General features: G+C 42.4%; 1 protein-coding gene across 1 annotated transcript; it reads right to left on the bottom strand.

Moving 5' to 3' along the window:
- Positions 1 to 18,163: 18,163 nt before the first annotated feature.
- LOC126481051 (uncharacterized) lies at positions 18,164 to 50,500 on the bottom strand. The gene is made up of 4 exons (XM_050104531.1): positions 50,385 to 50,500; positions 41,029 to 41,206; positions 24,393 to 25,026; positions 18,164 to 18,291 (listed from the first exon to the last, which is right to left on the bottom strand). Exons 1-3 carry the CDS (start codon positions 50,485 to 50,487, stop codon positions 24,396 to 24,398), a joined length of 912 nt encoding a protein of 303 aa, XP_049960488.1. The 5' UTR covers positions 50,488 to 50,500; the 3' UTR covers positions 18,164 to 18,291; positions 24,393 to 24,395.
- Positions 50,501 to 72,089: the final 21,589 nt, after the last annotated feature.

Here is a 72,089-nt window from a genome sequence, read left to right as displayed (position 1 = left end):
AGCCCTGATTTCTCTTATTTTATCGTGATGATCATTCTCCCTATGTAGGTGGGTGCCAACAGAATGTTTTCGCAATCGGAGGAGAAAACTGGTGATTGAAATTTCATGGGAAGATCCCGTCGCAACGAAAAACGCCTTTGTCTTAATGATTGCCACTCCAATTCATGTATCATGTCTGTGGCACTATCTCCCCTATTTCGCGATAACACCAAACGAGCTGCCCTTCTTTGAACTATTTGCATGTCATCCGTCAGTCCCACCTGATGTGGATCCCACAACGCACAGCAATACTCCAGAATAGGGCGGACAAGCGTGGTGTAAGCAGTCTCTTTAGTAGACCTGTTGCACCTGAGGCGATATTCCATAGGCACGCAGTATGGTTAGAAGACGCTTGTGAGGAACGGTGTCGAAAGCCTTCTGGAAATCTAAAAACATGGAATCAGTTTGACATCCCCTGTCGATAGCACTCATTACTTCGTGAGTACAAAGAGCTAGTTGTGTTTCACAAGAACGATGTTTTCTGAATCCGTGCTGCCTATGTGTCAATAAATCGTTTTCCTCGAGGTAATTCATAATGTTCGAATACAGTATATGTTCCAAAACCCTACTGCAAATCGACGTTAGTGATATAGGTCTGTAACTCAGCGGATTACTCCTACTTCCCTTTTTGGGAATTGGTGGGACTTGAGCAATTTTCCAGTCCTTAGGTACGGATATTTCTGTGAACGAGTGGTTGTATATAACTGCTAAATATAGAGCTATTTTATCTGCATACCCTGAGAGGAACCTGACTGGTATACAATCTGTACCGGAGGCCTTGCCTTTATTAAGTGATTTAAGCTGCTTCGTTACTCCGAGGATATCTACTTCTGTGTTTGTTATCTTGGCAGTTGTTCTTGATTGGAATTCAGGAATATTTACTTCGTCTTCTTTGGTGAAGGAGTTTCGGAAAACCGAGTTCAATAACTCTGCTTTAGTGAAGAGCGTTGAGGTCAGGAGAGCGTGGAGGCCATGGAATTGGTCCGCGTCTACCACTCCATCGGTCACCGAATCTGTTGTTGAGAAGCGTACGAACACTTCGACTGAAATGTGCAGGAGCTCCATCGTGCATGAACCACATGTTGTGTCGCACTTGTAAAGGCATATGTTCTAGCAGCACAAGTAGAGTATCCCGTATGAAATCATGGCGGTGAATCGAGGAAGTACAGTACATACTAACGAAACTAAAATCAGCTCTAACATGGAAATTAAGCGTTTCCGGACACATGTCCGCATAACATCTTTTCTTTATTTGTGTGTGAGGAATGTTTCCTGAAAGTTTGGCCGTACCTTTTTGTAACACCTTGTATATCTCTCAATTGCTGTGAATAGTATCCCTCTGAAAACATTTCACAACTTTTCTACACTTACATGATCAGATCGAAGGAGTGAAACCTGTCTCTTAAAAAGGCGTTGAGAGCATTTTTATCAGCTTTTTTAAATAGATGCACTTTGAGTTTGTTTTTGAGGATTGTAGATGTCACGGTATTCAGCCTAGCAGAAACTGCCTTGTGGTCGCTAATCCCTGTATTCGTCACAATACCCATTATTTGTCCAGGATTATTTGTTGCCAAAAGGTCAAGTATGCTTTCGCAACCATTTACGCTCCGAGTGGGCTCATGAACTAATTGATCAAAATAATTTTCTGAGAAAGCATTCTGTACAATTTCGGATGACGTTTTATGCCTGTCGCCGGCTTTAAACGTGTAATTTTTCCAGCATATCGAGGGTAGATTAAAGTCACCACCGACTATAATTGTATGAGGGGGGTACTTAATTGAAATGAGACTCACGTTTTCTTTGAACTGTTCAGTAACTATATCTTCTGAGTCGGGGGCGGGGGGGGGGGGGGGGGGGTCGGTAAAACGATCCAATTCCAATTAATAGTTTAGTCCAATAGTCAATTGCTTCTTCCATAAAATCTTTAAAATAACATAAAAATATAGTGTCACTGATAAAGTATTAACAAAGTTAAAAAGAATATGCAACATATTGAGTTGTATGTATAACTAGTCGTTTGTCAGTGTAACATTTCCTGAATGATTGAAACACTTTAAAGTTAGCCGTTGTTTTAGAAAGAAGTAAAGAAGTACTGAAAATTTCCGTCCAGTTTCACTTTTCCTAGCATTCTCGAAAATTTTAAGGAAGGTAATACACAATCGGCTTCTTAACCATCTGATAACTAATAATGTATTGCCAAAGTTACAGTACAGCTTTTATGAGGGCTCAGTACTGAGAAGGCTATCTGCACACGAAGCGAGAATGCACTTAATTCATTAGGAAACTAATTAAAGACTGTTTTATATCTTCAGATCTGTCAAAGGCATTTGACTGTATAAATCAGAACATCCTTTTTGGTAAATTAAAATATTACGGTGCAACAGGTAATGCTGCAAATCATATATCTCTAACAGGAATCAAAGTTTGCCAACCAGGAAGAGACGTGTATTAAGCTAACAGGCATCCTACAACATGGAACTAATTACTTGTGGTGTACAACAAAGTCCTATCTTAGGGCCACTACTTTTGCTTGTGTATATCTATGAACTTTCTTCGGTAATATTACCAGATGCGAAGTTTGTTTTGTTTGCAGATGATACAAATATTGCAATTGCAAATGAAATATAGTCTCAGTGAAATATTCATGACCATTAATAAACGGTTCCTAGACAGTTCTCTGTCACTGAACTTTGAAAAAACGAACCATGTACAGTTCAGAACTTGTAAGAGGTTTCCCGCCAGTGTATGCCTAAAATATGACAACAAGCAGATGCAAGAAGTTGACAATGTTAAATTCTTCAAATCATAGCTTTATAATAAATTCAACTTGCAGTATGCACCTAAACAAATCTACATTTGTAATGCAAATGTTGTGAAACATGGGTGATGTAAAAATAAAAACGGTATCACAGTTTTCATACATTCATTCCTTGATGTCATACGGGATAATGTTTTGGGGTAACTCATTAAGTCAAGCTAAAGTTTTCCTAGTACAAAAACGTGTAAAAAATGGCTCTGAGCACTATGGGACTCAACATCTGTGGTCATCAGTCCCCTAGAACTTAGAACTACTTAAACCTAACTAACCTAAGGACATCACACACATCCATGCCCGAGGCAGGATTCGAACCTGCGACCGTAGCAGTCGCGCGGTTCCGGACTGAGCGCCTAGAACCGCGAGACCACCGCGGCCGGCCAAAAACCTGTAATGAGAATCAGTTGTGGTGTGAATTTAAGAACAACTTGCAGAGGCCTGTGTAGGCTAACTAATGCTTCCCAATATATTTATTCCTTAATTAAAGTTGTTATCAAAAATATCTTTTTTTTTTAACCAACAGTTGAGTTCATGGTATCAGCACTAGAAACAAGAGTAATCTTCACAATGATTTAAAGTCACTTACCTTGGTCTCGAAAAGTGTCCATTATTCAGGAGCATATATTTTCAGTAGCTTGCCAGCAGCCATAAAAGTGTTACTACTAATAAAGTTCGGTTTAAGAAGAAACTAGAAGATTTGTTGATGGACAACTCCTACAACTCCAGTAATGAATTTCTTAGCAGGGCCGACTGATGTTGTTGGTAATATCAAATAATGCGAATGTTTCATAGAATCTGAATTTTGTACAAATTTATTACAGTAATGAGATCATTGTAACAACTTCCGTGAAATGACTTTTCTGTCTAACCATGCATAGGTACAGTAGCCTAAGTACACGTAAGTGCCAAAGAAACTGGTTCAGGCATGTGTAAACAGGCAGAATACGGCGCTGCGGTCGGCAACGCCTATATAAGACAACAAGTGTCTGGTGCTGTTCTTAGATTGGTTACTGCAGTTACAATGGCAGGCTATCCAGATTTAAGTGATTTAGAACGTAGTGTTACAGTTGCCACACGAGCGGTGGGACACAGCACAGCGAGTCAGTGGGGATTTTCCCGTCCGATCATTTAACGAGTGTACCGTGAATATCAGTAATCTGGTAAATCTCCAACATCGTTGCGCCCGGAAACAGATCCTGCAAGAACGGGACAAGAATGACTAGAGAGATTCGTTAAATGTGACAGAAGTTCAACCATTTCGCAAATCTCTGCAGATTTCAATGTTGGGCCATCAACAAATGTCAGCGTCCGAACCATTCAATGAAACATCATCGATATGATCTTTCGGAGCCAAATTCCCACTCGTGTACCCTTAGTAACTGCACGACAAAGATTTATGCCTCACCTGGGCCCATCAACATCGACATTTGACTATTGATGACTGGAAACATGTTGCCTGGTCGAACGAGTCTCAATTCAAATTGTATCGAGCGGATGGACGTGTAACGGTATGGAAACAGCCTCATGAATCCTTCGACCCTGCATGTCGGCAGGGGACTGTTCAAGCTGGTGGAAGCTCCATGGTGTGAGGCGTGTGCAGTTGGAGTTATATGCGACCCTGATACGTCTAGATACGACTCTGGCTGGTCACACGTACGTAAGCATCCTGACTGATCACCTGCATTCACTTATGTCCGTTGTGCGTTGCGATGGACCTCGGCAATTCCAGTAGAATAATGCGACACCCCGCACATCCATAACAGTTACAGAGTGGCTGCAGGCACACTTTTCTGAGTTTAAACACTTCCGCTGGCCACCAAACTCCCCATATATGAACATTACTGAGCATATCTGGGATGCCTTGCAACGTGCTGTTTAGAAAAGATCTCCACCCCGTCGTACTCTTACGGACTTATGAGCAGCCCTGCAGGATTCATGGTGCCAGTTCCATCCAGCACTACTTCATACATGTTCGAGTTCATGCCACATCGTGTTGCGGTATTCTTGAGTGCTCGCCGGTACCCTACACGACATTAGGCAGGTGTACCATTTTCTTTGGCTCTTCAGTGTGTCGTCAAATGAACCCTCGTGTACTAGCCATTTACAAGTTTGTGTCAAGTTTGTTATTATCTATTAAATGATAATATGTTCAACACTTTCTGACTGATACCAAATTTAAGAGGACCATTTAAGTTGGGATCTGAAGGAGGTACTTTGGCATCTATGGTTTTCTTTGTAAATATTTATTCTGTGTTCTTATTTTTGACACGTTTTGCATCCTGGATGATCTCCTCATTATGGATTCACTTGAACAAATACTACATCTAATCTAATCTAATCTCATCACATTTTTGACAGTTTCATTTCCTTTAATAACACTCTACGTGTTTCGAATGACAGAATCATGTTAAGAATTGTAAGGTAGGTTTTTATATTGTACCCAATGTTGTTTTACCGAGGGAAGTGGGACAGTAGTAAGACGCTCGACTCACATTCCAGAGGACTGCCTTTCAAAGCTCCATGTGGCCACGCAGTTTTAGGTTTTATGCCCAATGGTAGAATGGACGTTTGAAACGGAATGGCAGATTTCATTCTTCATGAATCCCCAGTCTGATTTCGTGCCCTGTCGATAATAATCTCGTCTTTCTCGGACGTTAATGTTCCTCCCATCCTTCCATTGACTTTTAACGTGTGCATAGAACAAGCACGTAGTCAGTGACAAAAGCTTCGAAGAAAACAAAAAGTGTCAGTGAGCAAATACCAATGTCAATGCCATTTTGCTCCTCAAAATACTATCACTGAGCAGCCAAGTAAAAGTCAAGATGTCTTCGCCGGTAACGCGAGAAGGCACGGAAGGGAGAAATGATGAGGAATGACCAGGTCCAGGGCACTGAACCATATGGTGACAATGCAGCAAAACGACGTCATATGAAGAGAGGTTCTGTGAGAGGTTCCATCAGTTTGGTAACGATAAACAACTGATCAAGAAGTTTGGTGACGATACACAACTGATAAAGAACATGTAAGATGGACATAATGTAACTATTCAGTACACCTGCCAGAGCGCCTGAAACGTTTAGTTGGGAAATCGCAAAGCGTTCAGTGAAGTTCACTATAAGGGAAAAGAAGGCCAGGTGATGTCAATTTCGTCTTACGTCCAGGCTCGTATAAATATTGCTAGTTTACAGTGGATATATCTCAGTCTACTGGCAATCACGCCAATTGAAGATCTTTGTTAGTCTGCCATATGCTCATCTAGCTGTCAACAAGCGTCTGTGGAACAGCAAGTACCACCGTGGACACTTATACAATGTTAGCCACAGTGTTATCATCTTTTCTGATTCTGATGAGAAAAACTTAGGCCTCTTTGACCAGTAGGCCACTGGAGGGCCCCGCTACAACTGCTGCTGTCTTCAATCCTAAGGGCCTCTAATTCTCATGCGGGATGTGCAACTGCTCTTCTATTAACATGAGGGTCAAGCCTTCATGCATACCTGGCAGACTCTGCTGCTGGCGGGTGTTTTCCCTGTTTACAGTCTACTGCGTGGCCATGCAGACCCTGCCCACTGACTTCAAACCTGCTAGCCGCATTGGACAGTGCTGATAACACTGCGAGATAGCTGCGAAGGGCCAATGGCCTTACGGCGTCCCTGGATCTGACCCCACTGCTGTACCTGTGAGCTGTCCCTCGGTGAGCACATACCGGACGGATTCCTCCTTCAAGTCATCCCATCGACGTATGTTACCTAGAACGTCAATACTTCAAGCTGTGTATTTCATGAACAATTAATTTTTGGTGTTTGATTACTGTTTTACTGACATCCATGGATGAACAGACTGGAATCCACTCATCAAGCCACTGCCTACCCACCCCTGGCGTGGTGGTCGGACAGGCTCCAGACCTCGACCTGCTCTCAACTGCCATCCGACGTTACTTCTGGCCCCATAGGCGTTACAGCTCGCAAACGATAAAGCCATTCCGGGCATTCTGCTGTAAAGGGATGCTAAATGTTATTGTTGCCATTGTGGCCTTCAGTCCATAGACTAGTTTGATACACATCTCCAGACTAGTCTATCCTGTGCAAATCTCTTCAACTCTGCGTAACTACGATAAGATTTATATTCAATATTAACAAATTATCTTCTTCAGAAACGCCGTTTTTCCTACTGCCACTCTGCATCTTAAATCATCTCTTCTTGGGCCATAGTGATATATTTTGCTATCCAAATAGAAAAGTACCACTTTTAGGGCCTCATTTTCTAATTCCATCATTATCAGAGTTATTTCTACAACTATCCATATTTCACTGATATTAATCTTACAATGTCGTTCCAACACACTATCCACTTCAAGTCGTTCTTCCAAGCCCTTTGTGCTCTCTGAGAGAATTTCAATGTCATCGGCAAACCACCATATCTTTATTTCTTGCGCCTGACATTTGATTCGTTCCCCTTTATCCATTTCAAGTCGTTCTTCCAAGCCTTTTGTGCTCTCTGAGAGAATTTCAATGTCATCGGCAAACCTCCATATCTTTATTTCTTGCGCCTGACATTTTATTCGTTCCCAGCGATTTTTTTTCTTTAGTTCGTTTGAATACTTGTTAAAGTACAAACTAAATAACGTAGGAGATAGGCAACGCTACGTCCTTCGGCTCTTACAACTTAGTCTGGTTTCTATAAAAGTCGTAAATATCATTGTAAGAATACAGTACTGTTATATGTAACGATTATCGTAAGGGATGCGAGTGCAACATATGCTATAATATAAAAGTCATCCCTGCGACAACAACACGTTAAAGAAGGAGCAGCAAAGAAGCTATACAAGCCACGTCTCTGCGAACCACAGCCTGGTTACGACGAAAATTTTCAGTAACTTATCTGTACTTCAATAATTTCAGTCGTCCAGTTGTGGCTCATAATAAGTAACAGCCAAGATATATAAATGACGTATAAAATAAAGCTGCACTCTTCATTAATAAACAGTGAGTCAGTTGAATTTGTACTTTATCCACTGCGCCTAGTCAATGTCGGGTTTAAAAGCAGATCACTAAAAAATGTAAAGAGGACATCACTTATAGCCACTATGGAAGGTTTAAGTACAAGAGGAGGAGGTGCTATTATAGCATTTCGCTCCCTGTATTTTATATCTGCTGCCTTCAGATTTCCAGATATTCCAGTGAACAGTGTCAAAATCTCTCGAAATCTAGAGATGCTGTAAAGCAGGTCTACCTTTCTGCAGCCCACCCTCCACGATCAGCCGTAGAGTAAGTTTTATCTCAGATGTTGCTACATTTCTTTAAAACTCAAACTTTTTCCCGAGTTTCAGCTTCAGCCAGTTTTATCCCAAGTTTTATTGACAGGTAAATCACGAAAAAAAGAGTTATAACAATTAGTAGACAAGAAATGATGCTGGAGCAAAATACTGTAACAGTAACCAACATAGAAGATAAATCGCAGGAAAAAAGAATTAAAGCATATGGAAAGAAGTTGATTTTGATCCGATGGCAACATATGCCGCCTTGCAATGGTTTCAACGTCATCCGCCAACAGATAGTACAATGGCATAGCTACTAGAGCGCCATCTGTGTCTACCCTTTAGTAGGGAATGCTCACTGCCAGAAGGCTCAGTGTGCTGTGAAAGAGTGAAGCAACAAGACAACCATGTCACGGAGATACATACATGCTTCCTACAACCAACTGTGCGAGTTTGAAAGGGGTCAAACTATGGCCTTCCCAGCAGCGGGATGGTCTTTTCGGAGAAATGCCACACAAGTTGGACTTGGTGCGTCAGTTGCGCTCTGATGCTGGTGACAGCTCTCACGTGAACATTCTAACACCCGTGGACGAGGTTCTGAACGTCCCCGCACCACAGCTGCCCGCCAGGAAGATCATATTGTAAGGGTAGCAGTGGAACTTTGTACATCTACCACAACCCAGGTGAGAGGGTTTGTGAACCGCGACTGTCAGCACGAACCGTAGCGAACTGGTTATCACCTGTGGGACTATGGGCATGCACGCTTCTCGTGAAACTCAACGTGCTCTGCAAGATGTGCAGCAATATCCCTGGCCAGCACGATCTTCGAACTTGTCTCCAGCCGAGCACGTGTGGGATATGATGGGGTGAGAAGTGACTCGTGCGACTCGCCAGCCAACAACTCTTACAGAACTACGTGAAGAAGTCGAGCAGGCTTAGCGTAACATATCACAGGACAGTATTAGCCGTCTGTATGATCGACTTGATGCCAGAGTCAGCGCTTGCTTTGTCGCCTGTGGAGGCTACACCACATACTAAATTGGGTATTTCAGCAGGGGTCGATACTGGTACCTCATAATTTCATGTACTCCGTATGCTCTGTTCCATCAAGAAAGCTTGAGTAAATTGGAATCTTCTAAAAGGGTGTACTTGCTTTTTAGTTTTTAGCGTAGGTACGAGGACGTGCTAAAAACTAAAACAGATTATCAAGGATGTTGGTCGTAGTGGATACCAAAGATATTAAAGGGTTCCCAAAAGACAGGAGGTGGCGCAATAGCCGCATGAAAGTTGATACGTTGCCCTGATGCCTAGTCCACGTTTCCAGTGCCTTTACGAAGACCTGGCCAGGGGTATGACCACAGCTAATATCCACCAGCGTTGATTAGTGCCTCTCGAGCGCTGCACCTCTTCAGAGGCTGTAAGCGGCAGCCGCGGCCGGTGCCGGTGTCTCCAGCCGTCACGCCTCTACCGTACTGGGCAGCTGCCGCCGCCGCCGCCACCGCAGCAGACGTCGCTGTGTGGCCGCCGAGGAACTCGCGGACCACTGTCGCCGGCGGAGCGTGAAATTGGAGCCGCGCACGCAGATACGGCCTCGCAGACTCCCGACGTGAGCAAATAGCTGCCGCGCTCTCCTAAAAGAACAGCGCAAACCCCAAACCGTCTGCTTCTTTTTCTCTGAACCCACCACGAGTATATCACAGCAAGAAGAAACGTACGTCGGTTTATTTTTGAGCGTGCCATTTCATTTATTTAATGAACAGTACTGACCTGTCCCCTTTGTTCTTTGTTTTGCAATTTACGTCTCAGTTCCTAATGGATGAGGCGTAGTCGCCTGCTGGACATCGATGGCTGGAAATCCTAGCTTTCAGGCTGGGGCAACACATAAAGTGTAGAAGAAGGATATACGTGGTTCACAGTTAGAGAACATGTGAACTTGCCACGAGTCACCAGCAAGCCGCACGCCCACGTTGATACCCTGCAGATGTACAGGGTGAGTCACTAACTATTGATACCTATAATATCTCCGAAAGTACGACTGTAGCTGAAGGGTTTGTGGGACTGAACTTGCGTGGGACAACGGGGGACCATAATATGACGTTGGTTTTTTGTTGCTAGGTGGGGGCGCTTAAGAGATATGAAGGTCAACTTTGTTTTTTTGAATGGTATGCTTCAGTTTGGGACTTATTTCCTGATAGCGGCTATCGAGACGAATGGTTCAAATGGCTCTGAGCACTGTGGGACTTAACATCTGAGGTTATCTGTCCCCTAGAACTTAGAACTACTTAAACCTAACTAACGTAAGGACATCACACAAATTAATGCCCGAGGCAGCATTCGAACCTGCAACCGTAGCGGTCGTACGGTTCCAGACTGAAGCGCCTAAAACCGCTCGGCCACACCGGCCGGGCGAGACAGGATTCGAACCTGCGACTGAAGCGGTCGCGTATTTTGAATCTCTTTGAGTAAACTATGATAAATTTTGGGGGATTTCTCAGAACCTAATGATCTGTTTCCAAACTAGGTCTCTGGAATAGATAGATAGATTGATAATTTTACCACTGATGTGAGGTGGCAGATTCAAGAACCTTACAAAAGACTGAGTCAGAAAGTAAATGACAAATGCCACACGGACAGGTATAGCCATTAGGCACAATAATACTAATAACAAAACCAAGGTTCATACTGGCACGTATGATTTTGAGAACTTTGCCTGTTTTCATTGGGAAGATGGTTTGGACGGACACAGGCAAGAGCTGTTTTGAGCTGTAGAGCAACGAGGTGGCGGGCGGCTGGCCGGAGCTTCACACGGCGGCTGCTTTATTGGCAGAGTGTCACCTGTGGCCGCGGGGGAACCAGGCGAGCCTGAGACAGGTGGAAGGAAAGAGAGTGCGTACATGTGAGACAGAGAGAGACAGCTTCTCAACGCTGCGGCTCTACAACGGTTGGAACGGGACACAAATACGGCACGCCCATGAAAGGTGGGAGAAATGCGCGAAATTTCAAAGTCCTGCTTGGCCGAAAACGCTTAGGGATACATGTGAGAGGAACTGGAAAGTTTGGCGGCAACGAGAGGTATGGAACGAGGCTTTTTTCTGGTGTCGTACTGGGTAAACACGTAGTGTCTCGTCTGCGAGTGGAGGCCTAGATATAGTTAAGTTTGGAGATATTGCAGGCATTGCGACTTGTAATCCCTCTCCAATTTTTCAGAGTTAGTGCATACATCTTCACAAATGCAGAAACATCTGTTGTTCTGAGAAGAGAAATTTGTGCTTGCTTGAGGCGATCGAATGCAACAGTCTAGCAACTACTCCTGGCATTTGCACAGGTAGATTGTGTATCGTTCTTCCAAGCCTTTTGTGCTCTCTGAGAGAATTTCAATGTCATCGGCAAACCTCCATATCTTTATTTCTTGCGCCTGACATTTTATTCGTTCCCAGCGATTTTTTTTCTTTAGTTCGTTTGAATACTTGTTAAAGTACAAACTAAATAACGTAGGAGATAGGCAACGCTACGTCCTTCGGCTCTTACAACTTAGTCTGGTTTCTATAAAAGTCGTAAATATCATTGTAAGAATACAGTACTGTTATATGTAACGATTATCGTAAGGGATGCGAGTGCAACATATGCTATAATATAAAAGTCATCCCTGCGACAACAACACGTTAAAGAAGGAGCAGCAAAGAAGCTATACAAGCCACATCTCTGCGAACCACAGCCTGGTTACGACGAAAATTTTCAGTAACTTATCTGTACTTTAATAATTTCAGTCGTCCAGTTGTGGCTCATAATAAGTAACAGCCAAGATATATAAATGACGTATAAAATAAAGCTGCACTCTTCATTAATAACCAGTGAGTCAGTTGAATTTGTACTTTATCCACTGAGCCTAGTCAATGTCGGGTTTAAAAGCAGATCACTAAAAAATGTAAAGAGGACATCACTTATAGCCACTATAGAAGGTTTAAGTACAAGAGGAGGAGGTGCTATTATAACATTTCGCTCCCTGTGACGGACTCCGCAATTGAGCAACTTACAGTCAGGAGTTTTCGGATGGAAATCACGTCTACGTTTTTAGATAAAGTCGAGATTTTAGAGGGGAAAGACGACATCACACCGGTGCCTGGGACGACCTTCGTGATCTTCACACTGAATTACGGTATATTAGCGCAAACAGCTGGAAAAATAGGGCACCGTAATTGTAAATGAGTACGTGTTCCACTAGCTCTTTGCTTGAGCTCTCTGATTCTGTGTCCGTCTAGGTGGAGCTTCAGTGGAACAACGACTTGCGTGACCAGTAGCAACCAACATAAGTTAGAGAAAGGGGCGCGATAAGGAACAGAGTTTCCATTGTGCCAATGGTAAGGCAGTTAGTTTAAGAAGTTTATTTGATTGGTGTTGTAATGTCTTAGGTTAGTAACATTGCTCATCCTGTTTTTAACTAATAAATTTGTGATTTGATTACATACCATACCTAAATTTATTATCGTTTCCGTAGGTTAGTAAACCACTTATTGAGAATAAGAGTTTCTATTATTCAAAATTGATGCAAACGGTATTGGGGGTATTACTCTCGCAGTTAAACAGAGTCAAATTCGGATAGCACTAAATAAGTAAGGCTGTTGTATATACATTATAACCCCATAGGTTGCGCTGACATTTTATTTTTCCTTGGCGTCTTGCTACTCCCAGATCGTAAATCCCTACCGGTTCAGGAAATATCAGTTTTTCGACTTGTTTCTTAGTGTTATGCGTGTTACGTATCGTCCATCTTTCCTACAATTAGTTCCTATGATTAGGTGTTACTCTTCAAACACGGAGACTTGTCATGAAACCTGTATCCCAGATAATGACAATGACACGCAACGAGGAAGAGTATTCACCTGCTGTAACTTTCTGGAAGCCGCCAAGAGATAAGCCTCGTGGACGACGAGGAAGGATTTCCTGACATCGTGACGGCCATCTACGAATCTCGCCTTGGCAGCTCAGCGGTACAGCCCCTCTGAATACTGAGTAGCCCCTCAATGTTCCAGGCTCTAAGGCTCCAGACAAATGAGTCACCTGGTTTCGTTCTCTTACCAAGTACAGTAGTAGTAGAGTGTAGTGCAGAGATTAGTTGTGCAGCATACTGTAGTCTAGAATAATAAATTAGAAAATAATCATGAAGCATTGTAGCATAGCAAAGTAGAACGGCAGCATGTGACTTCTGGATTCCAGTCGAGCATAATTATAACTGTGCATCAAATAGACAAAGGGTAGTATGTAGATTTTCAGAATTATTTATATTTTAAGTATATATTTTGTGTACTTTTTTTCTTAAACAGTATAATGCTTAGTTATACTACCTCATCCGAAATTATGTTATATGTTATATTCAGATATACGTACTTACTCGTGTAGTATATGATCCGCTCTTGTTTCTAGATAACGGACTAAAAGAAAATCGTAAAGAAATAAATAAATGAATATCTAAGTAAATCATAAAGAATCGTCGATCTGCATTTGACTTGCACGAAATGAGCCCAGTAGTAAATGTGACTTTCCCACATTCCCACTTTTCGTCCTGAGGGAAAGGTTCAAACTCAAAAACATAGAGGAAAGCCAGGAATCTCTTAGATGTCTTGTTTTTGTTGTCATCTTTGGCCCTAAAGACTGGCTTGATACAGCTCTTCGCGCTGCTCTATCCTACACATGCCTCATAATCTCCGGATAACTAGTGCAGCCTGTATCCATTTGATTCTGCTTCTGTATTCACCCCTTGGTCTCCCTCTACAACTGCCACGCGCCACATTAACCTCCACTACCGCTGAAGATGTCTTCTAGCCTGATTATGTTTTCTGTCAACCTATCCTTCCTTTCAGTAAAGTTGGGCCATAATTTTTCCTCAATAGTTAATCGATTTACCCATCAATCTTCAACAATCTTCTCTTGCAACGCATTTCAGTGCCTATTCTCTCCTTGTCTGAACTATTTATTGCCCACGTTTCACATCCGAACGAGACTACACTCCACACAAATGCTTCAGAAAGGCTTCCTTCATAAGACTTAGATTTCGATGTTAACAAATTCCTATTTTTCATAAATGATTATTGTGCTGCAGCCATTCTGCATTTTATATCCTCTCTACTTAAGCCGCCATCAGTTATTTTGTTGCCCAAAACAGCAAAATTCATCTACTTCCATTTCTAAATCCTTCAGCATTACCTGATCTAATTCCACTGCTTTCGATCATCATTGTTTTACTTTTGTTGGTGTTCATCTTATAACTTCTTTTCAAGGCACTACTTATTCCATTCAACTGCTATTCCAAGTCGTTCGCTATATCTGACGGAATTAAAATGTCATCGGAAAAACTCAGAAGTTTTAGTTCTTCTCATTGATTTTTTAATTACTTCTCAAAAATCTTCCCTAGTTTCCTTTACTGCTTGATAATGTACGAACTGAATAACGTAGGGGATAGCTACATTGTAGGTCAGTGAAAGTTAGGTATGTACCCGCATTCAGTGTTTATGTCACATGCCTTGTTTGAGCGCCGGCCCGTGTGGCCGAGCGGTTCTAGGCGCTTCAGTCTGGAACCACGCGACCGCTACGGCTGCAGGTTCGAATCCTGCCTTGGGCATGGATGTGTGGTGTGATGTCTTTAGGTTAGTTAGGTTTAAATAGTTCTAAGTTCTAGGGGACTGATGACCTCAGATGTTAAGTCCCATAGTGCTCAGACCCATTTGAACCATTTGAACCTCGTTTGAATTGGGGTATTGCAACAGTCAAGGACATGCGCAAGGAACATTAATGACAAACCCGGTTAAAACAGCGAACTAAATCAGTTGTCACCAAGCATTGCCTACAATATAATCATACAGTGAAATACGTAAGATTAGTATCGTGACGCAGATTCCAAGTTTCTGGGACTGTGTAATTAAAGAAGTCGAAAAACCTAATAAACTGTGATGGCTGTTTCAGTTTAACCAAGCCTTGGCGTCCGGAACTCAATTCATTAAATATTCGCCGGACATCTCTTCCACCAGGACTGGAAACGCAAATGGGGTGGATTCTGGCAAAAAAATAAAAAGCTTCAGAGAGCGTAGCGGGTGCTGGTCGTCAACAACACATCACAGTGTGCCTGACGCCCAGGTAGCGATGCACGTAATAACGTAACTCGCAGCACCTGAGGAAGACGACTGGATCGGTCGTCGAAATAGCGTGGATTTTGAAATAATCACCAACTCAGATGAATACACGAAAGTACACAAATAATCTCCAAAATAGTTCACCACGTTGCATAGATGTGGAAAGAAGTATTTGTTTTCCAGAGACTACCGAAAAAAAATGCAAGGGCTTAAGCAACAACGAGTCATTGTGGTACACATTGCATATTGATGCAGAACCTCTCCAGATGTATACATCAAGTGAGATAGTGCAGTGGTTACTGAACAATGAGAATCGACATTACCAGCAGCGGTAGAAGTTCCAGATGTTTTCCTTTGGGCTATAACTACGGTATCCTCATGTATGAGTTGGAAGATGCAGTTTGGTTATTACTAATTGTCGGTGTTGAATACAGCTTTTTAAGTAGCAGTATCACATTTTAACTTTCTTTTTCAGTTACGATCAAAAGACACGTTTCCATGCTCCTGTGCTATCAGCACTGTTGTAGGAAGTATCAAAGCAAGAAAAGCAAATGTCAGTTATTCACACTATAATTAAGACATCTGAGATTGAATATGTCTATTTGTAATTCATCAATACTAATGTAAAACATAACTGAGATCCTTTATCAGGTTAAACAACTAGAAGGACTAGTGATAGATATAACGGCTTGTAAAATTTAAAAAAGTAATTTGAAGTCATCCAGTCACGCAGATTTAGGTTCCCTGTGGTTTACATTCATCACTTCAGGCAATGCCGGGCTAGTTCCTCTAACAAGGCCATCAGCGAATGTCTTTATACCAGTTCTGGCCAGTTACGTCAAGTAAAAAATGCCTCCAGTTATTGCTTCCATAGATCGCCCTCCTCATTTAAATTTGTACTCTACCTTTAATGACCCAACATTCCCGTTTTTTTTTCCTTTTTCTCTCTTGCGAGAATCCAGTTATTAACGGCAACATTCGTAAATGTAAAGGCGCCACGATTGCAAACTTTTGCTGTTGGCAATTGTCAAGTGAACAGCTTACCTTACCTAGCGAACGCCATTTACATAATTAGCGAAGTATTGTGTTACTTGTGTGTCTGAAGGATTGTACTAGATTTATCAAAGTTCTGGTTATCTTACTTTACGTTAAACGCAATTATAATTACCCTCTTAACGATTCAGATGTAGTGTTTCCCTGAAACATGTCAGCCAACGCATTTTGATTTAAAACAGCAAATTCTAAGAAGCGTGGATTCCTCTTGCTGCAAAAATCTGTTTCAGTATGGTCTTACAAATAGCACGTACAACTACTCGTCAACCTTAATCTTCTAGTTCTCCTGCAACTCTTCTTTATTCTGTAAAATTTTCGTCTTTCTAGAGTGCGTACATTTTTGAGTTTGATTCCTTTCAAATCAGATGTTTTAGCGTGGACGGAAGATTGTCTATCTGCTGTCTGTATTTAACTCTTATAGTTTCCAGCGAATGAATAGCGGTTTGTATCAGTTTGGGCCTTGACTAACCATTGTACATTGATTTATTGGGTCCTTTATCTTAAAGATTTTGTGTGTGAATCGAAGGAGTCCATTTGTGCTACACTGTATGTGGGCAAAATTTCGGATGCCTTTTCTGTTCCGTTCTTTTACGAAATTCAACTCAGCTTTTGCTTAACCATGCTTTGTACCTCGGGCTCGAATATTTTCCACATCTGCCGTTCTATTACGATGGCACTGACATTGATTATTATTGATGGTATCTGTACTGCACAGAGTGCGTCTGGTAGAACAGCTGTCTGGTAGCGGTGAAGTTTGGCTTTGGTGTAAAGGAATTTACTGTTGTAGATATTCCAGGTTAATCATTGAGTCCACTAAGTAACTGTCTGCTCAACTTCTGTCTGTCTGTCTTTCTCTCTCTCTTTCTCTCTCTCTCTCTCTCTCTCTCTCTCTCTGATATTCACAGTAATTTCACCTCAATAATTTAAGTGTTTAGCCAATGCGATATCGCCCCATCTCGCCACGAGGCATCCTAGATCTTTCTGCTGAGAGTTCATGTAAGTTCGTTTCTCCTGAGAGATTTGGTGGCACGTCTCGATAGCGATTTCATGACTCTTGTCTATGGCATGTCTGGAAAGCTCATCAACAAAACAATAGCATTTGATATTAATTAGTTCACTTTTTTCATATATTGTTCCAGGTGTTTTTTTCTGCCACGTTCCGTGATCATGTCCAGCACCATATTGAAATTTAGTGCAGATAGTTCATCACACTGACTTACGTTCTCTATACTTCGAAAGATTCGGAGATACTGCACATTAACATTACTTTAAAATGTTATATTTTAATAAAATCTGTTGGAATAAACATGTTGTTGTGTTATACTCACCACTTTGATGTAGTTACTACGGTGTAGTAGGCTAAAGATGATAGTTCGGTCATTCGAAATATAAGCTTTTTCCAAATCTACAAAAGAGACCGCCATGCGAATCGACTGACTGTGCTGTATACAACAGTGTACTGAGATTCTAGATTCGTTCTGCCGACTGGTTCTGACCTACCTTCCGCTCTGTCTGTTGTTCTGTTCTGGAAAGCGGAGCACACGAGAACACGTTGTGATTTAAAATGCCTCCAAAACTGTTTGGGTATAACCTGTAATTTTGTACGTGAACTTATGTTCCGTCTAAATAACTAATTATGTTACTTGGTTTCGCAGTGAATGTTTTAAGACTAGAGAGAATAGCAAAGATAAAACTGTACTTCCACATGAACTTGAATTAGCCTGAACCCGATTTCGCAAGATAAACTTCAGATTGTGTAGCCGTAAGTAAACACAAACATGGTACATGTCAGGTGTGAATTTGGCGTCCTGTACAACTTCACATTTTAGGGCCGGAGTTAGGTTCATTTGTGCGTGTAACAGAATGTCAATTATTTTTGTACAAAATAACATAAATATTTATTATGCAGAAAAATAAGTAGTAAAAAAAATAAATATTGTTCATATACACCATGGTGCTGCCAATCGGATCGCCTTTCTTCTGCTGACTTGCATAGCGGCATCAACCTGTAACAAAAGTATTCATTCACGTAACGAAATAGATTTTACATTAAATGCTGTGTGATGCACAGTGCCCTGCGATGCCTCAATGATATACTAATACCTGCTGTTGTCTGTCGTTAGTTCTGCTGACGAAAGTTCTGTTCGGTTCACTGATCTAAGTTGGAAAGTGCTATTTCTAAAATAGTGTGTAAATTGTAGAAAATTTTAGCAATTGATTGCGCACCAGGTCAAGCCAGTCATTTCAGGTCTTTTCCTTCTGTTCGCTTCTGAAGATATACTGGAACAATTAGAAACATGTAGCATTCTTTTCGCATTTATTACGTACCGGAAAACCATGTAAGGTAAATTCAGAAATTGGCGACAGTCGTCATATACCATTGATTGAGATTTTTACGGAATCTTTGTAACATAACCGAAAGATACATAAATTTCTGTATTCTGTAAAACCTATGCACCATAAGGTCGTATCGTAACTCTTGATAACACTCTGATAAATAAGACAAAGCCTCGAATAGCTTTTAGTCAGTATTGTCTGAAGGAGAATTAAATCAGTTTTCCTGAACGTGTGACTGGATTTAGGTTGACAATAACAGTAAAGATCTATAAGTCGCAATTGGTATAGCAATCTGATACACCATTTTAAAAACAATAAAAAAGGAGAATGGTTCCTTCTCTTAAGACTGCAACCATTTTTGCTGGGGCTAAGTACAATAGATCTGACGAGGACGACGATGAAAATGTTTAAGATTGGTCTTTGCATGTCGTGATCTGAGAAGGGAGATGATAATTACAGAAAAGCAATGGAGGTCGCATAAGTCGAACAACACACAAATTATTGACAAAGGGAGATCGCTCTTGTTATTCGTTACAGGTTAAAATAGATCAGGTACTTAATTTTTTTATTTTATACTCTTAGGAAGCTGCATTTTGAGGTACCGCAATGGGCCTTATTGTGAGTTACTTTACCTTTGGCGCGTCTAGCATTGCCCAGCCTCGGTACGATAGGCGTCTACTGTACGACTTCTTTCCATACTACAAAACGTAGATGTATAATTAAAGAAAAGAGCTTTTTGATGCAATAGCTATTCTTTAGTGCCAAATTTAAATAAATTTCCCAGTTTTAGTCTCTTTAGTACAGCGAAAAAGTGCCTCCATGTGCTACAGCATCTTACGTACAAATTACTTGTCTAGAGACAATACGAGCACATATTTTGTGCAAAAGATCCTTCACAGTTTCCAAGTATTTATAGGAAGAACACAAAACCCTGAAGAAACTGCAGTGGGGCTATTTATTTACAAGTGGGTTCTACTGTACTATTGTCGTCTGCTTGAGGCAATCTATTCATTATGGCTTACTATAGAGAGCCGTCACGATCATATACCATGAAACGATGTTGCCTAGCAACGAGTGCTATTGAGCTGTGCTAGAGTATGCGGCATGCCCCACTAACTCAATATGAAAGTGCTGCATACAATGTCTCAATGTGTGTTTCTCACTTAGTGTCTTTAAATCTAATGAGCCACAAAACTGTTAGCAACTGTGATTCAAGTGCTTTGTTGGAGAGAGCAATGTTTTTCTTTGTGTTGTATGTAAAGCCCGACGTCATTGTCTGCCTTCTGTCAACTTAAGGCACACAAGTTCGATGCTTCCACCTCCTGGCCCGTTGGAGAAGACACACGCGGTATGCTGCATCTGAGCTGACCTCTGCCTGAACATGCTGTAGTCTGAAGGTTCGGGCAACTGGCACTCGAACAGCAGCTGTCCGTAAATCGGCGGTAGTTCTCTACTTCGTTCACTGCACTGTGACTGGAGCACTGTAGAAAATTTAATCCGTCGAGAAAAATTTTGATACAAAACGCTTTCAACTTTCGTGTCTATCACACTAGAGTCACTTGTGTGTGTCTCTGTGGATTGTTGTTGCAATAGTGACCTTAGTTGTCTTTGTATTTCCCCAGCTTCATTTAATCCTTCAGTGTCTTACTGTGCTGTTTTCGGCATTATAATGGTTGTAGTTCATCTGTCAGAGTGTAAAAAGGAAAGTATGTTAAGTTCTAACTGATTTCGTGGGGATTAGGAACACAAGTTATTATAACGTATTATGTATGTCATTGCTTACTGCCAGTGGGTTTAAGCAGTGTTTCTATATACAGGGTGAATCTCCTAAGACTTGCACCGCAGATATTACGGAAATGGCAAGTGCTATTGATGTGTGGTTTTCACAGAGTGGGTTGGTAGTCAGGGGCTCGCATTGTTAGCCGATCAATATATTGTAATAATACGTATAAAGTGTATTTTTGTGCAGACATGCACTCCTGAAACCGAACAATGCCTGCTGGCATTAAAAAACTGAATGTAAGCTGTATTAGAACGTCAGTGATGTCTGTTTCAGGATTCTCGTGCGAGTCGTTTCGAGATATCGTAGTCTGAGAAGTTCCCACACCGACGCTTGCACAATACCTTTGCTAGCACACACTAAAGAACAGCACAAATTCATCCACTAGCTATGTGAATTCTGACCAGTAACGAGGTAGTTAAGCATCACAAGTTGCGTTCAAAATTACCACCGGCAACTCCAGTACGCGCTTTCACTCTGGTGGAACAACGGGTTACATGTGCTAGCATTTCAGTGGAGATATCCGAGTAGGCTTAATAATATGTCGCTGAATATATCATCGGGTGTAGTTCGTTGGTCTTTGTAGACGGCGTCATTCAGCTTTCTCCTGCTGAAAAAATTCTACAGGCGTCAAATACCGGGAGTGGGCCAGCCAAGGTACAGGTCTACGTGAAGACACGCTGTAGTACTTCCTACACCGTGGGCTGGGCAGTCATCATGTTGCAACCATAGATTCCCTTCGTCTGTAGTGTAACGTCTTCTAGCTTCCACGGAAAACTGCCTTTTAGAAGGCTGCTATTGCGATACTTGGGCTAGTTCAGTGGGCCGTCTACGGAAAACGAACCTATGAGCAGATGGTTCACTATTCCATACCACACCTTTACATTCCCTGGACTCTGACACTCCATCTGACGAAGCCAACGGGGATTGTCAACAAACCAATAGTGCATGTTCCAGAGGATTACCTTGCCATGACTGATGAATGGGGTTTCATCACTAAGCAAGATACGTGATACAACAGTAATATCCTGCCTTAGTGCCCACGTAGAGGACTTGCCACTGTTCTCATAATCATTTCCATGCAACTCTCGATGGAGAGAAATGTGATAGGAATGGAACCTATGTCGATGAAGAATGCATAGGGAACTTGCCTGAATCTGCGCTGGAGCTAACGTGTGGATCAACTGTAACAGCAGCAAGAACATTAATTTCCTCTCTTCTTTCGTCACTTGTTTCCTTCTGTTAAACTGTCTAAGTGTTACACTACCACTTTCACGTAATTGGATGAGGAGGTTGATAAATAACTGCCAAGGTGGTTGACGAGTATTGGGATATCTTGCCGCATACACCGTATCAGGAATAACTTCATTCTTTCTATACTCTCCATACACTATGACCATATCGGCTTTTTCTGCATTGGTAAATCCCACCATCCACTCACGACCTGCTGCTTGAACTGTCACGCACTAGCTGACTAGCAAGTCAAGCAAGTCACAATATACTCACAGAATACACACACACTCTGTAAGCGCACATAACATCGTACCTAGCAACTACGCAGGTTGAATGGCACGAACGAGCGCCGGTGTGGAATCTTCGCACAATACGGTATCTCGTAAACGACTCGCACTAGAATTCTGCAACAAAAACCACTGGCATTCTTGTTTACTACACTTTTAGTTTGTTGACGTTAATAGGGATTGTTACATTTAAAAAGTTTACTTTTGCACAAAATTCACTAAGTATTATTACAGTCTGTCTGTTGAGTAATGGCACGATCCGCGGACTGTCAATCCATTCTGTGAAAACCGCACATCAACAGCACATCATTTCAATAATATATGTGGTGCATGTGCTAGGTGTTTAGCCCTGTATACACCCATATACATGTAAGCATGTGTTTTTGATGTCAGCATTAATTATAGCCAGTGATTCTAATTCTCATGTACAGGAAGATTATAATGAAAGTTCTAGTTTCAGAAAGCTGTTAAAAAGTGGACCGCTGGTCAGAATGACGTCAAATTTGAATGAAATATTATCGAATAAGGGAGAAACGTTACGGAAACAAAAACAGCAAAAAAGTTGCAAAATAGAATATGGTTGAGACGCGGGATACACGGCTATTCCTCAGTTTATGCCTTAAATGCTCGGCATAACTGCCACAATACAGGACCGCACGCTGCTGGTTAAGCTCTCTGCAGAAGAGCTATGTTGGCTCTATAGCCGTCCACAGTTACGGAAGTGTTGCCGCTACAGGACTTTGTGCAGTAACTGTCCTCTCTGTTATGTCCCATAAATGTTCGGTGGCTTTCATGTCGAGCCCTCTGAGTGGCTAAATCATTCCCTCGACCTGTCAAGAATATTATTCAAACCAGTCGCGAACAATTATTGCCCGCTGACAAGCCGCATTATCACCCATAAAAATTCCATCACTGTTAGGTAGAAAATTGTCTCCAAGTAGCAGAGCATAACTGATGATCGATTCAGTGCGGCCAAAGGGCCCAGTCTATTCCAGGTAAACACAGCCCACACAACTTCAGAGCCACCACAAGCTTGAACAGTGCCTTGTTACAAATTTGGGCCCATGGCTTCGTGGGGTTTACGCCACACTCGAATTCTACCATCAACTCTTACCAAATGATATCGGGACTCAACTCACCAGGCCACGATTTTTCGGTCGTCTAGGGTACAACCAATATGGTCACATGCTCAGGAGAGCCACTGCAGGCAATGTCGTACTGTTAGCAAAGGCATTCGCGTCAGTCATTTGCTGCCATAGGTCGTTAACGACAAGTGTCGTTGCACTGTCTTAACGGGGTCGTTGTGGTACGTGGCACATAGATTTCTGTGGTTATTTCATGCAGTGTTGCTTGACTGTTACTCTGACAATTCTACGCAAACGCCACTGAAGTCGGTTGTTAAGTGAAGGCCGTCGATCAGTGTGTTGTGCGTAGTGTGAGATAATGCCTGAAATTTGGTATTCTCGGCACACTCCCGACACTGTGAATATCGGAATATTGAATTCAAAAATGGTTCAAATGGCTCTGAGCACTATGGGACTTAACTTCTGAGGTCATCAGTCCACTAGAACGTAGAACTACTTAAACCTACCTAACCTAAGGACATCAAACACATCCATGCCCGAGGCAGGATTCGGACCTGTGACCGCAGCGGTCGTGCGATTCCAGACTGTAGTGCCTAGAACCGCTCGGCCACCCCGGCAGGCGGAATATTGAATTCCCCAACGATCTTCGAAATGGAATGTCCCAAACGTCTAGCTCTAACGACCATTCCGCGGTCAAAGTCAGTCAATTCCTGTCCTGCGACCATAATCACGTCGGAACCCTGTTCACATGAAATCATACGAGCACAAATGACAGCTCCGCCAAAGCACTGCCCTTTTATGACTTATATACGCGATACTATCGCCATCTGTGTATGTGCATATCGCTAGCGTCTAGCTCTAACGACCATTCCGCGGTCAAAGTCTGTCAATTCCTGTCCTGCGACCATAATCACATCGGAACCCTGTTCACATAAAATCATACGAGCACAAATGACAGCTCCACCAAAGCACTGCCCTTTTATGACTTATGTACGCGATACTATCGCCATCTGTGTATGTGCATATCGCTTTAATCATACCTGGTGTTGAAACATTAATGACCAGCGGTTTAGGTATTTGGGGAAACCCTATCCGTAAATAACTGCGAGTTGAAGTCTATTCCTGCACCTAAGACGGCATGATCGAATGGATGCTGGAGAGCCGGCCGGTGTGGCCGAACGATTCTAGGCGCTTCAGTCTGGAACCGTGCGACCGCTACGGTCCCAGGTTCGAATCCTGTCACGGGTATGGATGTGTGTCATGTCCTTAGGTTAGTTAGGTTTAAGTAGTTGTAAGTTTTAGGGGACTGATGACCTCAGATGTTAAGTCCCATAGTGCTCAGAGGCATTTGAACCATTTTTGAGTGCTGGAGATGCGAAACCTACCTTTTAACCATAGAACGGCCCGGGCAATGGGCGACCATAAGCGGGCCGTTGGCCGTAGACACCTCGCCCGTAGCCGTAGGCTGGGCGCCAGCGCCCGTAGGCAGGGGACTGGCGGCCCCCGGAGGCGGCGGAGGCGGCGGCTGCAGAAGCCGAGGAGCCCCAGGGTCCGGATGAAGCGGAAGCGGCGGCCGCCGCGGCGGACGAGGACGCGCCGCGTCGGCCCAGCCGAGACACCTGGCGGCGGTGCCTGGAATGAGTGACCGGCGAGTCCTTCTTGTCCTGCGCGTCATCTTCTGCCGATACGGGCTCGTCCGCCTGCTGGTCGCCGACCTCACCTCCTGGGTGCTGCATAACCAGCTGGGCCGCTTCCCCGAGATGCGGCGGCAGAGATGTCGTATATGTGGACGCAGAAGCATCGCTTTCAGGGATGGCTGTTTCTTCCCTGATGGGGTTGTGAGGCGACGGATGTTCTTGAGGCTGTTCCTGGACATGACTACACGCCACTCCAACTGGAACGCTCACAGCTGCATTCCCTGGACGGGCTTCCCACCTGCATCTGTAGCCCGTTCTGAGATCGATAGGAGCTCTCTGAGTCGGAATTTCTCTTCTTTTGACGGCCGGTTTCCAGTTTGCCCTGCCAAAGTAAACATCAGTTATTTCGATGGATAAGGAATCGTGAAATAATCGTCATGTGCATCAGTCATGAACAATAACATGAATGAACTAAGAACAACACATTAACACGAATGCATTAGGCGTAAGTTCGTAACGTTTTTGCATTTTTCGTGTTGGTATTCCGGTTGGTATTGGTTTATTTACCAGTTTCCTTTTAAATCTGTAGTTCACTGTTGCCATTTGAGTTTACGGACTGGCATTTTGTCATTTGCAATAATGAGCGTAACTGTGGACTCTAGAACATTGATTGTCAAATGGAGAAATCGGAACATTTCCGCCATATCCTTCTGTTTGAGTTCAAAAGAGGGGTGACAGCAGCGAAGACAGCCAGAAACATTTTCACCGTGATAATGCCACTCGACAGAGCACGGCAAGAATTTTTTTTTTTTTTTTCGTTTCGATGACGTTCGTTTGAAATCAGGAAGACCTTCGAGGATTGAAGAAGATCGTTTAAACGCAGGAATCCACGATGGGCCATGTCGGTGTACTCGATAACTGGCAAGAGTGATCAACTGTGACCACCACCATCGTGCGACATTTGCATGGATTGTGCAAGGTTAAAAAATCGGGTATATGGGTACTATATACCAAAATCCTAAAAATCAGCGTCTGGCCTTGCTACTTGTCATGAATTGGTTCGTGAACAACACTGACTATTCCTAGCCTGCTACACCAACCGTGTAGTATGTGCCGACGTTATGGACATGAGGCACATCAGTGCTGAGAGTGCCGATGAGCTGTGATCCATCGTAACGGTATATCAGTCTCTTGTACTTACGCCCAAGATTTTATAGAATGTGTCCCTCCCTAATTAATGCGTAATGTACTTTAGGTGTAAATGTTGCTAAGCAGATATTGCATAAACGTCAAAAATCAATCATGACGCAAAAAGCAGTTGAACCTTTTTTGAGGTAGTCAGCAGGTCGTGATCTTGTGTTTATCGTTCCTTACTCTCGGTTACGGGTTCGATTCTCGTCCGAGACAGGGATTTTCCGCTTGGGACTGGACGTAAGTATCGTCGACGTGCATGTCGCCGAAGTTGCGTCAAATAAAATTTGCTCCAGACAGTCGAACTCTCCAGCAACGAACTCCTAGCCAAAAAAAGCTATACGCACGTCTTTCAGTTTGGCTAAACAGATGGTCGAACTCTCGGAGCCGGCCGGAGTGGCCGAGCGGTTCTAGGTGCTACAGTCTGGAACCGCGTGACCGCTATGGTCGCAGGTTCGAATCCTGCCTCCGTCATGGATGTGTGTGATGTCCTTAGGTTAGTTAGGTTTAAGTAGTTCTAAGTTGTAGGGGACTGATGACCTCAGAAGTTAAGTCCCCTAGTGCTAAGAGCCATTTTTTTAACTCTCGGAGAGGAATGCCATGCTACAAAGGCAAGGGGAGATTTCATCAGCTGATAATGTGCATAGGTAGGGTGAACTAGCTACGATAGTAGAGGCAAATGCTTCGTTAATGTACCTGTTCCTCCTGTGGACTCTATTGAAGCTAGTATAGTGGTATCTTTTTTCTTATAAAGAGATTGAGGATGTGTCAGCATTTATTGACAGTCTAGAAGCTACTGCTAGTCTGGATCGTTGGTTGAACGAAGTAAGATTGACACAACCAAGTTAGATTGTGGGTGAAACGTCATGAATATTGTGCGGTTGAACAAGGTGCTCACATTTCAGTAACTCAAGAAAGGACTCTATCAGCGCTACTGCATGCAGATTAGTGTCAGATTCTTCAGGCAATAACTCAATGGCCTGTCTCAGAAACGAAAGGAGTCGGTCGAAACATTATTAGATAGAATTAGGAAAATTAATATGAAAATGTATGAGTTAACGCAGAATGAGGAGTCTCATAAAATTATTCAGCACTAGGTAAAGCACGTGTCCGGGAAGGTATGAATGGAGAACCTAAAGGATCTGGCTGTTATTAGTGCGGTTGCTACGCAACTGGAAGAAGCGGACATGATGACTCGGTTGCCGGATAAACAGAGCATCTTTTCTGAGCATCAAAGTGCTATAGGTATGAATATGCGTGCCACATTTGGAAACAATATAGTCCACCACAATGCTGTGGGTGTGGGGCAGTAGGACGTCGGGTGAAGGTTAGGAAGCACTGGGCGACGTCGGAGTAAGGATCCGTTAAAAACCAACGGAAATTCATCTGCCAGACGGCGTTACCAGTAAGGCATAATGCTTCTAAGGAGTATGCAGAGGTGAAGTGTTTCTTGGTGGGCATGGTGAAGGGAATGGGACATACGTTTTTAGTGGACGTACGGACTCAAATGTCGGCATTCATTCCGTACGTCTTGGAGACGAAAAAACAAATTACGTGGAGTATACGACCATGATGTGGTATCTTTGGAATCAATATTGCTCATTTTCTGTATTGGAGCAAAGAATTTTCGGGAATATATGGAAGTATCTCCCCACGTAACTGAGCGCTACTGCGCAGTGCTAGGGCTGGATTTTCTGAAGAAGCATCATACAATACTCAGTCTTTCGCAGTACACCACCAAACTCATTGCGGGAGTGTTCCACCTGGGTACGACTGTCACAAATGACACTTTGTCGCAAGGCCCGTCGATCATGAAGGTGGAACTGAACAAACTGCGTACACCTACATAAAACTCAATTTGCATGATAAAGAATTCATGTAACGCTTTCGAGTGAGTACATCATAAGTATTACTCATCAAATACACCTCAGAATGACAAGTTCAAAACACGTGCATTCCAAACTACATATTATGAAAAGCACAAGTTGTTACGTGCTCGCTCTACAAAAGGAAAATTGTTCTGCTGCTCATGTTTGCTCTTAACCACAAGAAAACCTGTGTCATACGCTGAGGCTTTCGAAGATCTCAAGAAAATGTCTAGAGGTTTAGCAGGGCATTCTGCTTTGAAAGACAATCTAAGCAACTTAATTTCATTTCTAGAACTAATCAAAGAAGCGTTTGGTATTTCAGAGCTCCTACGGTTTCAAAAACAGCCTCCTAGACTTCAACTTTATTTTTTTTCTCTGTGTTTTTAAAAACACATTTCAACATTCGCGAGGAAAAAAACTGATGCACAGTTTTTCAACTGAACTGTCTCTGCATGCGTAACTTGCACGAGAAGCATAAGAAATTGAGATAAACTGATCGAATTTTTAAATTCTACGAAACAAACGACCTATTCCCAACCTGAATCTTCCATGAATAGAGCTAAAAGGATGAATATATTGGCAATCCACTGATGTCAAAATACAAATGGGTGTACCTCAAGGTAGGGGATAATTCTGTACCACAAATGGAAAGAAGATTTTTCACATTATGACAAACAGCCCTTTTCAAAATTTGTCGGTACTACTCAGTTCGCTAGTAACACTCAGCATTTGTCCGTACACGGTGTGGATTCAGTATTACAAACAAATGATTCGTCCTTCAGTCGCCCGCAGCTGCGTGTAGAGCTGGAGACTGCATTGCCTTCCCAGCACAAAGAAAAGTTTCACTCTGTAAGTCTGGAGAAGCAATCAAAATAAATCTTTCAAACAATTTCGTTTAATTGCCACCGTTTCTGCAACAAGTGCTTTTGTATAAAGAAGTTTTTCTTGTCTGAAACATGTAAAAATTTATTTCAGAAACCGTATAGCCCAGGATCGCTTATCAGCTCTTGGTTGTATTCAATAGAAAAACGAGCACTGCGAATACTTCAAAGCCGAGACATATTGTAAGAAGATGTCATCGAAAGATGTGGGAAGAAGAAGAACAGTCGAGTTAACTTGTTTTACAAGTAACAACGCTCACACACACAGCCTACCAGTTTGTTTGTATATAAAAGTGAGTATCAGTATCATTATTATTAGTAATAGTACTCGCAGTGGTAGTAGTAGTAGTAGTAGTACTAGTCGTAGTCTTAGTAGTCGTCGACTTAATAGTACTAGTAGTAGTAGTAGTAGTAGTTGTTGTTGTTGTTGTTGTTGATGATGATGATGATGATGATGATGATGACGACGATGATGATGATGATGTGGTGGTGGTCGTCGTCGTCATCGTCATTATTTTTGAACGTTGGGTACGCATGCATTACAATGGAAGGAATGGGGATTTTCCAATATGTTTCCTGGCCTTCCCAGAGTTTAGGCCCATGATCCGCCACTGAAACTGCAAGAGACAGCGGAAGCGGGTGACTTCGGGCTGATCAGTTGAAGAGGCATCAAGGGCTACCTTATGATATGGAAAGTACTGCCAGAATATGCCGAGCAGTCATCACATTGCCCACCACAACAGAGGGAGAAGGGCATAACAGCATTGACCCAGCAGAAAGGCAGAGTGACTCTGGCGTTGGCGTCTGATTGCTTCACCTTGAAGCTGTGATTACGTTACGGCTTATTTGATTGATACTGATACTTCAGCAAAACAAAGACTGACCAAGCCTACATAAACATTCCTGTTTGATAGTAGTATTGCCGTCTGCCAGCCACCAACTCCTCGTAGCTATAACTATGTAATGGCTTACGTGATAGAAACTGTGGTTTTCGCAAACCAAGGAGTGGCCTAGCCCGTACAAACACTGATCATTTCCAGTAGTATTGTAGTCTGTAAGGCACCAACTCCGAGTGGGGACCTGAGATGGTCTATTTTCTACGTAGGTCAACTGGTCTCCACCTCTGGATTCTGCTGAAGCTATTTGGGGCGCTGCTGCTCGCGCTGAAACCAAAGCTGTGGACTTGGTTCTCTCCAACCGAAGGGCCACCTGGTGGCCTGCAGTTGGAACCTAGGGCAATGCAGCCGTTCAGCAAATCCTTCCTGAATGCTCCTTCCCATGTGAGTGGATGCTGCTGCTGCTGTTGCTGCTGCTCTGATCCGTCTCATCCACGATGGGTCCACGACGTGATTATGTGTGTCTCAGCACGCCCCCTCCAATGTAGCTGGGAAGCCTCTAGTCAGCATTGTGTGCTGCTGTGGTCATGAACCTTGCTGAGTCGCTGCCATCACCACTCCACCATCCACACGACGCTACAACGCTGCATACCGCAGGGCCGCTCCTCCGAGTTATCACCTTTATTGTGTAGTTGAACAAGAAATGAATGTTTTAACAGTGATGTTTTCATGACGATATCTGTCGGATCAGCAGGCATAACCGCTCAAGTGTACCACGCCATGGTAGAGGTAGCTGTCCTGTCTCTATAGCACCAAAAACCAAAAAAGAACATATATATATATATATATATATATATATATATATATATATATATATAAGGGTTCAGGTTCCTCGCTTTCTTCTCTTCTGACATTATAAGGTGTTTCCTCGACCTTGTGCATTCAGAGCTCATTCGACGTGAATAAGATGTTGATCTGACACTGCTTACAATTTTAAATCAAATTTGTAGAAGAGTTATGTCGGATACGAAGTACAAGCTTCTTCGAGGTTTCAGCGAGTAATGTCGTCAGAGTGTTCATGTTGTTGTTGTTGTGGTCTTCAGTCCTGAGACTGGTTTGATGCAGCTCTCCATGCTACTCTATCCTGTGTAAGCTTCTTCATCTCCCAGTACCTACTGCAATCTACATCCTTCTGAATCTGCTTAGTGTACTCATCTCTTGGTCTCCCTCTACGATTTTTACCCTCCACGCTGCCCTCCAATACTAAATTGGTGATCCCTTGATGCCTCGGAACATGTCCTACCAACCGATCCCGTCTTTTGGTCAAGTTGTGCCACAAACTTCTCTTCTCCCCCATCCTATTCAATACTTCCTCATTAGTTATGTGATCTACCCATCTAATCTTCAGAATTCTTCTGTAGCACCACATTTCGAATGCTTCTATTCTCTTCTTGTCCAAACTATTTATCGTCCATGTTTCACTTCCATACATGGCTACACTCCATACAAATGCTTTCAGAAATGACTTCCTGACACTTAAATCTATACTCGATGTTAACAAATTTTTCTTCTTCAGAAAAGCTTTCCTTGCCATTGCCAGTCTACATTTTATATCCTCTCTACTTCGACCATCATCAGTTATTTTGCTCCCCAAATAGCAAAACTCCTTTACTACTTTAAGTGTCTCATTTCCTAATCTAATTCCCTCAGCATCACCTGACTTAATTCGACTACATTCCATTATCCTCGTTTTGCTTTTTTTGATGTTCATCTTATATCCTCCTTTCAAAACACTGTCCATTCCGTTCAACTGCTCTTCCAAGTCCTTTGCTGTCTCTGACAGTATTACAATGTCATCAGCGAACCTCAAAGTTTTTATTTCTTCTCCATGGATTTTAATACCTACTCCGAATTTTTCTTTTGTTTCCTTTACTGCTTGCTCAATATACAGATTGAACAACATCGGGGAGCGGCTACAACCCTGTCTTACTCCCTTCCCAACCACTGCATCCCTTTCACACCCCTCGACTCTTATAACTGCCATCTGGTTTCTGTACAAATTGTAAATAGCCTTTCGCTCCCTGTATTTTACCCCTGCCACCTTCAGAATTTGAAAGAGAGTATTCCAGTCAACATTGTCAAAAGCTTTCTCTAAGTCTACAAATGCTAGAAACGTAGGTTTGCCTGTCCTTAATCTTTCTTCTAAGATAAGCCGTAAGGTCAGTATTGCCTCACGTGTTCCAATGTTTCTACGGAATCCAAACTGATCTTCCCCGAGGTTGGCTTCTACTAGTTTTTCCATTCGTCTGTAAAGAATTCGTGTTAGTATTTTGCAGCTGTGACTTATTAAACTGATAGTTCGGTAATTTTCACATCTGTCAACACCTGCTTTCTTTGGGATTGGAATTATTATATTCTTCTTGAAGTCTGAGGGTATTTCGCCTGTCTCATGCATCTTGCTCACCAGATGGTAGAGTTTTGTCAGGACTGGCTCTCCCAAGGCCGTCAGTAGTTCCAATGGAATGTTGTCTACTCCGGGGGCCTTGTTTCGACTCAGGTCTTTCAGTGCTCTGTCAAACTCTTCACGCAGTATCGTATCTCCCATTTCATCTTCATCTACATCCTCTTCCATTTCCATAACATTGTCCTCAAGCACATCGCCCTTGTATAGACCCTCTATATACTCCTTCCACCTTTCTGCTTTCCCTTCTTTGCTTAGAACTGGGTTTCCATCTGAGCTCTTGATATTCATATAAGTCGTTCTCTTATCTCCAAAGGTCTCTTTAATTTTCCTGTAGGCAGTATCTATCTTACCCCTAGTGAGATAAGCCTCTACATCCTTACATTTGTCCTCTAGCCATCCCTGCTTAGCCATTTTGCACTTCCTGTCGATCTCATTTTTGAGACGTTTGCATTCCTTTTTGCCCGCTTCATTTACTGCATTTTTATATTTTCTCCTTTCATCAATTAAATTCAATATTTCTTCTGTTACCCAAGGATTTCTACTAACCCTCGACCTTTTTACCTACTTGATCCTCTGCTGCCCTCACTACTTCATCCCTCAAAGCTACCCATTCTTCTTCTACTGTATTTCTTTCCCCCATTCCTGTCAATTGCTCCCTTATGCTCTCCCTGAAACTCTGTACAACCTCTGGTTCTTTCAGTTTTTCCAGGTCCCATCTCCTTAAATTCCCACCTTTTTGCAGTTTCTTCAGTTTTAATCTACAGGTCATAACCAATAGATTGTGGTCCGAGTCCACATCTGCCCCTGGAAATGTCTTACAATTTAAAACCTGGTTCCTAAATCTCTGTCTTACCATTATATAATCTATCTGATACCTTTTAGTATCTCCAGCGTTCTTCCATGTATACAAACTTCTTTCATGATTCTTAAACCAAGTGTTAGCTATGATTATGTTGTGCTCTGTGCAAAATTCTACCAGGCGGCTTCCTCTTTCATTTCTTAGCCCCAATCCATATTCACCGACTATGTTTCCTTCTCTCCCTTTTCCTACACTCGAATTCCAGTCACCCATGACTATTAAATTTTCGTCTCCCTTCACTATCTGAATAATTTCTTTTATTTCATCATACATTTCTTCAATTTCTTCGTCATCTGCAGAGCTAGTTGGCATATAAACTTGTACTACTGTAGTAGGTGTGGGCTTCGTATCTATCTTGGCCACAATAATGCGTTCACTGTGCTGTTTGTAGTAGCTTACCCGCATTCCTATTTTCCTATTCATTATTAAACCTACTCCTGCATTACCCCTCTTTGATTTTGTGTTTATAACCCTGTAGTCACCTGACCAGAAGTCTTGTTCCTCCTGCCACCGAACTTCACTAATTCCCACTATATCTAACTTCAACCTATCCATTTCCCTTTTTAAATTTTCTAACCTACCTGCCCGATTAAGGGATCTGACATTCCACGCTCCGATCCGTAGAACGCCAGTTTTCTTTCTCCCGCTAACGACATCCTCTTGAGTAGTCCCCGCCCGGAGATCCGAATGGGGGACTATTTTACCTCCGGAATATTTTACCCAAGAGGACGCCATCATCATTTAACCATACAGTAAAGCTGCATGCCCTCGGGAAAAATTACGGCTGTAGTTTCCCCTTGCTTTCAGCCGTTCGCAGTACCAGAACAGCAAGGCCGTTTTGGTTATTGTTACAAGGCCAGATCAGTCAATCATCCAGGCTGTTGCCCTTGCAACTGCTGAAAAGGCTGCTGCCCCTCTTCAGGAACCACACGTTTGTCTGGCCTCTCAACAGATACCCCTCCGTTGTGGTTGCACCTACGGTACGGCTATCTGTATCGCTGAGGCACGCAAGCCTCCCCACCAACGGCAAGGTCCACGGTTCATGGGGAGGCAGAGTGTTCATAGAAGTGTAGAATCACATGGCATTTATACAGAATACTTAGTATGCCTGGAATATTGTCCGATTGGAATTTCTCTGATGGTTTCTTCTGTTTGATAGGTATCGAGGTTATCCATGTCTCAAAAGATGCTTCAATAAGTGTAATACGTACTTTCACAGCCCAGCAATACAGTTTCAGATCCTCCAACAACCCGGAAATAGAATCCAGCAACCTGAAATTCCTTATAAGATGCAGTAAGGCGAGATAAAGGGTAAAGGAGACGAAACAGCAAAGTTGTCAGAGCAATAGCTGGTATGCAAAAGGAGTGTTCAAAGCAGATTGAGTTAGTTTCGAACTACTTCAATACTAAAGACTAAACGTCTGAACTACTGAAAACAATATCAAATACAGATAAAATTTATGCGTAACTCAACCCGACCGCTACTACTGAACTTCGTTAGACAAAACCAGCTGTTACTGAGGAATGATGTCATTCAAAACCATACCCCGCTAAATTTCTAACACTCGCAAGGAGACCAGAGTCTCACGTTGGCAAATAGAGACGACATACTTTGCACGTTAAACCATCAATAGTTGTCCCAGACACTCTCTCTCCTAAACGACAAATGCAGGACACGTGGTTCTCCCGTCGAAACTGGATCGCTCCTGGTTGCAAACACCTCACTTAAAGAAGACTATTTCAACAGACACAGTCAGTTACTCAACATACTACACGAGTATATTGCAAAGACTTAACGGATTTGGATTGTAATGCCATATCAGAAGTAGGTGTTAATTTACTATTTTAGATATACACTGAAGCACCAAAGAAACTGGTATAGGCATGCGTATTCAAATACAGAGATACGTAAAGAGGCAGAATACGGCGCTGTGGTCGGCAGCACCTGTATGAGACAACAATAGTCTGACGCAGTCGTTAGAGCGGTTACTACCGCTACAACGGCAAGTTATCAAGTTGCATGTGAGTTTGAACGTGGACCGAGCGAGGTGGCGCAGTGGTAAGACACTGGACTCGCATTCGGGAGGACGACGGTTCAATCCCGCGTCCGGCCATCCTGATTTAGGTTTTCCGTGATTTCCCTAAATCACTCCAGGCAAATGCCGGGATGGTTCCTCTGAAAGGGCACGGCCGACTTCCTTCCCCATCCTTCCCTAATCCGATGAGACCGATGACTACGCTGTCTGGTCTCCTTCCCCAAAACCAACCAACCAGTTTGAACGTGGTGTTATAGTCGGTATACGAGCAATGGGACACAGCACCTCTGAGGTAGCGATGAATCGGGGACTTTCCTGTACGACCATTTCACGAGTGTACAGTGAATATCAGGAATCCAAGAAAAACATGAAATGTCTGACATCGCTGCGGCCGAAAAAAGATCCTGCAAGAACAGGACCAACGACGACCGAAGAAAATCGTTCAGAGTGACAGAAGAGCAACCTTTCCACAAATTGCTACAGATTTCAGTGCTGGGCAATCAACAAGTGTCAGCGTGGGCGAAACATTCAACAAAACATCGTCTATATGGGCTTTACAAGCCGAAGGCTCAGTCGTGTACCCTTGATGACTGCATGACACAAAGATTTACACCTCGCCTGGGCCCGTCAACACCGACATTAGGATGTTGATGACTGGAAACGTGTTGCCTAGTCGGACGAGTTTCGTTTCAAATTGTATCGAGCGTACGAACGTGTGAGAGTATGGAGCAAAACTCATGAATCCATGGAGCAGGCATGTTAGCAAAAGACTATTCAAGCTGGTAGAGGCTCTGTAATGGTGTGAGGCGGGTGCAGTTTGAGTGATATGGAACCCCTGATACGTCTCGATACTACTCTGACAGGTGACACGCACATAAACATCCTGTCTGATCATATGAATCCATTCATGTCGATTGTGCACTCCCATGGACTTGGGCAATTCCAGCAGGACAATGAGATACCCCACATGTCCAGAACTGGAGCTCCAGGAGCACTCTTCTGACTTTAAACACTTCCGCTAGCCACCAAACTCCCCAGACATGAACGTTATTGAGTATATCTGGGATGCCTTGCAACGTGCTGTTGAAAAAACATCTCCACCCCCATCGCACTCTTGCGGATTTATGGGCAGCCCTGCAGGATTCACGGTGTAAGGTCCCTCCAACACTACTTCAGACATCATTCGAGTCCATGCTCCTACGTGTTGTGGCGCTTCTGCGTGCTCGCAGGGACCCTATAACTTATTAGGCAGGTGTTTTCTTCGGCTCTTCATTGTATTCTAGATAGAACTTAAACACCATACTACAAATAGAATCACCTATCGTTCAAAATACTTATGTCTCCTTATATGCTGTTCGTATAGTTCTAACAGACAAGTGGAACACAATACGTCCTTATTATTGTAAAAAAGAAAATTACAGGAAAACTGCTTTTGTAATTGATATATCAGTTGAGAATGATTGATATGGCGTGTAAATTGCATAAAAAATAAAGGACTACAAAACAATTAGCATTTTAATAAGAGGTTCCCTTTTGTGGAAGACACCGGATGTTGAAATCCTGGGAAGGACACCTTAGTACTCGAAGATACTGGATAGAGGAACACAGTGGTCGGAAATCACCGATAGTATATGTGCTTAGATCCCTGCCCAGTTGTGTTTCATTAAAAGATACCACTCTTTTATTCGAGCTGCAATCCCACAAACGACGATTTTATAGAAGAACAATTAGCTCTGCCGATATGAATACAGAGAAAGCAATGATTTTTAGATGCTACGACATTGGTACGCTAGCTGATACTGAATATCTAAACAAGTAAAATAATAAACGGAAGTGTTAAAAACCTATTGGAATTTGTTAAACTCTGCCGAATTATTTTCGAATATGACATAGCATGTTTACAGATCTTACAGTAATTACGTGATAAATGTGGATTTAGGAAGCTTGTGTAGGTAAAGCATTGCTCTTTATAAATTGTAGTACGTTCCGTCAGCTATTAAAGAAAGAACTGAAATAGCAATTAAAAGTTAGGACAAAAACTTTGTCAACTAGAGAAATATGCAATTACGAGAATCTGTAACCAACATTTCTTGGAAGCGAAACCTGGCAGAATATGACGTGTCATTTCATAGAATTCTAATGATCTGACAATTAATTAAATGATGTAATGTTAAACACCAAAGCTAAGCAGGGGCGGTTGTATAACTAAAAATTCAATGTCGCTCACTATGTAACTCGCTGAAAAATTACAGTTTACAGGCCATTAGGATTGCAGCTTACTCAATAAATAACGTAGAAGGGTATCATAATAGAATGCTTTGCTAGAGCGCTCGAACGTTGGAAATATTTTGTCGATATCGCACAGCACAAATGCGGCGGAAACATTATCCCCCATGGCTACGGTCATCCGTTCCAGTAACGTTATACTTTATATTTTTACGACCTTTCAAGGTCCAGTGATTAAAAACGACGGAATTGTAAAATGTATTTATATTCTGTGTTCACTGGTGTTTGACTCCATAAATGGACACATAAAACTCAACTGTTATTGACAGCAATTTTCAAATACAATGTCAGATCTTTCTGCAAGTAAATAATGCTGGTCAAATCAGATCTGCGTTCTGCATCCTTCGTTCCAAAACTGTGTAACGTAGACAGTGTAGTTAAATAAACACAATTATCGAAACATTGTAAACATGTGGACGAAGTTGAAGAGTAAGAGAGGAATCATCGTTATCTATTCGTACAAACAGAACTCGTTACGGAACCAGTGATTCATTCAAGGGGTGTATGTTTATCCTGATATTGCTCGCTGATCTTAGGCGCTACTTTTGTGATGCCTCCCTCTGCTGCTGCGTGAAGTGAAGTGGCAACCATTGTCGCCCTGTTGCTGTCCGGTGCCCCTGTCACACTGTTCTTGTGGATACGTGTCTTGCTATAACCAAAACCGTTTCCTGATTCAACGTAACTGACGTGGCTACGCTATCGTACACAGCAGCCGATAGAGCAGTATGTCCCCTCGGGCGCTAGTTGTGTGGGGCCGTTGAGATCCCACATGTCGTTAAGTATGGTTCTTTAAAACCCGTCGATTACATTTTCTCATAAAGTCTTCGGATCGCGATCAACGTGAGGAACAATATCACGCCGGCCGAGGTGGCCGAGCGGTTCTAGGCGCTACAGTCTGGAACTGCGCGACCGCTACGGCCGCAGGTTCGAATCCTGCCTCGGGCATGGATGTGTGTGATGTCCTTAGGTTAGTTAGGTTTAAGTAGTTCTAAGTTCTAGGCGACTGATGACCTCAGAAGTTAAGTCGCATAGTGCTCAGAGCCATTTGAACCATTTGCACCATCTAAAGTTGACAGTATCGATATACAGAGATTTGGCGAACTGGCAGGGGTTGTGCAATGCTCAGGTGACATCAGTCGCCACTTGAGGCGTGAAGAGGAGAGCGACTCGGGAGGTGACACAGTTGTAAGGTTTTCGTGAATGACGCGTAACAGTAGCGGCCGCTTGGAGAGTCAAGTTGAGAGGAGGCCCACGTGTGTACAGTGCCTAACATAAACTAACGCGGACTACAGAGTGCGAGGGAAAAGTGGGGAGGGATGACACCACTCATATGGAAAAGTTATCTACAGCCGGCCCCGCCAACTGGACATTTTCCATCATTGGCACGAGAGTGAACTGAAAAAATCGTTCTCAGTGACTTGCCCGCACATAGCACATTTTTGGGCTAACAATTGGAGATCAACAATATCTAAGTCACCACTGTCCGTAAAACTTAATCCAACCAAGCACGTAACAGGAAGCTCTGCGTCAGCTCCCACCTAGCGTTCATCGAGTAGAATGCTGACATAAACGAGGAAAGCACGTACCATACCTAAAAAGCTTACCCGTCCTATTTTCTACCAGAAATGTTATTTAATTTGATACACTTTCATGGTTTTCTTGTATGTGTGCCAAACTGCAGCCCTAAGAATATATATATATATGATGTTCAGAAAGTGAGTGTATTGTGACCACAACAGTCTGCGATTTTTGTTTCTGAGGGTTGGTAACACTGAGTGGCAGAGGGAGTGGCGGGGGGACCCTGACCAGAGCTAGCATCGCAGGAACACGGTGGTACGAGTGTGCAGTTGCGTGGAAGATGCTAAGAAATCCCGCCAAGTGAGAGCCACTTGCTGAGATCCGGTTCCTCCTCGCGGAAGGAATAAAACCTATAGAAATTTTTTCGCGAATCAGAAAGATTTACGCCTTAGGTGTTATGAATAAAACTAATGTGTCTGAGTAGTGCAGGAAGTTTAGTGAAGGCAGAACAAACGATCATGACGAGTAGAAGAGCATAAGGCCTTCCATTTTGACTGTTGATGCAAAAAATTGAGGAAAGTGATCCTGAAGACCGCCGATTGGAAGTGGATCAACCTCCTTTTGTATGTTCACGATACTACAAAACTCTCTTATGGCAGACACTCACAAAAACACTGGGTTAACAGAAACTGTGCGTAGGATTGATCCGAAAACAGCTGACAGAGCAGCACAAGAAAAGTCGGGTCAACAGCACCCGCGAGTTTATTGGGCGAATCGAATTGAAAGGTAAAGATTTTCTAGGCTCTTTTGTGACTTGAGATGAAACGTGGCGGCTCGTTACACGCCTGAGATGAAAAGACAGTAGTCACAAGGCGTCACACCGATTTCCATATCTACAAAAACAATTGAAAAAAATTTCGGGCAAAAAATTATGACGTTGGTGATCATCAGACAACAACGATATTGTGAGACCCTGAAGAAGATCAGAAGCAGCGTTCGAAACAAAAGGAGCGGAATGCTGACAAAAGGAGGGTGCTTGTTTCACAACCCCTCCCTCTCTCGGTCTTAGCCACCAAGGCGCCATTGGTCTCTTTTGGTTGGGATGTTCTAAACCACTGCCTGTATTTTTCTGACTTGGCGCCTGCAGATTATCATCTTTCCACTTCCGTGAAGACACACATGAGTGGATGTGCAGGAAGGAGTTGATAGGAGAGTTCTTCGTGGACAGCACAAAGAATCTTGTTGCCACGGCTGAGAACATGCACTGAACGGGATGGCGATTTTTGGGAAAATAGTTAACAATTATATCAACAGTACACTGTGATTTTTTCATTTCTAAAAGCTAGAAAAATCTAGTACACTTACCTTCTGATTAGGGTGTAAAAAAGCTGCGTACAAAACTGTCACAGGTTCTTCACTAGAAAATCATGAAGCTTTTGACACTCTAAAACTTCACATACATAATTTTCTACATATTTTCTTGATACGTTCTCTACGTATATGCTCTGCCTTAAGGACAGTAGTGCTATTTTATGAAGCAATCAAGTTTCGAATGACAAATTGCCGATTACCATTTTTTATTTTCATTTTTTTCTTTGTTCTGGAAGAACAAAAGGAGGTAAGGAAAAAGGAGACAAGGAGCTCAGATTCGTCTATCGTCTCGGGTAGTAGTATTGAGAATACAGATTATTGTTCTTAAATGAGAAGGAAAGGAAAAGCTACAGTTAAAGCAAAACATAAACATTGGTTTACTTATGGATGTGAGAAAATTGGTAACTCTCCTCAGTCGACAAGGTAGTTTAGTACTACGTCGAATGCTTATAGTAACAACTAAAAATATTTTGAAACGAAACGGTATTATCCTCATAGCTCTAGAACACAGGCTGCCAAAGTGATTTACAGTATGAGTATCTATCTCTTTTAATAAACCATAGTTTCTCCTGTTCACTACAAACCGAATAAAACACACTGTAGAAGTAAGATAGCACACAAAAATTAATATAATAAGAATCTTAGTGGGATGAATTTGATTCTGCACCATAACCACTTCTCATGAACAGGAAAAGATAAAACAAAGTCTCATTCGCTTCTGCTATATACCTATCAAGTATGATTACCATAAGTCCTGAGGTAGCGTCCGCTTGTGTCGCAACAGATAAAAAATTTTCATGATGTTTATTAAAAGGAAAGTGTACTTCAAAACTCAAGAAGTGGAAAAACTGTAATTCCTAATTAATCTCCTATAATTGTGAGGCATATAAGAGAAATTCGTCTATAAAATAAGATATCGTGAATTAATATTTAAAAGTAGCTCAGCTGCCTATTAGTATCGACGGAAAGAAAGAAAAAAGTGGTAACTTCCAAAACCAGGAAGATTCGCCATAGCCCTGTAGTCGTACATTAATTCCCCACAATCCATTCCCCAGAACGTTCTTCATACGATACCTGAAAGTATTCGTTGACAGCCAGGGAGCTAGTTCTGCGCCGTTCCAGAGTCCGTCCAAAGGCCAGAAGCTATGCAGAGGTTCTCCAAAGCTGTCGTACATTGTGGTGTACACTCCATTCTGGAAAGTCCCCGCACCAGCGTACGCTAACGCCGGCATCTCCTCTCCAACCGCTACACCTGGAACACCGGGTTCTAAGTCAGTCTTTCCCGAGACGAGTTCCAGTATACTGAGCTTGACGATTTACTTGCCACAGTTAAATATGCTGTAGAATTCCATTACAAGTAATTCTGAATAACAGGTAAAAAATTAAAATCTGCTTGGTGAAGATATTTGCTTCCAGAAATAAAATATAACAGCAGACCACTTCTGCATTCTTGGCTAGTAATTGAAGAGAGAATAATAAATATTCAGATATCTTCATAGTACTCGTACTTATGATCCTTCGTTCAGCCACACTACGGTAGAGAGTGATACCTTGAAAATCCTGATACTATCACAAAGTTCAAAATCAGTCGAACTGTTTGCAACACCTATCAAAAGCAACTGACAGTAACATACATGGAAGAACATTAAAGACAAAATCGTATCGTGGAGAGTGTAGAGCATGTTTACAGATTATCGCAGGTAAGTTTGGCTTGCGTGTCGAAAAGGAGCGATGTAAGCAAAGAAAAAATTCATACGAGGAATGAAATTGCGTGGGTCATGAATAGTAATGCTAACGATAGCAGACGATATAGCACGAAATTAAATGAGACTCAAAACACCTCTTTAAAGAAGCGCATTATCAGTACATAATGTGTTAAGAACAAGCAGTGATAACACGAATAAAATGCACAGTATTGTAAAGGAGCATGGGGACTGGCTTAACAGGACAGAAGAGACACAGCAATACAAAAAGTGTAGTAGGAATACTATACAAATGGCATAAGAAAATTCGTACTACCGTTAAATGCAAGAAACAGCGTGACCACACTACTGCTAAGAACGATGGAAAATTGTGTTAGGAACATAGCGCAGAAAAATGCACAATTATGAAACTACAAGCTGCTGAAGATCGGTATAGGTTTTAAGAGAAGAATCATCGATAAGAAACAAACTACAAAGGCGTGGATATGGTCACAGCTCAAAGTTCATTCCTCCACCAGTACCTTAACCAGATTAGCGCCATGAATACCAGCGTATATATAAAAAGCGGACGAATTTTGAAAATACCAAGTAGAAGATGTATCAGGTGCTGACAGTGTTCGATTGCATGCAGTCTATCGACCTTTTTCACAGGAAACTGTCCATCGGTATCGTATCAGTGCACTTGTCGAATCGTGTAACAGGGTTATTCAAACAACTGGTTATGTTACACGAAATATGCTTATACGCCCGATTGATCGATTTCCTGCGTCGACATGTGATGACGGGCACACTTTCTTAGAACTCTTCCTCTCCGGTCTAAGGAACGAAAGACGAAAGGTTAGTGGTTAGATTCGGGTGGATGCTGACATTATTAAAGAACAACAGGCCTTCTCTCATTTGGGGTAGAGCGGGAGAGGAATATTTTGTATCGGTCTCTTCAAAGAAATCATTCTGCTTTTCCCCGAGGTGACATACTTAAACGGTGGGACTACGCAATGTTGGAATGCAGACTGATTTCTCCGCATTAGAAAAAAAAAGACTAAAATAAAATAAGTAAACGGAAGAAAGAAATTTATCGCGACATCCTCGTATACAGTGATTCAGTTACAGTGGAAATTTGATGTTTATTCTAATTTGATGCTGCAAGGTTACCGAGAACACTTTATAGAAGGAAGGTCAGAGTTTAGTATCCCCTAGATGCTGGAGTCTTAAGACGCGGGATTCTAGCTCCAGCCATTGACCTTCTTAAAGATCCATCCCAGACTTCGCCTTGTGTGATTTACATAAATCACAGAACAAAAAATACAAATAATCAGGGGTGACTTCAGATCCCTTTCCTCCTGGATGTGATTGTCTAATTTATTTACAAAGTACAATACAAACTATGAAGTAAAATGGTCTCGTTATAATGGATGTTGCACTGTTTTGCTAATCAGAACTTAACCTAACATTATTTGTCTCCTATTTAAGATGTCACCAATTTTAATTTCTCTCTGTAATTCCAAAAAGTTCACATTCCTGTTAAGGCTAATCCTTAGGAACATACGTGACGGTGTCTTCTTCAGCAGGTCTCAGAAGAGACAAGGCACGACCATAACAATACATAATGCGATTCTTATGGCTGTGTTTTGTGGACCAATTGTCATAAACTGCTTGTATATCATGGTCTTTTCGCTGCTCTACCGTTTTTTACTGTATCGTAGATAATCCACGACATTTAGAGCTACCCTTCGAGATTATGTTAACAAATCAGTAAAATAACCACACAAGATTACGGTCCATATGCGCTACTGCTGCGAGTACCGACTGCAAAAGGCAGCGAAAGAGGAAAACATTTTACTGTCGCGCACACGCACGACTGAATTAGAGGAAGCGTTAGCTACATACAACTCATTATAATGAAATGTGAGAGCGACGCTGTTACCGATGGCACTGTTTTCTTTGATATCCTTGTAGCGTTCCGGGTTCACAGTTCAGTGAAAGGCAGCTATAAACAGGAAACAGAAAATGTATGCTTCGGTTTTAAACGAGTGCCTTTGGTTACTCTTCAGTTTCTCTCGGCATAATTGGTGACAAAATAATTCACTCGCGCATAGCTGCCTCTACGGCTCCAATGGGAGGATTTCAGCGATCAACCAAGTTCACATCATCACGTCCGCTGTTGAACTGGCTCCCTATGGGCGATAATGCTGCTTTTACCTCTTTCCCCCATCCCTGCTTCTCGCCGCTTCGCCTGAGCTTCGAGTCTTATAACGCATCTCGGATACATACCCGCAGTTACTTCGTCTACATAGGAAGACAGTTCGTTGTTGTTATGTAGTAGCTCCTTCCGACGCGTTGTACCTCACTGAGATTGTAACCGCAGTTGTTCAACCGTCCCCCAACGCGCATCTCAACAGATTCGTTACTGACGCAGTCACAATAGGAGACTGTGCCTGAAATTTTGTACAGTTCTAATCCGTTCCGTGTCTTTAGGTAAGGTGCTCTGCGACAGTAAACTCGTTCTGCAGCATTACTCGAGCGGTCACGGAAGCGACATTCAATTGTACGAGTATTCTGCTGTATATTTTTCACGTCGCGTTGGCAAAGGATTTCATAGACGTCAGGCTTACACAGTCAGAGATCGCCCTTGATACTAATAGGTAGATCTTGTGTTTCAGAAAGCGTCCTATTTTCCCGAATAGTGTATCATCTAATGGGGTATCGACAGCATTCTCCAGGTCTTGTTTGCATCTGTGTTATTTTGTCAGTGAAGTGTGCAGTGTTCGCTGTTCTTACGGCGAGACTTTCCGTGTCAGGATGCGAGCCCTGTACGGTGCTATAAAGCTGTGTGTTGAGCATTTCATTCCTCTGCGAAGCAAGGTACGAGGGTTATTCGGAAAGTGAGGAACTGTCGGTCGTGGAATGGAATCCACGGTGACAGCCCGATGAAGTTTTGCACAGATGTGTTGGGCAGTGTCTCCATTATGCCCGTCGATCACGTTACTTCGTTCTTTTTAGTTCTGAGCACACAGGGAGCATATAAAGATACCTAGAACAATTGTGTCTCCCCCAAGTAGGAGTGCTTGGTGAGAAATTTCGTCTGAAGCTATGCAGCCAACATTACATAACTGTCGTGTATTTTATTCTTGAAGACAATTCTCAGCCGCATTCTGCAGGGGCAATGAAGAGCCTCCTGCAACGTTTTCAATTGGAAATGTTTGATTACTCACAATACAGCCCGTAATTTTCTCCCTCTGAGTTTCATCTCTGCTGACATGAACCTCTGGCTACGAAGACAACATTTTGGCACAGACAACGAGCTGTAGGCCAGCGTAGAGAATTGGCGGAAAGCACTGGCAGCTGCCTTCGATAACGAAGCTATTGGAAAGTTGGTACAACGCTACGACGAACGTCAAGTCGGATTGGCGACTGTAGAGATAAGTAGCTGGAAGTTGTAGATACTGTTGCAAATAAAACAGTTTTGGTTTTCACTGTGGTTTCCATTTCGCGACCTATCGTTCCTTACTTTCCGAAAAGCCCTCTAATAACTGTCATGGTGCAAACCTTGGGTTCCTTTTGTCACCTACGCCCACGCTTGTCCTAATTACAGTTGCACTTCGTTAAACATGTTACTGCCGGAAAAAAACTCTGTCAAGGACAAGGTCATTTTATTAACAAGTGATGCGAGAAATTCAGACCAAATGAAACACACATGTTTCAGTAAAGCGTGCCTTAACGGTCGCATCAGTACATCAATACACAGACGAAATTTCATATACTCAGTACAACCAACTGGAATCTCCACAAAATCATTATTGCAAGAAGAACATCCAGGAGCCCTTATCACAAGGGGAGCTGTACCCAAGGGCTTCGACCTAGACTGGCGATTGTGGTAAACGTTGAACTGACTTCGTACAGGCACAGGGCGATCAAAACAACTTATGGGAAGGTGGTGTTACCCAGAACTTATAAGTTGTAAGATGCCCATTAGAGGAGGCAGCCACAGTGTTCGCCAAGAGGATCTCCTGAATTTTACCGAAACAGTTGCAGCCTACACCGAGCGAAATATATCTTATGTTTTGCATTTGACTTGTATGTTTTTATAGAAGCATACAATTTTGGATTTTAAATTATATACATGGATTTTTTAGTATCTATTTATTTTGTGATGTATTTCGCACACGAATAAACAAAAAAATGTCCCATACGTATCAATTGGTGACAGATTGGTAATCATGTGGCCAGGGCAGTTGCACACCACCAAGAGCAAGTTGTGTCGCAGTAGCTGTATGTGGGCGTGCATTGCCCTGCTGAAAAACCACATCACCTCCCTGCTGAAGAAAGGGTAACAACCTGTGCAAGGTAGAGGTCACTGGTTACTTTACCCTGCAGAAACACCAAATGTAACCGCGTGTTCTAACTGACGGCCTCCCATATCAGAAATCTGGAATGGGGACTGTTGTCGTGGGGGAATACACTCCAGAATAGGCATCACACCACGTCTACGATATACACATGCATGTTCATCGCTCGCTTGTAGACAGAACCTACTCTCATCAGTTGAGGGATCAGAGTGCCACTCCATTCTCCAATTAACACCTCCACTACAACAGTGTAACCATGCTTAGCTCTGTTATGTTGCCAATTGTTGGCTAACCAGAGACACAGCAAATCCAAGATGTGCCCGGATTTCGTCCCTGGACGATGTTCGATGGGTCACCCTTGCTCGCACAATTCGTAGATTTTGAAGTGTATCTGTGCTACGCGGACATCCAGAATCTCGTCTGTAGATGTGGGAATGATCCACAGACGACTGTTGAAAACATCGACACAAACCGATACACTATGACCATCATGCGTAGCAATCCGTCAATATGTCCACCCAGCCTCCCGTAGGCCAACAACGCGACACTGTTCAAATGACTGAAGCTGTTCAACAGTAGTATGTTCTGCTTGATGGAGCATGATTGTTTGCAACCACTGTTCAGCTCTTAACTCAGAAAGCTACTGCCTGAGGAGCCAAATGAATTGTCTGTAGTCAGGCCTCCAGAGCAGCGTCTGAATCACTTAAAGCCTAACGATTACTAAAAAGGAGCATAATTGTGAAATGAATAAATGTGTTTCCAAGTGTTAAAGTTCTTGAGATATTCTGCAAGCGAGTCACTAGTAGTACAGAGGATGTATGAGCTATAAATGACTAACTAATGTGGCTTTTCACTAAATTATAGTACGAAATGATTAATTATTAAACAATATTTCTATGAAACCCATCTAACTATTTTTCATATCTTTTCTCACTGATAAAGGATCGCGCCCTTAGAATTATATATCGGGAAATGCGATCAAATTTGACAAAGTCGACGATTCTGAGTAAATTGGAAATATTAGTCTCACATGGGCATTTCCTTTTATACCGTTCTAATTTTATTTTTATTTCATGTGTGTTATGAACGCAATTATGCCACCGAAGTGAAGACACGTAACTCATTGGAAAGGAAGTTAAATAAAAGTAAACTAAAAGACCGACACATTTATAAGCTTGCATCAGTAAGAAATATCATGCAAGGAGACGGTTTCACAAATAAATACAGTGCAAATCTTTTTGTTACTTAACGTCAAAATCTAGGGCAAAATAGGACAGGAGTGAAGGAAATAATTCCCCTGCCTACGAAATTAAGTTTAACAATAACAGATTGGCCTAGGCGAAAAAAGTTTTCTTCAGTAAAAAGGCTGTAATAGTACGAAATTTGGCGATGAGGATATACTTCCTGAAGGTGTGCGTCTTCAGTGCAGCATTGATCGAAAGTGAAACTTGGACCACTGGAGTTAAGGAGATGGAGAAACAGTAAGTTTTTGAAATAAGGCGCTATCGTCGAAATTTAGTAATTAAATGGATACATAGAGTACAAAATGAAAAAGTACCAAAAAGATTATGTGAGAAAAGAAATCTGTCGAAGACTTTACCAAAAGATGGGAGACGTTGATGGCATATGTGATTGTGACGAGTTGGTGGTACACCTGATACGACATCCAAGAATGGTTAATTTAGTGACGGCACAAGCAGTAAAAAGCGTAAATAATAGGAACAAATAACAAAGTAATACGAACATGTGAACAATACGCCAAACAAACAGTAGATTTTGAATGTCGTAGTTACATGAAGATGGAAAGATTACTGCAAGGTGAATTTCAGCTCGCTCTGTTTGTCCAGAAAGTAGTCGATACCGACACTCAAGCTGAAGACTTCTTTGTTGACATCCGGAAGGTGTTTCAAAAAAAAAAATGGTTCAAATGGCTCTGAGCACTATGGGACTTAACATCTATGGTCATCAGTCCCCTAGAACTTAGAACTACTTAAACCTAACTAACCTAAGGACAGCACACAACACCCAGCCATCACGAGGCAGAGAAAATCCCCGACCCCGCCGGGAATCGAACGAAGGTGTTTCATCCAGTTCCACACAGTCATCTAATGAACAACTTAGGTGACTGTGGAATAACAGACCAACTTTGTGACTAGACTGAACAATACCTAGGAATCAGAAAAAGGTACGTCATTGTCAACGGAGAGAAATCTTCGCATGTAAAATTAACTTCGGGAGTACACCAAGGCTCTGTTAAAGGACCACGACTGTTCACTGGCTGTTGCATCTAATGAGGTGGCAAGGCCAAAAGTTGTAGCGAAATGCAGGGAGACTTGCAGAGGATCGATCCTCGGTGCACGGATTAGCAGTCGGCATTGAAACGGATTACGTTTGCACAGGAGGAAAAACGCGTTATTATGTAATAACACCACTGTCAATAAAGCGCTGGAAGCAGTCACATATTAGAGAGGACGCAAGACAGATTCACTGGAAGAATCCTCAGGACTTTATAACAACTTAATAGTATTTTTTTCCTGTGCCAGTGAAATTACTTTTTCTCTAAATATAATGACCTAATTGTGCACTGTGCCACTGATGAATAAGGAAAAAGTCTTATATGTAAAGCAAGAATCCCTAGTGTTTTAAAATTTAGAAGAATAAGTTGAAGTTGCGAAGTATTTCTGAAGCAACATTTGTCTGGCATTCTTCTTTTTTTACTAACTTCGTTAACTTTGCTCCTCCTCGCCTTGGTCTCTTAAGGTATACGCATGATTGTAAACTCATGTAAGTGAGGATAATTACTTACTTTCGTTCAAGTACTGACTCATGTCTTACTATTTAATACCACTAATCTCTTTAATATGTTATTGACAGTTTCTCAAGCGGAAATGTGGATGAGTCGTATTGTATGAATGCGAATAACTAGCTTGGGCGATACCCGTTCAGTTGCCACTGCAACCATCTCACCGAGATAACTGCGAATTGTAGTATTTGCTTAGGACCTCTATATAATTTAATTAAAAAATTCGACTGCCCAGTGAAAATCTAACAAAATAGCGACAAAAAAGATCAAGTGAAAGTCCAAGTTCATGTAGGCAATGAACTGCTTGAACAAGTTGATAAATTTACTGATCTGGGCAGTAGTATTGGCAACGGCCTTGGCGCAGTGGATACACCGGTTCCCGTGAGGTCACCATCCAGGCCATCATGCACTGTTGCCGTTTTTCGGGGTGCACTCAGCCTCGTGATGCCAACTGAGGAGCTACTCGACGGAATAGTAGCGACTTTGGTCAAGAATACCATCATAACGACCGGGAGAGTGGTGTGCTGACCCCACCCCTCTCCTATCCGCATCCTCCACTGAGGATGACACGGCGGTCGGATGGTCCCAGTAAGACACTCGTGGCCTTAAGACGGAGTGTGCAGTAATATTACCAGGGATGGAATGTGTAGTAATTCATGGCCAACGAATAGATGTGATAAGATATGCCGATGATATAGCTGTCCTAGCTGAAAGTGAAGAAGATCTTCTAGTCCTAATGAATAGAATGGATAAAGTTATACAATATGAGAATTAATAAAGCAAAAATAAAAGTAATGGCATGTGACAAAAAAGATCAATTGAAAGTCCAAGTTCATGTAGGTATTGAACTGCTTGAACAAGTTGATAAATTTACTTATCTAGGCATAAATATTACCAGGGATGGAAGAGAAAGGCAGAAGTGAAACGAAGAATTGCTCAAGCAAAGGCTGCTTTTAACAAGAAGAAAAACATCTTAACATCTAAGAGCATCAGCCTTGAAATCAGGAAAAGATTTTTGAAACCATATGTGTGGAGTGTGGCATGCTATGGTTGTGAAACATGGACTCTCAGGACAGAGGAAGACCAGAAGCTAAATTCTTTTGAAATGTGGTGCTATAGACGCATGCTCAAAATAAAATGTATCGACAAGATCACAAACGAAGTGGTTCAGGAAAGACCGGGTGAGATGAGAAGCTTCTGGAGTTTCATTGTTAAAAGAAGAGTGCAATTTACAGGCCATCTATTGAGACATAAAGGACTCCTGAACACAATCACAGAGGGATATTTCGATGGAGGAAAACCAAGAGGAAGACCACGGTTGAGGTACATGGATCAAATCGTGAAAGATGTGGGATGTAACACTTATAAAGAAATGAAGAGAAAAGCTGAAAGACGCACAGAATGGAGACAAGCTGCAATTGTAGCTGTTGCAAACCAATCTTTGGATTGACCACTACAGAAGAACTGTGAAACTGAGAAACCCTGTATAAAACCAGTCACAAGAAACCAGCGCAGAAACTAAAGCTTCAGTAGGCGCGTTCAGCGGTGGGGAATCACATCCCGCCAGTGGAGGCTCACCAGTGCTGAGGAAGGCCGGCGCCGGCGCCGGCAGCCCCGAAGCCCCGCGCAGTGCAGACACGGCGGCGGCTGCCAACAGTCTCAGCGTCCAGAGAGACCTCATGTCGCTCTGCCTGTCCGCTGGCTGAAGCCCCCTGTTGTGGGCGGTCCCTTTATATTGTATCGGGAGGAGGGCGCACTATCTGCAGACAGCGGGCAGCGGAACTTCCGGCGAGCGGGCCGGCGCTCAGGTGCACTTCCGGCGTTACGCACCCGGCGCTGACTCAGCCTGGCCGAGCAGAAGACTGCACTCTTCGCCTTCAAGTGACTCCGCATGGGAAGCCCGCACTACAAGTTGCCCCATAGTGAGCTGTCTAAGAGGCAAAGAAGCAGCCTACTACGTCAGTGTCAATTACGCAGAAGCAGTAGTGTGGCTAATCCTTCGATGCTTCTGGTTTGTAGTCCTGATACTGACTAACAGAATCAAGTGCTTGAACTACGCTTTTCATCTACACTTATCCTTCCGTAAATGTCCTCCCAATAGTCCAGTGATCCAGTAAACAGTATCGTTCCAAGGGTTAACAGTTCGTTACTATCTCGAAGTGTCGCAAACGAATATCATTTTAAAAATAATAGTAAACTGAATTTGTTTCTGTTTGATTTTTTGTGAGTAATGAACCAGTTCTATTGTATAGACTACAGACTTGAACGACGATTGAAACATCAGAAATGGTTACAGACACGTCAGTCGGATGAAAATAGTAAAACCAGAAATGAACCGTGTGCCAAAAGGACACTTTAGAAAACAGAGCAGTGTACAAAAAATGGCATGAACACATCTAATGGATATCAAATGAACGAATACCTAAATTAATATATATACAGTTCAAGGGAAAGGAAATTTTGGGCGCCCTAAGAATAAATGGAAAGAGGAGCTGCAGTCTACTTGAAATTGCAACAGGCAAACATGACTAAACAAAAATGAATATTATGATGATCAATCTCTATCTGCAATGCCAGTCAATGCTAACGTTGCTGTTCAGTATGCTCGTACAGCTTAACGCAGAGCGAATTAGCTTGCGATATAAGGAGGTGAGTCAGTACGAAACGAATCTGCACGGTGGATTAGCTCTCGTGGATGGTGTAAATGTCAGCCTACTCTGGTTTTAGGCGTTTTTCCACTCTCGTTTGGGCAATGGTCTCCAATATTCACCTCAGGAAATACTATAAAGACATTTTATATACTATCGTTAACATAACGAAATTAACAAAATTCAGAGATGTGTGGAGCAATGGAGTTACTTCCCTCAGGTAACTGACGACGGCGGTGACAGATAGGTCATCCGGCGGCAAAGTTAAATACACACATCAAAAAAAGTTTTGCATCACCTCGGTTCCGAGTGTTCCGGAACCTGTACGGAAAATTGGAATAGAGATCAACATAAACATCATTCCCGCCCTTTTTATTGCTCGTGAAAACCACACATTGTATGTTTTACCACCACATAGCGAGACCTTCAGAGGTGGTGGTCCAGATTGCTGCACACAGCGGTACCTCTAATACCCAGTAGCACGTCCTCTTGCACTGAAGCATACCTGTATTCGTCGTGGCATACTACCCACAAATTCAACAAGGCACAGTTCGTCCAGATTGTCCCACTCCTCAAGGGCGATTCGGCACAGAGTGGTTGGTGAGATATGTCGTCCGTAAACAGCCCTTTTCAATCTATCCCAGGCATGTTCAATAGGGCCATGTCTGAATAACGTGCTGGCCACTCTAGTCGAGCGACGTCGTCATCCTGAAGAAAGTCATTCACAAGATGTGCACGATGGGGGCGCGAATTGTCGTCCATGGAGGCGAATGCCTCGTCAATACGCTACCTATATGTTTCCACTATTGGTCAGAGGATGGCATTCACGTATCGTACAGCCGTTACGGCACCTTAAATGACCACCAGCGGCGTACGTCGGCCCCACATAATGCCACCCCAAGACAGTAGGGAACCTCCACCTTGCTGCACTCACTGGTCACTGTGTATAAGGCGTTCAGCCTGACCAGGTTGCCTCCAAACATGTCTTCGACGATTGTTTGGTTGAAGGCATATGCGACACTTACCGGTGAAGGGAACGTGATGCCAATCCTGAATTGTCCATTTGGCTTGTTGTTGGGTCCATCTCTACCGCGCCGGCCGAAGTGGCCGTGCGGTTAAAGGCGCTGCAGTCTGGAACCGCAAGACCGCTACGGTCGCAGGTTCAAATCCTGCCTCGGGCATGGATGTTTGTGATGTCCTTAGGTTAGTTAGGTTTAACTAGTTCTAAGTTCTAGGGGACTAATGACCTCAGCAGTTGAGTCCCATAGTGCTCAGAGCCATTTGAACCATCTCTACCGCGCTCCACGTTGTCGTGGTTGCAAACATGGACCTCGCCATGGACGTCGGGAGTGAAGTTGTGCATCATGCAGCCTACTGCGCACAGTTTGAGTCGTAACACACCGTCCTGCGGCTGCACGAAAAGCATTATTCAACATTGTGGCGTTGCTGTCAGGGTTCCTCCAAGCCATAATCCGTAGGTAGCTGTCATCCACTGCAGTAGTAGCCCTTGGGCGCCCTGAGCGAGGCATGTCATCGACAGTTCCTATCTCTCTGTATCTCCTCCATGTCCGAACACAATCGCTTTGGTTCACTCCGAGACGTCTGGACACTTCCCATTTTGAGAGCCCTTCCTGGCACAAAGTAACAATGTGGACGCTATCGAACCGCGGTATTGACCGTCTGGGCATGACTGAACTACAGACAACACGAGCCGTGTACCTCCTTTCTGGTGGAATGACTGTAACTGATCGGCTGTTGGATCCCCTCCGCTGCACATGCATGGTTGTTTATATCTTTGGGCGATTTAGTGCCATCTCTGAACAGTCAAAGGCACTGTGTCTGTGATACAATATCCACAGTCAATGCCTGTCTTCAGGAGTTCTGGGAACCGAGGTGAAGCAAAACTTTTTTTGATGTGTGTATATTTGCCAAATCCTTGAATACGGCGACGCCCTTAGTTGTCGGGATTGGCGCTAACGAATCCTAGAATAAAATCACGTTGCTACTCAGATTATTATTCTCCGGCACTGTGACCTGGCCTGCACTTTACTATTGTACCTGTCGGACGACGCGATGCTAACTTTACGCTTGTGTTACGAGGAGGATAATACCGGGAGGCTGTAATTAAATTGCAGCTTCTCACGAAGGTCCAGTGTGGGACGTAATTATCGTATGGCAGCGAAGTTTGGTAGATACATAACACTTTAATGCGAAATCACTTTACGCTGGAAAACGAATTAGTTCCAAATGTGGCCACTAGCTCGAAATCTAGCAATGTGCACTTTTAGTTTGAGTGTATGACATCCACACTCTCATTTGACAAGCCATACCAAGAGTCAACAGTACGGCTATCGAGAAGAGTGGCCGTGTGCTGCTAGTGGAAGGCAGCAATTACAGTGCAGCACTGAGACACTGTCTCCGACTGAAAGGTCTCGACAAAGGCCTGATGTCATTAAATGGTTTCAAGAAGATGACAACAAAATTCTCAAATACGGGTGAGCTTGGTGTGATACCTGGAAGAGGAAGGCGTCCTATCCTGGTGGAAGCTATTGACGAGGTTGCTGTTCCTGCGACTGACCGTGTAGCACGTTTGCCGGGCAGTGCTAGTGCCCGTACTGTGTCACGAGAATCATCCAGCCCATGGTTAATGCTACGGAAGTTCTGCCGTCTACTTTACACTGGTGCCCGCACTAGATCCAGGCAACACAGCAGCTGAAATCTCATGATCCGCAGCAACGTTCTGAATTTGCTCTTTGGTTTCTGGCCCAGATCGAAGCTGATGACATCTGTCTGGGCAATATTATGTGGAGCGAAGAGGCACATAGTGCGTTACAGAGTGTAGTGAATTCCCAGAACTGGCGAGTTTGGGGTACTGTTAAACCACGTGTTATGCACGAGGAGCCACTGAACTAGCCTTATTTGACTGTGTGGTATAGATTCACAAACACCTTTATTCTCGAGCCGTTCGTCTTTGAAAATAGATCCAGAGAGCCTGTCAATTGTACTGTAACGTCTGCACGTTATCGAGGCCTCCTTGTGAAGCATGTGTCCCCCCGTCGGAGGTTCGAGGCCTCCCTCGGGCATGGCTGTGTCTGTTGTCCTTAGCGGAGGTTGGTTTAAGTTACATTAAGTAGTGTGTAAGCCTAGGGACCGATAACCTCAGCAGTTAGGTTCCGTAGGAACATACCACAAATTTCCAGTTTTGTAGCATGTGAATCGTGCTTTGGAAGAGTGCTGCTTTGTGGAACCCACCGCTTTTACCCAAGATAGGGCAATACCTCACGTCATTCGCCCAGTGAAACATCTGCCTAATGCAACCTTCCACGAACGAGCTACCTCCAGAGGTTTTCCCGGTGCACAGCTTTACAGGTATCTAAAAGAACGAGTTTACCATCGATATGTTCGGTTTCTTCCTGATCTGAAGGCCATTGTACGGGAACGCGTAGCTCAGATTCTGCTGCGAGCAACAGTTGATCACGTTGTTCTATGGATGCAGCATCTTGTCGAGGTCTCTGGTGCTCATTATGAGCTAACTGAGTAAGCGGTGGTAAATAATAAAATCAACATTATGCCTTTCTCGCTTGTTTGACCTTTTCTTCCCATGTCCCGTTCGTAATTCATTATAAATGGAAATACACCTATACATCTTTCATGCATTCACAGCATATTTGCAGCTGTTGACCTAGATTTGAAGCGATTTTGTTTCGGGCATAAATCGGTTCCGCATTAGCGGATAGGAAATCTACCAAGTTTCGTTGCCATATGATAATTACAGCCCACAATGGATCTCTACGAGTAGCTACGCTTTAATTACAACGACCCAGTCATAATTTCTTCTGTTTTGTTCATATAGATATGTTCCTTCACATTTCAAGCTCATGTTTTTTGTGAATATATTCATTTTTAGGATTTATTGTTTACAAGATGCACATTTCCCACAGCTGTATCTTATTTACCCTCTCCTGACATATCTGAAGATAGTTATTATGGACCACAACCGATAGCAGCTTGTGATCACCACCTGGAATTGAAGACACAAATTCTGTACCTCTAGGTTCACTACCTTCATCAATAATAAACTAATTAAAACGACATGTATCAAACGTTTTACTATAATAATAATTTTTGACACCAATGGTCAGTACACCGTCAGGTTAACTTCAATAAACTGGAATTCACACAAATACAACATTTCTTAAGCATTCGACCAAAATATCGATGCTGATCCATTATTTTCTTGTCAGGAGAGTGCAAGTAGCAGGTACACCAACAAAGAACTTGGTGCAAGCGATACAGATTCTTGCAACAGGTATGAAGGAACAGTGTGTTACGCCCCATACTGCACCATGATAGCCTTTACTTACTGTCAGTCCATGAATAACTACATATCATACGTAATATGAAATCATGTCCGGCTGCAATCAGGTGTAAGTCGCTAACTCAGAAGATGCTGAAATATTTTCCTTTCCCCCGGTGTCATCATGGTGGTGTAAGTTGATCAATCTTGGAAATAAATGTCCCGCCACTGTATACTCAATAATTTATTCCCTGGAGTAAACAACATTCTATGTGCAATGCTGTCGACCAATATCACACTTCAACTAATTTAGAGAGATCACACCGGATGTTTTGTATCTCTGACCGAACAGTCGTAAATGTGACGATGCCGTTCACTGTGCACAGCACACTCCAGCGACACTCTCTCGCAGAGGGCACATCCATTCTACGGAAAGCTTAACAACGCATGTGAGTGTTACCAAGTATAGCTGAGTGTAAGACTAGACTACTGATGCACTGGGTCCAAATTGTTCCACGGTTTGACCTCCTACATAGCGTTAATTCACGATCCGTCTGGTTCAAACATCATCGTCAAGTGCCAATTCCGCAGTGTAATCTGTCTATTGAGAATTGTCCGCCACCTCTCCTTTTTGGCAGGCTACACGTGATTGATTACTATGTTGTTGCATCACCAACACGCTTTCGTAACCTTCTGAATTTTACACATCAAGCAACACCAATACCCTCTATGTTCAACGATGATGAGTATGCGTGCCATATGCTTCGTGAACTAATAAACTGTTTTTCGTTTCTTAAATCTTCCTTATAGCGGAAAGGTCACAGTGAATGGGCTCAGTGACGAAATTGTATTTGAAGTAGCCCAAACACCACTTACCGTCCATTCTGATTAACATTCTTGCATGATTTAGCTAACATTTTTCAAACGAACTAATATTTCAAACTAATTTATGATTAGTTTTGCAGCACATCCATGACCAACTTCTTGTTCGGTCCTGCTAGTCACACCAATAGCTTCATGTCTTATAAAGACCCGCATTAGGTGCTAAATCCTCATTAATAGAATAAAACTTTGTGTGGTAGCAAGGCACACAAAACCACAAGATGCTTAATTAGCGCCCCAGCCAAAACCAAAAACAAAATGCTTGTCTTAAAAGGCGCAGCAGCATGTACAATGATCTGAGACGAGTGCTTTATTATTCTTAGACCCTTGGCTGTACTCACAAGCTCAACCCGCATGAAAATACTCAAGTCCTTCCATGGAAGATTGCAGTGCATTACCTCCAGTTAAGGCTTTTTAAGCATGTATTCAGAATCCATACGCCTTGATAAACTGTTTACAAAATTTCCGAGGTTCTTCAAAGAGATTGACAGTAAACTTCCAAGTAAACTGAGTTTAGTTCTGTTTATTTACATATTTATTTTCTTATTTACGCCCAACATTTTCTATAACACTGACTGTTGCAGGCACGTTGTTCCTAAAAGAAAAGTAATATATTATAATACTTAAACACAGTAATAGTATCTTTAAAGGAAAACCGCGTATATTCAGAGTGTTGGTCGTCAGTTTCATTAAAACAGGTGCAGATTAGTACGGCAAGTAAAATAAATGCGGATTTCTCATCGAACCATGAGATTCCGCTACGTAACAATTCAAACGATTTGAGGTAGAAGTAAGAGAACATACGGGGCACACCGCTTCCTTCTACAGTGCACTCCATCAAATCGTGAGGAGTCCTATGCACTGACCAGAGTTCTGCTGAACTGTGTATTGTGTGATTAAGAGTACAAAGGGAAGTAATACTTTTGTGCAGTCTCATCTACCACGGCAAGAGAAAGTCCATCCACTTTCTAACTACATTACAGAGATACTTGCGCATAGTAAGACACAGTTCTTGCCTAAGGCCATTTTCTTCTGTATTTTGCTTCCATTCCGTGGACTGTGCTTACAAAGAATTGAAATTTGTGGCATTCGATTTCTATAAAATTACTGCAAGAGACGGAGGTGGAATGAAGTACACTCGGGTGGAATACTGTCCTCTCTCAAAATAATTTGCCTTCGCAGGTAGAGCAAAAGAGATTACATGCTTATAAGGCTCCTACTGACACTTCTCTACATAAAGTGTGATACCCGGCAGTGCAAGTACTAACATGGTCCCTGGCGCCTTCGCCAAAATTATTGAGATATTTTTATATTAATTATTGCTGAACATTGTTAATATATAATGTTAATGTTCACAGGGGACATTGAATTAAATATCATGATGAAGGTGTTCCTATTACGTTAGTCGTTTACGTATGTTGCTGTGACAGTCAATCTAAAGACTGATTTGAGGCACCTCACAACGCTTGTATATTTTGTGCAGTCCTCTTCGTCTCAGCATAATTATTGCAACAGACAGGCATAAATACCAGGTACGCCAAGATCGCTTTCAAATCTTTTATTGATTACCAGTTTCCACAGATCTGTACTGTCATCATCGTATCTTCAAACATAAGTTCATGACCTTTACGAATTTTCAAGTCACATAATATTGCTGCTTCACTATGTAACATGCAAATTTGTGAAGATTATGAATTTCTCTTAATATGTTACAATATCCGATGAAGACAGCACAGATTTATGGAAATCAGTATTCAATAAAAGACTTACAAGCGATCTTGGCATACCTGATACTTCAGAATTGTTGACTACAGAGTTGTTGACATAATGTCGAACAAATAATCTTAAAACCCTCTTCGATACGATATCTGTGTCGAGACGAAGGTACTGTGCAAAAGATCTGAGGACACCCGTCAGAAAAATATAGAAGACGCAGCTCGCGGATAGGCAAGAAAAAAGTGCGTGCCTTTAAAATTTATTTCCGTACAAACATGCTTTTGACATCAGTGGGAACAGATTAAGAGCTAAGAGGCATTAAAGTAAGAGGCAAATAAGAAGAATTAATTCGTTAATTCTAGCGATGTTTTCTAAAATCAGGCTGATTAGTGGACATAAGCTTCTCAGTCTCATGAAAGTTTAATATACTCGAACTGAGAATATGTCGAAGAATTCTGGGGCAAACCGAAGTTAGGAATATTGGTCTGTAATTTTGCATGTCTATTCATTTACCCTTCACTGGAGTCACATGCGCTTTTTTCCACTCACTTGGAACTGTGTGCTGGGCGATAAATGCAGTCTATGTAAGGGGCCAATGCCGCAGAATACTCTTTGTAAAGCCGAATTGGGATTCCAGCAGAACCTGGTGATTTTTTTGCTTTAAAATCTTTCAGTTCTTTCTCTACGCCAGGGATGCTTATTACTATGTCGTCCATACGAGACTCTGTCCGATGGTCAAATGGGGGTAAACGATTTCTTGAAAGTGAAATTACAACTTTCCCTTTCGTTTTGCTGTTTTCAACTGCCTCCAAACAGTTCAATAAGAGTCTGAATGGGTGCCTTAGATCCGCTTAGCGATATTACGTAGGACGAGAATTTTATCGGGCTCTCTACATCTTTTGCTAAGGCGTGACGGTAGTAGTCGTCGTATGCTTCGCGGCGTAGATCTTTTCATACACTATGTGATCAGAAGTATCCGGACATCTGGCAGGTAATGACTTACAAGTTCGTGGCGACCTCCATCGGTAATGCTGAAATTCAATATGGTGTTGGCTCACTCTTAGCCTTGATGACAGCTTCCACTCCCGCAAGCATACGTTCAATCAGGTGCTGGATGGTTTCTTGGGGAACGGCAACCCATTCTTCACGGAGTGCTGCACTGAGGAGAGGTATCAATGTCGGTGGGTGCGTTCCAATACATCCAAAAGGTGTTCTATAGGATTCAGGTCAGGACTTCGTGCAGGCCAGACCACATTACAGGGATATTATTGTCGTGTAACCACTCCTCCACAGGACATGCGTTAAGAACAGGTGGTCGATCGTGTTGAAAGATGCAGTCTCCATCCCAGAATTGCTCTTGAACTGTGGAAAGCAAGAACGTTTTAATGGTGTTTTTTCTGTTATTTATTGGGTTTTGAAATGATTTAATTTTTTATTATTCTTGCTTTAAAATGTTTGAATCAAATAGAAGTCGGAATCAAGAAAAATTACTTACTTGAAAAATCATGTAAAAATATTTTTTAAACATTGAAATTGGAATTTAATTACCACCATCACGGTCCATTCTCTTTTTACCTAGGCTTCTCTACCGGGGTTGACTGCTGGCGAATATAGGTTTGGGACGTGATTTACGCCAAAAACCTATCGGACTTCGCTTTGTGAAAAGTGAAACTTTAGACGCAGGTTCTATTCTGAAAGCAAATCAAACGTATTGTACTGATTGGTGCCGTTAATACGCGATCATTCACTAACAGACATCCACACACCAAGTAAGCCACATTTAACTATCAAATTCATGAAAAAATCTGAGGAAAAAAGGTATGTTTAGTCGTAATAACAAACACAATGAAATTAAATAGTTATTATTATGCAAAATAAGCACAAATAAAAAAATCTCTACGTAACATAAACCACGTAATATTTTTATGATCTTACTAGACAATGGCTGTCCAGGAAGAGAGAGAACAAATGGTTGCGAGTTCTTGTTCGCTTAAAATTACATAGATAATACAATTACAGAGATATTAACTTCATTGTAATCGCAGTGTCTATTGCGAGAAAATAGTATCAGCGCTACAGCGCGAAAACACACAATCCTGAAATCCGCTAACACTTGGGGGAATATTACACAGCCCCCTAAATTTTTAAAAGTTTGTCAAATCTTTGTAAAAAGTTTTAAAAATTTACTTCGCTTCATTACGTTTTAGTTTTTAGATTGTCCTTTTTTTCATCATTTTATTCGTTTGAGCTGGAGCCTGTTTTAGATTTACCAGGAATGTAATTTGCCTTCCCATTCGGGTGCGATCCTGCCGGAACCTGGCGAAACGACAGGAAAGGCATAGGCATCGAGTTCCTTTTTAGCCTGTAATCTTTTCTCATAACACACTGACATAATCAGATCTTATAGTACACGTAACGAGGATTAACAAATTACTTCGTTAAGGTAGGAATTTAGCTCTTTTGACAGTTATTTGTCCTTGTGATGTTAGTTCGAGTTTTGAAATGTTCATATTAAACACTTTTTGAAACAGTTTACAATAACCACTCAGCTGAACATTGTTCATTCTTGCTCGACGCTTGTAAAAGCGACGCATTGTAGGCGAAGCCAGTCGTGCTGCAGCATTCGCCGTTGTGTAGAACAGTTTAGGGTGGCGTGCTCGCGATGTTGACATATCTGTGTAATCGACTACGATCTGCGATGGAGCAAGAAGATTGCAGAGTTCTGGACCGGTTGTGCCCGACGGGATACAGTCAGCTCAGGATACAGGGATTACATGAACATTCGTAGATTGGGGCTAGTAACACAATTTTTAGTACACATTCCCTAAAAATAATTTTGATTAGTAGGTAGTTGTAATCACTTGCAACACTAATTTACATCAGTTTGTTCGGTGATAGCTGTGGGTTACATAGTGTACATGTTTGTGTTGTGATACAAAAAGGTCTAATGTATGGTTTTTGTCCATGCTCTTTACTGTCCGTTGACATCAACACCGTTACTGCACAAACACGTTATTGTTAGTTTCGATTACCACACATTCATTAGTGTCCTCAGAATACCGTACATTACACATGTTTGCAAAGTGTTTATCAAAGTTTTGGTTTCTTAACCGCTTAGTTTCGCGTCGGCGTGTAATAGTCACACGTGGCGTCACATTCATCTAGTTCCAGTGCTACAGTCTGTTCCACAGTTTATGAGTTTCAAGTAACAACACTTCACTGTGTTCCACTTCTGCGGATCATCGCATCACTTCAGTGCTGTCGTCTGGGTGAGTACACAAATTAAGTTCACTTGCCACTAAGAGTACTGTCCATATTCGACATTAGTGCAAAGTGTTTGTATTTACTTCACCAGGAGAAATGGTATTATCACGCGTATAACGTCTCTTGATAATACATATTTCTCTTTGCTCTTGTATAAACTCACGTGAAATGCAAATTTTCGTGCACTATTTCACCACTGACAGTTCTGTTTGCCATCGACAAACTTACGATTCAGCCTCGGTCGTAGGTGTCATGTTACTTACAAATGTGCTCAATGAAAAATACCACATCTTATGTACTCTGTTGTAGGTACTAACTGTATGATCTACACAGTGTTTATGTTCTATAACTTACTAACCTTTTCCTCTTACAATTCCTCGTGACATTAATTTCGTTACGTGCCTGTTTGCGGCAGTGAAGCCTAGTATGTAATGCAAATTTAGTCATCACTAATTACTAGCTGAACTAAGGACATTACCTTGCAGAAACTGGTGTGTACCGTTCAAATTAGTTGCGAGAATTACTGCAGAATACGAATTTGCTTATGGCCAATGTTGCCATTTCACTACTATCGGACTAAAATCTCAATAGTTTTATCACTTCACTTTAAAAACATGACCAACAGGAGCTTGCTGTTTATGGTTGCAAACTACATGCTAGGTATAAACAGGAAATTATTTCATACTACAGATCACTGCAGTTGTACAAAACTTAAAATCTAATGATAGAAAAACTGTATCATCTGTATGGCTTCTGCCTTATTTTCTTTACTTAAAATTGCATAGCAAAAGAAAAGGAATAATTGTATCCATGAAAATGTTACTAACATTACATCAAAATAAGATTCTTGTTACATCTCTCTTCATAATATTTATGAATTGACTTCATTTAAAGGATTATTCCTGCACTTCTACTACTAATGTGAAAGTTTGGTTTTCAGGAAAAGGTTTATTTAAGATCTTCTTATACAAATGAAGAAAATAAATTTGTCTTAATACTACTATGTACACTGTGAAATGTCTTACATACTAACATATTTGCAAATACTCATAATATGTACATGGGTACACCCACTCTAGGAAATATTTACTCACAAGGGAACCTCCCCATCGCACCCCCCTCAGATTTAGTTATAAATTGGCACAGTGGATAGGCCTTGAAAAACTGAACACAGATCAATCGAGAAAACAGGAAGAAGTTGTGTGGAACTATGAAAGAAATAAGCAAAATGTACAAACTGAGTAGTCAATGCGCAACATAGGCTACATCAAGGAGAATATGAGCTCAGGAGCGCCGTGGTCCCGTGGCAGTCTGGCTTTAGCTGTCGCAGCGGTCGCACGCTCCTAAAGTTTGCTCCGTGAACGTTCAGTGTTTACGCCAGTGTTTTCGAGTTTCGTGCTCGTTTATTGACGTTTTGCACGTGAATTAAGCGTTATCAATTGAGCATTTTGTCTTCGTCGTGTCATCTTTCTACGTAGTGCTGTTGGGATTTCGGCGTTGTCCGAGATTTCTTCGCTGCAGAACACCATGGCAAACTCCGTTAGAAAAAACACCGTGATTTTCACCTTCGACAAGTACACCCGTCGAGTACAGCCCTCTGCACTTGAAATACACGACTGGAATACCGAGGTAATTGGCCTTCATTCTGAATCTGTTCATACCATGCAGCTAGACTCTGATGAATACTGGATTTTTGTAAAGTTTAACGATTCCGTGAGTGTAGACCGCTTTCTGGTAAAATTTGGTTATGAAGCGGAATTTATACACCGTGATGGTACTAAAAGTACTGTAAAACTCCGGAATTCCTAGTCTGTAATTAGGAATGTTAGGATTTTGAATATTGCCATAGAAGTAGACAACTCGAAAATTACAGAAGTCCTTTCAAAATATGGGATTGTCAGGCAAATAGTCAACGAAAGGTGGGCTTCGCATTTCAAGCTGCAGTGCTTTAACGGCATTCGCTCCGTGGAGATGGAAGTGAAGGCAAACATTCCCTCCCACATCTCTGTTGACGGGCACAAGGCGCATGTTATGTACTCAGGCAAACCCCTACATGTCATGTATGTAACGAGTCTGGTCACCTCCGTCAGGACTGCCCTCGCCGTGTTTTTGTGCTAACAAATAACCTTACGCAACGCCGGAAATTAACACTCAACGACTTGTTGCCAGCCAGTAATACAACAGAGCCGGCGGCTGTCGTGGATCCTGTTACTACCTCTGAAAATGTTGCACTTAATGTTAATGACTTTCAGTCTTTAAAACCTGCATTAACTGCTGAAATTCCGTCCCGTGACAGCGAGATTCTCAGTAAAAAGCGTCCTCTAGAGGACACTGAAAAAAATGTTGATGAGGACTCTTCCTGTGAAACACCCGTTGCTAGGAGGCCGAAGCCCATTCCTGAAGATCTGTTGGAAGTGGAAAACGGAGATGGAATGCAGGTCGATGTGGCTCCCACTTCCGCACAAGGACTTATACCGCCACGAACAAATAGTGACGCAGCTGGTAGTGACCATTCACGGAAATGTGACCCTGAGCCTGAGGTCACGACTGAAATAACCGCATCAAGTGCACAGCCCATACGGTGCGAACAGTACGAGAAGTACCAAGTAAACAACCTGCTGACTCCGAAGCGCAACGTCGCGCCGAAGGAGGAAATAAACAAGCATCACCGCCTCGCCAGCAAGACAGCACAACAGACACCACGCCGGAAGCAAATATTGACGACTCGCAAGCCACGGCCGTTGTCCCATTCAGCCACCGCCGGCGGCAGTGACCGACACCGGGTTCAAAACGGTTCAAATGGCTCTGAGCACTATGGGACTTAACATCTATGGTCATCAGTCCCCTAGAACTACTTAAACCTAACTAACCTAAGGACATCACACAACACCCAGCCATCGCGAGGCAGAGAAAATCCCTGACCCCGCCGGGAATCGAAGCCGGGAACCCGGGCGCGGGAAGCGAGAACGCTACCGCACGACCACGAGCTGCGGGCCCGACACCGGGTCTTGCTGTCACACGTCATCAAGCGAAAGCCACACCAGAGAAGAAAGACATCAAGAAAAAGAATATTAAACATGAAGTCAACAGGGCCAATACTGACGAGGAGAAAGAGAATGGCCACAGTGACTTATAGCAATGCATTGTCGAGATTTCAGGATACTTTTCTTCTCAAGCTCTTTGTCTAAAAGAAGTCAAATTTTACTAGGAATTTAGTACATGTAATGGGCACACAGCTTGTAAAGATCGTGCCTTGTAGGGAAGCACGTTGCTGCTATAATCATACCGATCCTCATCCCAAATAGCTTCTTATGGTATGTCTGTGATGCAAGCTTATAGCATTACTACTATTAACATTAATAAAATACAGTCACCCTTGAAATTGGCAGCACTAAAAGAATTCTTGTACCAGTCCGGAACAGATGTCGCGTTGCTACAAGAAGTTGCGATAACGGAATTTCGGATCCCAGGCTTTTTTGAAATTGTTAATGTTTCTACGGAAGCCAATATCGGTACAGCCATTCTTATAAGGGAAGGCATTCCGGTGACTGAAATCGAACGACTAGAATCAGGAAGAGCCATAGGCATAAAAATATTCGATTTGACAGTGCTTAACCTTTACGCCCCATCAGGAAATTCCCACAAATTGGATCGTGCGAAGTGTTTTCAAGATGAACTGATTTATTTATTGAGGAAAAATCCGTGTTCTCTTATACTAGGTGGAGATTTTAACTGTGTTTTAAACCAGAAAGATCAACAACCCAACTTAACTACTCGCCACAGTTAAAAAAGTTAGTAAGTGATCTACACCTTAAGGATGTGTGGCAACTTCAGCACCCGGCGTCAGTCGGGTTCACGTACAGCCACTCCCGCAGCAGACTAGATAGAATTTAAGTGTCACCAAAATTGCAAAATTATTTATTAAACGTTGAAACTATTCCCGTGTATTTTAGCGATCACAGTACACTTTTAACTTGCTTTAATTTAAGTGTGCAGCCAACCCGACGATTCAGAGGCCAATGGAATTTAAATATCTCTGTTTTAATGACGAAGAACTGGAACAGGAAACAAGAGTAGCGTGGACTATGTGCCTCCGCACAGTAGACAAGCACCCGACAGTCATTGACTGGTGGACTAGGAGGGCTAAACCAAGGCTGCGGTAGGTTGTCATGCAGTACAGTGCAGCGAGGCACAGGGAGTTGAGAAATACAATGGAGTTTTATTATAAAGTTTTAAGAGACTTATATCAACAGGCCCATGATGACGTAATTCGTCTGAATGATATCAAAAAAATAAAAGCCAAGTTATTAAGCATTAAACGGCAACAGATAGAGGGACTCAAAATTAAATCGAAAGCCACATCAGTCGTAGCAGATGAAACAGCTTCTCTGTATCACTTGGTGCGGCATGCTAAAAACAGACGTCTAACTTTAATTGATTAAGTCCAGACGCATACTGGTACGAGGCTCACATGCCAGAAACAAATACTGGACGAAGTCCACAGGTACTATGAAACCTTATATGCCCCTACCACAGTGGAAGATGCAGCTCTCGAGGACTTTCTCACTATTTTAGGTCCACAATTGTCGGGAACAGACAACGCTGACATCCGTCACCTATTACTAAAGATGAAGTGCATGAGGCAGTGCGTAACTCACCTCTCAAAAAATCTCCGGGACTTGATGGCCTCCCTGTGGAGTTTTATGCCCGCTACTGGTCTATAATTGGGGACAAGATCACTTCCATGGCAAATGAGGTCCTGAACGGAAAGCCGGTCCCTGCAGAGTTTAAGGAAAGTAAAATAGTACTGATTCCTAAGAGTAAAGGCAAAACCAACTTAAACAACTTTCAGCCTCTTTCGCTACTAAATTCTGATTACTAAATAATTTCGCGTATTATCAACAAAAGACTCTCTGCCTTTTCCAAGAAAATATTGCGTCATCATCAATCTTGTTCTCCGACCAGAACGATATTCGAAAGTCTATCTGCATACAGAGACGTCATTGCAATTACATCAGTGACAAGTATAAAATGTGCTTTAATCTTTATAGATTTCAACAAAGCTTTTGACCGCGTTAGTCATAGATACCTCTTTGCGACGCTGTCAAGAATGGCTTTCCACCCCCAGATTGTGAAAATACTAAGGAATATTGCAACAGGTATGGTTCAAATGGTTCAAATGGCTCTGAGCACTATGGGACTTAACATCTGAGGTCATCAGTCCCCTAGAACTTAGAACTACTTAAACCTAACTAACCTAAGGACATCAAACACATCCATTCCCCAGGCAGGATTCAAACCTGCGACCGTAGCGGTAGCGCAGTTCCAGACTGAAGCGCCTAGAACCGCTCGGCCACACCGGCCGGCAGGTATAAATGCGAAATTAGCAATCAATGGCCAAACATCTAAACCCATACAGATAAGGCGAGGGGTTCCACAGGGCAGTCCCTTATCTATGTTTTTATTTTCTGTATCTTTAGAGCCCTTCCTCCGCACTGTCCACGCAAGAGTAACAGGCATAACATTGAGTGGTGAGAAAACTGTCATACGAGCTTATGCTGATGACGTGGGCGTTGTAATAAGAAATAAGGAGGAGACAGTTATACTGGAAAGAGAAATCCAAAGGTATTGTCTAGCGTCGGGAGCGACAGCAAATGAAAACAAAAGTCAAATATTGAATCTACGGGGTCTAGATCACCTTCGACTGGCATGGGCAAAACAAGACAACAAACATAAAACTTTCGGAATAACCTTAATGGCATGTCCGATGAGGATGGCTGCTTTTAACTGGACGGAAACTAGGAGGAAAGTTCATGGTGCTGTAATGGAGAACATCCATCGAACTATGGACCTGGTGCAAAAAGTCAGATTCATCAATTCCTGCGTTTTGTCTAAAGCGTATTTCACTGCGCAGGTATTTCCAATCCCTAAACTAGTAGCGAAAGGGATCATGTCCACTGTTACCAATTATTTATGGCGAGGAGACATATTCAGGGTTGGTGCGACTACCGTTATACTGGATGTCGGAAATGGGGGCCTCGTTTTGGTGGATATTCGCAATAAAGCGTCTGCACTGTTCCTCAAACGGACTTTCCATATACTCAGAGAACTTCCACAATGTATAACCGCAAAGCTCTTTGAGGCTGTCACACCCGATAGCCTGCAAGCACCGATTGATGTGCGAAGGATTAATGCCCGTCTGCAGTATGTGAGGAACTTTTTCCTCGAATCGAGTTATCTTAGTGACGAAATCAGAAGCAACACACGTATCACAGCGAGCGACATCGTACTTGAAAGGAAGTTAAATGAGGGTAGAAACAAAATTGAAACGAAATTCCCAAATTGTGACTGGAAAGCTGTATGGCGGAGCATCAACTATGCCGGGCTATCTACAGACGCTATTTCCGCATGGTACAAAACAGTTAATAATGTCATCAGCACCAACGAGAGACTATATGGGATCGGTTTGAACCAGACACGCCTTTGTGGAAAATGCAATCTGGTGGATACACTCAGCCACAGATTCACCTGTGGTGGCAATGTGCATAACTGGAATTGGATCAGGCAACAAATCGCTTTTCTCACCAGATCCGCTACGGAATATATAACGCCATCGCTCCTCCTGAGTCCAGACATGACATACTTTCCGAAATTAAAAACCAACGCCATTAGCTGGTTACTGGGAAAATATGTTAGTTATGTCATCCACACACTTGGGTCGGACAACGAGATAGAATTCCGCGTTTACATGAAGTGTGAATATGTAAAAATCAGTACTTATCGCAACCACAAGAAGCACTACGGCAACATGCTGAAGATCATTTTTGAAAGAATGGGTGTTGGTTAAATATGTGGAACCACTACAACACCTTGAACGAGAAAGAACAGAAGAAAATTAAAAGTCACTTGGTTTCTTATTATTATTTACTATTACCTTGCTTCCGGAACATTTTTTTTAAACATTTTGTTCAAAATTACTCGTGTTCGACTTCCAAAGTATTTGTGTGATCGAGAAGAATTGTTAAGGTTTTTTTTTCTATCAGTGTTCAGTTTCTACTCAGAGAAGAGGTTTCTTTGTCTTTCTTACATCGGAGAATGGAAATATTGTGTTAAGATTTCTGCACACTTAGTGTTATGACCCAACAGGGAACATGAAAAAGGGGTGGGAGGGGTTTGGGCCTCGACGCACTGGCAGTGCCGTGTACAGACCCCACTGCTAGTGCGGTGTGTACCACGCCCTGACCATCCTAAAAATACAAAAAAAAAATTAAATAAAAAATGAAAATAAAATAAAAGTGGTTAATAAAAATTGGATTGCTGGGGAAAAAAGGATTGATAAAAAAGTGGATGGAAAAAAAAGATGGAAAAAAGTGGTAAAAAATGAAAAAAAGTGGTTAGTGTGAGCAGCTGTGGAACGAGAGGTCCGTGGTTCAAGTCTTCCCTCCATTGAAAATTTTAATTTTTTATCTTCAGACAATTATGTGACGCACATGCCGTCACCAGTGTCGTATAGAATATATCAGAGGTGTTTTCCTGTGGAGTAATCGGTTGACCTATGACCTTGCGATCAAATATTATCGGTTCCCATTGGAGAGGCACGTCCTTTCGTCTATTAATCGCACGGTTTTGCGGTGCGGTCGCAAAACACAGACACTAAACTTATTACAGTGAACAGAGACGTCAATGAACGAACAGAGAGATCATAACTTTGCGAAAGTAAAGAAAGTAAGATTTTCACTCGAGGGAAGACTTGAACCACGGACCTCTCGTTCCGCAGCTGCTCACACTAACCACGGGACCACGGCGCTCCTGAGCTTATGCTGTCCTTGATGTTGCTAATCATGCCCATGGACTACTCAGTTTGTATATTTTGCTTATTTTTTTCATAGTTCCACACAACTTCTTCCTGTTTTCTCGATTGATCTGTGTTCAGTTTTTCAAGGCCTATCCACTGTGCCAACTTATAACTAAATCTGAGGGGGGTGCGATGGGGAGGTTCCCTTGTCAGTGAAATATTTCTTTATATCTTGTTGTAACATGCGACAGATTTCATTCGATACAGCTTCTCTCTTGGCCTACGAGACAGAATAGGTAGAGTGGCAAAACGTTTTCTGAGGCTTTACTTGCATTGTATAGACATATCCTTTAAATTATACCGGGTTTTTCATCAAAAACAGATGTATATTTCTTTAAAAAGTCAATCAGTTAGTTTTGTTGGACAGTGTTTAAATGAACTGATTCATAAACTTTGCTTTATATTTCTTGTCTGCAAGACTGTACATCAAATTGTTGTTGACTGGGCTGTGTTTGATCTGGCAACATAGGAAATTGATTGTCACATGAAATTACCTCTGGTTTTATGTATTTGATTTGGACTCCTTGACACAACTTACTGTGAACCGGCTTGCTTTTAACGAGTGGATCGGCTATCCCTTTTTCCATTCACTTTTAATACACATTTGCCACAAGAAAGGTCAATTACTGCACCTCTTTCTTGTAAGAAATCTACGCCCCATACGCAGCTCAGTGATAAACCTTCACAAACTAAGAATGTGCTCTCTATAGCTCCGTTGCCTGCCTCAACTAATACATGAGTCTGCAGACATACTCCCGTTGACTTATTTCCAGACGCACCAATGATCCTACAATTTTGTACCAGCAGCACATATGGTGTCTGATGTTCACAAATCTCATTATCGAATTCTAAAGCCATACAATTTGTAGCCGCGCCCGGGTCAACAGTAACTGTGGTTGCTGTTTCACCTACTACTGCGTGAACTGCAAGTTGGATTGTTTCCTTTTCGGTTAATTTAAACAAATGGCTTTCTTCGCAGAGTTTATCACTTGTTTTTGAGCTGATTATATCTTATTAAATATACGCTCTCACGACATTTGCCTCCTGTTTCTTCCGCGACCGCCATATGAGGGCTGTATGAGGTCGCATTTAGTGTAACGCCTCTGAAATAGTGGGCGTAGTGTTGCCCACCAGTTCTATAATTCTTACTGGTGACTGTTGACTCCAGTTTTGTCCTGAACTATTGTGTTCAGCGGCACTGTATGGTGGTTCCTGTATTAAGATGCCAACTACTGTCTGACTGCTGTGGTAGTGGTTGCCAGCGGTTTTGTTGATTATTATTATTACTATTGTAATTACTGTAGCCTGGATGATATCTGTTGTCTTGCCTACGCCTCTTATTAAAAGGAGGAGAATTTCTTTCATCCCTTGTCCTAGGTTATTATTACTATTGTAAGATTGAAGCGAACTACTCCCATTTTTGTTACCATTACCGGTTTTATTGTGATATTGGAAATAGTTATTACTGTTGTTTGATACTGGAGCATTACTGCCCCATTCAATTCCCTTCTTCATGCAACAGGTCTATAGAATCAAGCGTTGACATGAGAAGTTCTACACCTGAATCAAGTGCATGAAGTAGTTTTTCTTTTATTGAGACTGGAAGTTTTGATTTTAAAAGCCATGTGACTTCTTCTTTGGGCACTGGTTCATCCCAATATTTCGTCTTATTTATATATTTCTCAAAATATTTACGCAATGTACCTGCTTTACTATTGTACATCTCGGGGTTATACACCTCACGCCTTAAACATTCTTGTGTTTTTGCTGGCCAATATCTATTTAGAAAAGCTTTCTCGAATTCCTCATAAGTATGGAACTAATCTATTACTTCACTTGCCCATAAGGCACCATCACCTTGAATATGGGTAGTGACAAACTGTATTTTCTGTTTGTCATTCGATGGTTTTGGTAGTATACCACGGAAACTTATGATAAAAATAAGAGGGTGTGGTAGTTTGCGATCCGGTGCAAAACTTTGGAATTGTCTGTATTTTAGTAGACTCTCTTCCACAAGTATGTTAGAAAGCGAACTGGCCGCCCTCTGTTCACAAGCTACGTGAACGGGCTGCGGACGAGGCATTGTTGGCGAACAGCTGATTGATGTCGTTTCCCGAGATGTCACAGTCTGCGTCTCTGGCAACTTATTGACACGGAAATAAGACCTACCTGCTGCGTTTTTTTATCGCTGCCAGATCCTACTTTAACGTGTGTATTCTTGTGTAAGTGTCTGTTTCCATTCAGAAACCTGTTCGGTGTTTTTACCTAAGATGTTTGCTGCAGATAAAGCTTCGTGTGTCGCTTTCTTTACGGTTACAGGCCTTTCGTTCAGTAAACATTCCTGAAATTTGTTATCTCGCATGTTCAATCAGTTTAGAAAGTCAAGAGTAAACTGATTGCATTTTCTTACAAACTTCGGTTTTACAGATTTCTTTTGTTCAATAGCGAGTGCCTGTACCTGTGTAGCTATTTGCCACACAGAATTTTCTAATGCACTTTGTGCTGCATTAACTTGGGCGACCTGCTTGGTTACATCATTGACAGTTTCGAGCAAGTGCTTGTATATTTTTCGCGTTTCGTTTACTTCAACCCTAATATTTTTGGTTTCAATTTTACTGAAT

This window comes from Schistocerca serialis, chromosome 5, assembly GCF_023864345.2.
Source record: "Schistocerca serialis cubense isolate TAMUIC-IGC-003099 chromosome 5, iqSchSeri2.2, whole genome shotgun sequence".
Classification (NCBI taxonomy): Eukaryota; Metazoa; Arthropoda; class Insecta; order Orthoptera; family Acrididae; genus Schistocerca; species Schistocerca serialis.
This window is presented reverse-complemented; position numbering and strand designations above follow the sequence as displayed.

Coding starts and splice junctions, on each gene's coding strand:
- LOC126481051 (XM_050104531.1), bottom strand. CDS start 50,487: ATGAGGTCTCTCTGGACGCTGAGACTGTTGGCAGCCGCCGCCGTGTCT. Junction 41,207..50,384: donor GCCGGCCTTCCTCAGCACTG/GTGAGCCTCCAC, acceptor CCGGTGTTCCAG/GTGTAGCGGTTGGAGAGGAG. Junction 25,027..41,028: donor CTGTCAACGAATACTTTCAG/GTATCGTATGAA, acceptor TTACTTTGGCAG/GGCAAACTGGAAACCGGCCG.